This window comes from Nymphalis io, chromosome 15 (genome assembly GCF_905147045.1).
Source record: "Nymphalis io chromosome 15, ilAglIoxx1.1, whole genome shotgun sequence".
Taxonomy (NCBI): domain Eukaryota; kingdom Metazoa; phylum Arthropoda; class Insecta; order Lepidoptera; family Nymphalidae; genus Nymphalis; species Nymphalis io.
In genome coordinates, this window is record NC_065902.1 from 12,774,839 (window position 1) to 12,846,927 (window position 72,089).

Genomic DNA, 72,089 nt, shown 5'->3' on the forward strand with positions numbered 1-72,089 from the left:
AATTTTCACCAACTCATCCTCATGTCGATATTACATACTTAAAAATTATATTGCGGCACAATTTACCACATAAGTCAATACTTCTTTTCTGTTGCTATTTTCCACATTTTCCACACACATTTTTCACATTGTTACCAGGCTGAGTCACAATTGGAATTTTTCGAGTTTGTTTCTGACTTAATTATTCATCATCCATATCAAGACATTGTGATGGTGGGTGATTTTAACATACGTAAATCGGTTTGGTTATACAGTGATGATAACAGCTCTCTTAATATTTCAAATCCTTCTGTGGATGTTATAACATATCAGTTATCTGCATTTATAAATTTTACAAGCTTGCGTCAGTTTAATCACGTTCTTAATGTAAATGGTAGGTTATTGGATTTAATTCTTTCAAATTTACACTGTGATGTATCTCGTACCGCCCCTTTATCTGAACCAGAGGATGCCCACCACCCTGCTCTCTGTCTTATGATAGATATTTGTTCAATTGAAAGGAATTTAAGACCTAATAGGCGTATTGTTCGTTTATATCATAAGGCTGACTATGAGGTTATTAGTGCTGAATTAAACAAAGTTAATTGGGAGCTTCAGTTAAATAATAAAAATATAACCGAAGCAGTTGATATGTTTTATCAAATCGTGGACCAGATCATACAACATTTTATTCCATCAAAAGTAATTACTGAAAACAATAAATATCCTTGTTGGTACTCTCGGACACTAATTACCTTAATAAATAAAAAATTAAATTGGCATAGGAAGTGGAAAATTTATGGACGAATATATGATTACAATAAATTTTCGGACCTTCGGGCTCAAACAAAAAATATTGAAACTGATTGTTACAATTTATTCGTAGAGAGAGCAGAACTGAACATATGTTTTAATTCTAAGCATTTCTGGACTTTCATAAAATCTAAGAAAGGTCATAACATTCTGCCGGATACTTTATATTATAATAATGAATTCAGTTCTGATGGACAACAAATCTCGAATATGTTTAATCACTTTTTTAATTCTGTTTTTGAATTGGATTCAGGGTCCATGTCGATCATATCGCCTAACAACTCTTGCAATCAGACAATAATAAATTTAATTGAAATTACTAATAACAAAGTAGAGCATTATCTTTCAAAGCTGAAGATATCTAAGGGTAGCGGCCTAGATGACCTACATCCTATTTTTCTAAAAAATTGCAGCAAGGCACTTTGCACTCCTTTAACTATTCTCTTTACAAAGTCCTTGAACACGGGTTGTATGCCAAAGGAGTGGAAGAGATCTTTAATCACACCTATTTTTAAACAAGGCGATAAAAATAATGTTAAAAACTACCGTGGCATTTCAAAATTGTCTGTGATTCCTAAGATGTTTGAAAAAATTATTTTTGATACCTTGTTTCCGTTATTAAGGCCTTTACTTATACCAAATCAACATGGATTCATCAATAAACGCTCAACTGAGTCAAATCTTTGCGAATTTCTTGATATAGTATTGAAAGCTATGGAAGATGGTCACCAGGTAGATGCCGTGTACACCGATTATTCGAAAGCTTTTGATAAAATTTCTCATAATCTGTTGCAAAAAAAACTAGAAAACATCGGTGTACACGGCGATCTTTTGCGATGGTTGACATCCTACCTTCGTGATCGTACTCAAGCTGTCGCAGTTAAAGGGTTTAATTCTACTTTTGTACCTATAACATCCAGTGTGCCTCAGGGTTCCCACCTTGGTCCCTTATTATTTAACGTCTTTATCAATGACTTAACATGCTGCTTCTTAAACTCACAGTTTTTACTCTATGCCGATGATACAAAAATTTTCAAAGTTATAAGGAACAACCAGGATTGTATCGAACTCCAAAATGATCTAAATAGGTTAGGACAGTACTGCAAATCTAATGGTTTACAACTAAATTTGGCTAAATGTTGTATTATAACATTTTCAAGAAAAAAAATGCAACATTCTTTCAGTTATTCAATGTTTGGTGTTAAATTGCGAAGGGTAACTGAGGTACGGGATCTTGGTGTACACCTTGATAGCCAACTCGTGTTCGATAAACATATTGAAAAAATTACTTTAAAATCTTACCAAATGTTGGGCTTCATCTCAAGGCAAGGTACTGACTTTAGGAACCCTAATACACACATTATACTTTATAATGCTTACGTTCGGTCACACTTGGAATATGCATCGACTGTATGGAATCCATGTTATGCTAAGTATATTCAAGCAATCGAAACAATTCAAAATAAATTTATTAAAAAATTAAAATATAAATTTGTTCACGATTTGCCTACTCTACTGTCCTTGAACACTAGACGAGAACATAGAGACCAATTGTTTCTATTTAAAATTATTAACAGCCTTATAGATTCGCCTTATCTCCTAAATAAAATATTATTTAACTGTCCTCGCTTAAGTGCTCGGTACAAAGCCACTTTCGCAACTCCAAATCATCAAACAAATTATTACAAAAATAGTTTTATAGTAAGATCGTGTAGCAACTATAACGATAAATATAACCACATAGACTTGTTCAGCAGCGGTCTCGGTAAGTTTAACTCGATACTTAAAAATAATTAGATTAAGATTTGTTATTAACTTTTTTTTTTCCTTTTTCATATTTCACATGATATAGGTTTGGTTTATATACATTTTTACACTTGTTAGTTTTTTTTTTTAATTACCATACATTTAATTTTACTGTTTTATCTCTTTTATATATATGTTCACTTCCAGATTAATTATTTGTGGAAACTGTATTGGCATGTGTGTTATTTAAGGTTTATAAGTTTTATGTAATATAAAATATGCTGTTTGTTTCACTTACTTACAAATAAACAAATACAAATAAACAAATACATGCACAAGGGACGTAACATTTTGTTCCCCATTGTGGGTGACACTTAAGCGATGAAAGGACTTATTAATATTTCTAACAGCGCTAATGTCTATGGGCCACAGTGACCACAATCAGGAGGCACATTTGCCATGTACCTAATAAAAATTAAAATGTTTTTCATGGGAGTGAGTTATCCATTCCTGGACTCTTGACAATGTGTGTGCAAATTGCACAAATAAAAATCATGAGATGATGTTTATTGAATATAGCATTTTATTGCTTGAATAAATAACGGTAGATTTATTTTTACGTATTTTTAAGTTGTTTTTCATATTATTTCAGGGTGGCTGGCAATTTGTGGTTGGATGTAGAGTATTGCAAGGCCTAACGCAAGCATTCGTGTACCCATCAATGCACCATCTCGTAAGCCAATGGATACCCCTGGAGGAGAAAGGAAGATTGAGTACCATCATATATGCTGGTAAGTTCCTTTACGTTTTTAAGGACTTTCCTCTTATAGATATTTGGAGGTTACTGCATCACGCTTTAATCATACGCGTTAGTGTATACACATTACTACATTTCTTATTATATTTTATTTCAACAAATAAACGCAAATTAAGCACATAAATCAATGGTGCTTCATCAGACTTAAACCCTAAATCTTCGGTTAAAATTCACGTCTTCTAACCACTGAGCTATTTCGGTTCATATTATATATAAGGCTATAAATAAATATAAATGTCACCTTTAAATAGAAATTCCGAGCACGAATGAACTGGTGTATAAAATGGCACCTTGGGGGAAATATTATGTTTCGTTCTTTACATAAACAGAGATTGGATTTGTAAGTAATCCATAAATACTACAGCATCGTATCACAAATATCATGGAAAAGGTGTAAATAAAATTCTAAATATTTTTTGTTCTACAAAAATAATTTATTAAAAAAAAAACTAAGTATGCTATGACGTCACAAGCATGTGAGATAGGTATTCTCTTTATAATATACAAAATGAATATGTATATTTTTTAATAAGTGAATGAATTGTTAATAGTTATAATTAAAAAAAATATTATAACTGATATCAAATTCTGATAATATAATATCCAATATATCGAGGAGCAACAACATGATAACGAAACACGACCAAATCCCTGAAGAATACAATGTATCTAACTTCCATAAAGTTAGGGGTTTTTGTTATTATCTGAAAGAGGAGTTGCAGTTTCAATGTAGTTAGACTACAAAACCTAAGGATGCCAATGGCTCCCAGAGGCGATGGAGTGAACCTTACTTCGAAGAAATATTCGCTCTTAGATTTCTATTATCTTAAGATGTCTTATTATTAAACAGAGAAATTTATTAGTTAAATGAGTATATTTTATATTGTCCTCATTTTTGTAATCTTTATTAGAAGCATAATTTGATTGTATGACAATGAAAAAGTGATAACTTATTATAGAGTTTTTGAATAGTTATTTATATGAATAAGTTAATTTTGTTTGCCTAGTCGCGTAACTTATACATACATGCATACAGAGTATATTATATCTGCCTAAATTATTAAGGCATATGACAGTTGTGACTAAATTACTGATATTTTATTAAAATTATAAATTTATATACAAACTAGGTGACCCGTGCCCACTTCGTTGGGCGGTAAACATTTTCACTTGTAATTGATTGGCCGAACATTAATAAAATTATCTCACGTATTTGAATATTTAAGAGATAATTTAAAATAACAAAAAACAAACTTTAAAAAATAAATTTAAAAAAAAAGTTAGACATATGCTGTTACTAACTTTTTTGTATGCATTATCAAGTTCTACAACTTTTCTCTAGAATCTAATAACATATCTCTCATCGTTAAGGCAGCGTTCGTAAGAAACGTTTTCGTTCGACCGTTTTTTCTACGACTTACTTTGCAAATCCCACTACCACGAAAAATTCTTTTCAATTTTCGAGTTAATATATAGCCTATGACACTCACAAATGATGTGGCTTTCTATTGGTTAAAAAATATTTAAAATCTGTTAAGTAGGTTCAAAGATTACCCCCTACAACCTCACAAACTTTACGTCTTTATAATATTAGTATGGATATGTAAACGAAGTCAACGTTGGGGTGACGATAATCAAGTCAAATTTAATCCTACCAAGACTCAAGCGTGTTTGTTCACTGCCAAGAGGAGTCCATTCCCCCCGACTCCTACTTTCTGAAATGTATCTGTAGCCATCACCGACAGTATTGACCTTCTAGGAGTTACCTTAACATCGAAACTCAACTTTGGACAATGCATTGAATCCAAAGCTAAAACTGCTGGCAAAAAACTTGGTATCCTCAATAAGGTCAAACAGTACTTCACACCGGAACAGCTTCTGACCATATATCAAGCTCAAGTCAGATCGTGCATGGAGTACTGCAGCCATTTATGGGACGGCTCTGCCAAGTACCAGCTTGAGGCTTTGGATTCAGTGGATCGTCGTGCTAGAAGGCTCATTTCAAGACCAGTTACTGGTCGCAAAACTCCAGACCTTGGAACAGCGTCGTAAGGTTGCCTGTTTGTCGGTTTTCTACAGAATATATTTCGGAGAGTGTGCCCAGGAACTATTTAATTTGGTTCCTCCGTCACCTTTTTACCATATAACTGCGAGGCATCGTAAAGATCTGCACCCGTATCTTGTTGATGTATCTAAGACACGTACGAAACGATTTGCTTCCTCGTTTCTAATACGCACCGCTAACATCTGGAATACCCTCCCGACCTTCCTTATACCTACCTTCAAGTCTAGATTGAATAAGCATCTTCTAGGCAAGCGCGCTCCATCTTAAACTGTATCATCACTTTCCATCAGGTGTGATAACAGTCAAGCGCTAGCTTAAATACTTTAAAAAAAAAAGTCAAGACAACCCAGTAACGAGAACACGTGAATCTTAAGCGAAAATTGCAGGTTCTCATACCCACGCAAACACCAAAGAACTTGCAAGTTTTCAATTTTATTTACTATACCACTGAATTATTGTAAATAAAAACATCGGGAGTTAGTTTCTATGTGTGAAATTCTGTTAATCCATTCATATATTTAATATGTCAAATCTTACTTATCTTTTGAAATGTGTTGTCTTCAGGTGGACAGCTCGGCATCGCTCTTCAGCTCATCGCAGCAGGTTTTCTAGCTACAGCCTGGGGTTGGCAGGCAATATTCTACGCCAATGGTACCCTGGGAGCTATATGGACGGTGGCATATTTGTACTTCGGCTCAGCGTCACCAGAGAGTTCAAAATTGATATCTGAAGAAGAGTTGCGGTATATCCAGACATCGTTGGGACGAGTTGGAGGAGCGAAGGTATTTTTTTGACTAATTTCCTTATCGCGCATAATAATCCATACATTTGGTGAATGAGAGCCGAAACACAAGGTATAACACTTGAATAGTCATATCACTTTTGTTACAGCAAATTTGTTTGTGTTAACACAATAAAAGCCTTATTAACATTGAATTTATGTCTATATTTTCGTAATAACTAATAACGGGAGTTCCTTCATTTATTTATTTCAATTTTGACTTTAATTTATACATGATATAGTAATCAATAAACTTACAGTATTCTCAAAATATTATTAACTTCTTGCAGAAATACCCAACACCGTTCCGCAAGATCGCTACTTGCCTTCCGTTCTGGGCGGCTGTAATCGCTCACTGCGGTCAAAACTGGGGCTTCTTCACCCTCATGACAGAGATGCCAACATACATGGCGAAGGTTCTAGATGTTAACCTTACCAAGGTTAGTTGAAAATATATTCATTTGAAATTACCAAATAAATATGAGACATCAAAAGAAAGGTGAAAAGTTTTTTGAGAATTATAAAGAAGATTGATTATATTAATTCAATTTTAAAGGAGGTTAATTGTAAATACCATAATATTATAAGTAAAGTTATATTTTAATTTTACGTTGAGTTGATTTGTCCTATTAGTTCACTTACAGAAGTGAATTACAGATTGACTTAAAAATGATCAAGTAATCACTTAACGTGAAGCTGTACTGTTTATCTGTTAAAAATTATTTCCATATTTCAGAACGGCGTGCTATCATCGCTACCATATTTGGCTATGTACATCCTTAGTTTCCCAATGGGAACCATGACGGACCTTATCATCAGACGAGGATGGCTGAGCGTTACAAATACTAGGAAACTCTTCAACTCTATTGGTTAGTATGCTCATGATTGGTTTTGCGCAATAATATAATAGTGATAGACGTTTACGAAAAAATCTTTAGTCGGCTTTAGAAATACCAACCTGTCGAAAGGTAGTCTTTCAAAATATTTCAAAAACCACGGTACAAATTGAATGAATCGAATTTGCAACTATCTCGTTGGCAAAAACACTAGAATATTCTATATATACGAGTAGACATTCCACCCGTATGCAATAAGCCGAATTGTTTATGTTGTGAAATTTATTTTTAATCAAATTTGTAAGCACATAATAATGTCATATTTTCTAGATCATATTTTTATTCTGATTATGTAAGTGACTGTTTTCACCATAACCACCACTTATACTTGAAAAAACTTCATCAGGTCTGTGGGGACCAGCGCTTGCTCTCATTGGTCTGTCCTACACTCCTGAAGGCAACATGCTGCTAGCGGTTATAATGCTTACCATTAGCGTGGGTATTAATGCCGGGCAGTACACTGGATATATGGTGAGATTAATTGTCAATTATTATAATTATTAAGAAAATGATTAATAACAAAATATTCTTAATTCAAATTGTTAATTCTACCGAGTAGAACCGACAGGAAGCTGAGTAGTTCCAGTAACACGAACTCAATGCGTTCTATCGTGAATATATTCTTATATTATGTAATAAGACATATCTTATAGTTTATTTACAAAATGATTTAAATTTAATAATCGATAAAGATTTAATGACTTTGCGAAGTCGATACTTTTTTTTATAGTATAAGTAGGCGGACGAGCATATGGGCCACCTGATAGTAAGTGGTCACAATCGCCCATAGACATTGACATTGTAAGAAATGTTAACCATCGCTTACATCGCCAATGTGCCATCAACATTGGGAAGTAAGACGTTATGTCCATTGTGCCTGTAATTACACTGGCTCACTCACTCAAAAAATTAAATACTATTTTTACTTTACAGCTGATCTCAATAGATCTGGCACCGAACTTCAGTTCCTCTCTCATGGGCATCTCTAACTGCATTGCCAACATCATATCTATCATTGCGCCGATGGTCTGCGGCGTGATTATACAAGATGAGGTAATATTTCTCAACATAAGTATTTTATTTCATAGCGCCAGAACATTATTTGTTAACATACGAGGTATGTTTTAAATAATAACTACCTGCCCGTAAATGTTACATTTAAGAACAAAAGTTTTTGCTCTCAAGGAGAATATATATAAGTTATTGCATTAAGCTGTTCCAATGCGGTTTGATGGATACATCTGTGGTATACAGTAACAGCCTGTTAATGTCCCACTGCTGGGCTAAGGCCTCCTCTCCCTTTTGAGGAGAAGGTTTTGGAGCTTATTCCACCACGCTGCTCCAATGCGGGTTGGTAGAATACACATGTGGCATAATTTCAATGAAATTAGACACATGCAGGTTTCCTCACGATGTTTTCCTTCACCGTCAAGCACGAGATGAATTATAAACACAAATTAAGCACATGAAAATTCAGTTGTGCTTGCCCGGGTTTGAACCCACGATCATCGGTTAAGATTCACGCGTTCTAACCACTAGGCCATCTCGGCATTTTATATATATATAATATATATAAAATATATAAAATATATAATAAAATGTATAATTTCATATAATATACGGCAACTGCCATGATGGTGATAGTGACAACATCACAGATATCTTTCTGAGAAGTTTTCCTTCAACATCGATTGAATCCGCAATCTTTAGTCCAAGAATATCTTTTTTTACTACGCCATCACAGTTCAATTTTAAGAAATATTACAATTACCAATTGTCTATGATTTACACTGTGTTGTATCGAAACTCAATTCATTTAAAAAACATTAAATTTAATAGTTAAACTTTTTACTGAAATTTTGCTACATACATATATTTAATTTACGACTACATTTTAACCAGTGAAAAGAAACCTCACGAGATTGAAATTGAATTACATCAACAAATTCAGCCATCACATGAATTATTTTAAATTATAATTGGAGAAGTCCTACTTACCCGATCTTACATGTCACCGCATTTATATGTAGTTCAATTTATTAAGACTAATGTAATCGGATAAAATAAGCTCATCTATAAATCAGAGAATATTGTGATCTTAATGAAAATAAGAATTAAGATTAAAATAATATGATAAGTTCATTTTGCGAGATAATTATTTCAGGAGATGTAATATTTCAGTTAATATGCTTAATATGTTTGTTTCAACAGACTGATCCATCCGAATGGCGTAAAGTTTTCTTCTTGGCATCAGGAGTTTACTTCTTCACTAATTTGTTCTTCATTCTCTTCACTACGTCCACAAGGCAGCCATGGAACGACCCCGATGAGGAAATCGGAGACGTTGGTAAGTATCAGCTTACTCATATATGACTCATTAAACTCTATTCTAATCATAGCCTACCGAACAGGAGATATTATAGTGCACAAGTGTGTGTGCAAATAGAAGTGAAGCCACATTCCCTTAATATAAGTTCAATAAAAAGGTCCGAAGCAATTGGAATCCAACGACTTTTAAGTGTTTCTAAAGGGATACAAGTCAGAACGATAGAAACAGTTAGGCTTATTGGGTTTATCTATCTTTAAATTTTCAGTAGTAGCTTAAAATTGGCAGCTTTTGAGTAAAAACTATTCAAGGAAATACACTTTACTATTCATAATATTAGTAGGATTTTAAATAGACAAATGAAAAAAAGAACGATTAAAGTGAAATAGTTCCTATTTAAATCGTAACCATTAATAGTAAGTCAAAAAGCATAAAAGTAATAAAAGCGTTTTCAAGGTAACTGAAATGATATGTAAAATGTTATCTGGTATTAAATACACTAATATATGTAAAGATGATTACGAAAGACATATCGAGAAAATGTAGAACAGATTCGTATCAGAAGATTTATCTCGAAATATATTTTTAGATAAATAACCTAGATCTCAATTGTTTTCGCTTAAGTATTAAATATTTTGTATACAGGAGTAGAATTGTTTTTCATTTTAATAACGCAGATAAATATTAAAGTGCTATGAAATAATCGATCATTATTTATATGCAATGGAGTTTGTTTTCGTATTTTTTTGAAATCTTTTATTAATCAAGAACGAAAAATAACATAAATGTTGGCCTAGAATTTCAATGACCTGTCGAATTTCATCAAGATCCATCATGTTGATGCGTTAACAGAAAAAGTGAATATGTTCACGTGGAATATGGTGTATATTTCAACTTTTTTGCCTAGTAGTAGTTGACCTAGTAACTTGATACGCAATGTTTACCCCATAATCAAAATATGCTTCATTCATGTAAGGCAAAACAAGCACATAAGACTCGCCATTTAACAAGAGTAAATTAAACTTAATGGTAACATTAAGTTTAATTATGTAATTTATTCGGAAAATAGAATTTATTTTTATTATATTTTAGTATAGTTCTGATTACATTCGAATAGAGCAACACTATCTCATCTCGTGAGGTCGGAAGTGCTGAGCTAATCATATCTATCTATCGAGCACTTACGGCCTTAACGATCCAAATGGTTGGAACTAAGTAGTTAGCTTTGAAGGTATTACCAGGTTCCAATTAGGCGCGCTATATAAGAAAACTATTTTGATTTAATTTTTAATATTTTTTTTTGCATTTCAGAAAAGAAAACCCCAGAAAAGGCTAGCAGCGTCCATATATGAACGAGATATTTTATTTTATAATATATGAAATTTTATTTATTTTTGTACCTGAAAATAATATTATAGATGTAAATAAAAATCATCATCATCATTGTTTAATTTAAATAAGTCAGTATTTTTAAGGAATTCATATTCAGTCCTAATAAATACACCTAAGAGCATAATGCTGCCGAGATGGTCTATGGGCTAGAACACGTGAATCTTCACCGAATTCGGGATTTGATTTTTTATGATCTTCATCTATGATTATAATTAATCTCGTGCGGCGGTGAAGGAAAAGTGGAATACATCGAGTGTATTTTATTTATTTATTCCTTTATGAAATCAACAGTTACATAAAGATAATTCTACTAAGAATAATTGTTACGATCACAGATTTTCTTACATAATAACTCAATATCGTAGATTATTCATTCTGAGATGACAGAAACAAATAAAGAAAATACTTAACATTAAGCCTGATGTGTGGTGGGTGTGTATGTATGTGTGAGTAAATTTGAATTGTTAATATTATATCTGAGATGTTGCAACGTGTTGCTTAGAAGTTCTTTTAGAGTTACGAAAACTGTCGATATATGAGAAATATTACTTGTGCAATCCTAGTTATAGCAGAATTCTGACTGTTATAACAGGTTTCTCGGTCAGGAGTACACTATCATCAACATCATATTTATAATCTTATAGGACACAATCGAGTGATATCAAAGAATAAGTAATTAAATCAAAATTTATCTTTCTAAGTAGAATGAAACACAGAAATGACATAATAACAAAATTAATAACAGCAGGATAATCATTGCGCCGACAGAATATTATATCTTACTATAATAACTGGCTTATGAAAAAAAACCGAGATGGCCTTTTGGTTCGAACTGAATTTTCATGTGCTTAATTTGTGTTTATAATTCATCTCGTGCTTGACAGTGAAGGAAAACTTGGCGAGGGAACCTGCGTGTGTCTAACTTCATTGAAATTCTGCCACATGTGTATTCTACAAACCCGCATTGGAGCAGCGTGGTGGAATAAACTCCAAACCTTCTCCTAAAAAGGGAGAGGAGGCCTTAGCCCAGCAGTGGGGTATTAACAGGCGTTACTGTTACTATAATCATTATAAATGAAAGTAACATTGTACATCATACTGTCCTGTCCCACCTATATGAAATCCCAAACTAAATCCAACTATATTATTTGAAGATGAAATATTCGTTGGAGATTATGCAAATATATTTAGATGAGGTCGGCTCTCGTTTAGCCGTAAAAGGTAAACCTTTTATACCCTAAGCCTTTTATCTAATAGGTTTCAACAAAGGTCTAGGAAACTTTCGATTGATTTTCGATAATTTATGTATTGCTAGATTTGCATATTGATAGCGAACAAGATGAACTTCGTTGTTATTACTGATTGTAATTATATGATGTCGTTGAAGATGACGTATTTTGAATATAGGTCATAAATCTGAAACGCCAATATCAGAAAATACTTTTTTAAAAAATGATTGATACATTGAATGGGTAAATACTTTGTACGTCTTATCTTTTTTAACCAAGGTTGCCAGTTAGAAACATTATTTAGTGATAAGGACTCCTTTTCATGCAGTTTCAATTTTCATTTTCCGTAAAACGTTAACGTTTTTATAATACGTATAATAGAGCGTTATCAAATAAGTTATATTACATTCTTTAATATAAAACCGTTTGTTCTGACTGACTTTGAAGTTTTTGACTGACTGTTCTGACTATCAACGTACAGAAAAATCCATGGAGTCTAAAAAGGTGAAATTTGATAAATAGTTTATTTTCTAACGTAAGCATCCGCTAAGAAAGGATTTTTTGAAATTTAAGCTTTGAGGGGAGAAAATAGGTGATAATATGAATATTACCCGTACGAAGTCGTTACTGGCAGCTAGTCTATCAATAATATGAACGGAAGTGTGTGAATAGCTTAGGGTTTTTTACTTTTTTATTGTTAAATGATCCAATTTAACTTGTGTTATTTATCGAGACATATTCTACATGTTTTCGGAAAACTACTGTTCTCATTACATCTAATTTTTGGTTGAGGAAAAGCCTCAACTTTGTAAGTAGGCACTCGTGTATTTACGCCATTGTGTATGAGTGTTTTCTATGAAAGAAATTTTCTTTTCTATATATATCTTCAAAATACGTCATTAATTTGATGTTTTTCATGGTGTAAAAGTTTCGTATAATGTAATGAAATATTATTCTGGGATTTCACATGGCTATTTATTTATTTAAGAGGATACAAATATTACATTTTAAAAATCACCATGGTAAATGTTTCACTAACTACAGGCAGTCTCAGTATGCACTATCACATTATTCAAGAAACATTAACTTAACTGTAAATATTAATTAATCACATAATATATGTCAATATATTATTTATATATCGACATATTGAAGTTCAAAACGATAAAAATTGTTATTTTTATACATATTACTTAATAAAATCAATATCATATAATCAACAATTACAGGTTAGCAATTAATACAAATAAATTTTTTTTTTTTCGAATAAGCTGAGAGCGGCTATCATAACAAATGTCCAAATCGATAATTGCGTTCTATATAGTTTAGTATAAAAGAAGTTACTCATATTACGGGATTTTTTACGCGGAACGTTTCAGTAGAATCTTGATAAAAATTTCGGACATTCAACATTATTGTTAAATAAAGCAAACAAGGTTCTATGCAGGTTCTACGTGTCTTAAACTTCCTAAAACGTACGCCAGCAAATACTACATATCAGTAAGTTTGTCACCGTCGGTCATAAACGCTGGCACCGTAAAATAATGCTACACATTAATTCGTTAAAAAACAAAAATAAAAAACGATACGTAATCAATTATTTTTTTCCAAAAAGTAATCGATTAGATTAGGATCTGAAACGAAAGAACGAAGAGCGTTACAATTTTCATGAGTGTACGAAATTAACTAAAAAGTGACTTTCATATGTATGAAGCATAAATAACGGTTTCGTAACAGGCTTTTAGAAAGGTTATCTGCCAAAGTAATTGAAGTCAGAATCGATCAATAATGTATCAAAGATTTTCCTCGAGGAAAATGTGTCGACGAGATTCGGTTTCGTAATTTTTAAAGCGTCTAATAATTTGGTCAAAGCAGGTTTCTTAATATATATTAAATTTTTCCTACCTTTAATTTTTCAAGGTTATAACAAAGATGAATGATAGGAACTATTATAAGAATTACTATTAATTTATTAAATATCTCAAAGCATTAAAAGGTTTTTCCTCTTATTTTAAGTGAGAACCAAAATGTCCGAAAAAACTGGTGGCAGATAAGCGTTTGTTTCCATCGCTACGTTTTTCCTGTACCAAATGGATTGGTAAATAAATTGGGAGTAGGTCGTGAATATTGGTTGAAAATACATGTGACATGTGACATGTTTGAAGATTAAATAAGACTTGTCTTATACTGATGAAGACAATGGTGAAAGACAAAAGAGAAACAAAAAGATAACCAACGCAATCGTATATTGGGTTGGGCTTAGCTAATAAACTTTGTTTAGCGAGTATTTAGTTAAACATTGATTTATCTCGTTCTGACATTCGATAGAAAAAGACACATCATTATTTAACTAATCAGTCGCTAAGCAAAGTTTATAAGTAATGATAATAAATTGTTAACATACATTTAATTATTTGTGTAGGTTGTATGTTCCTTTGAAGTTAATAAGTTAAAAAATATAATTGTGAAACTTCAAAACACGGCTAATATAAAAAATATTTCTATAAAAGGAATATTAAGTAAAAGTTTTTAACCGACGAAAATATCATATTCAGTATCGTTAATTGTATACAATAGAATTTATTTATTTATTGCGTTGAATATTATACAAAGATATATTTCCAGCCATTGCTGGTAAGCAAAATAACACTATACTTTAAAAAAGTTATATTCAAAAATTAAAAGTAAATAATGATATAAAAATAAAATAAATTTAAAGTAAGTAAATAGGAATTAAAAGTTTCTCTTAGTAATTGGTTTCTTATCACTTTTTTTGACCAAAAAAAGCCCTTTGTATATCTACTTTTTTATAGAATAGCTAGCGGACGAGCAAATGGGCCACCTAAAGCTAAGTGGTCACCACTGCCTATATACATTGACATTAAAAGAAATGTTAACCATCGCTTACATCGCCAATGCGCCACCTATCTTGAGAACTAAGAGGTTATGTCCCTTGTGCACGTAGGTAATTACACAATTAATTAATTACATAATTACAGAACAATCTTCCCGACTGTACTGGCCGTCGTCGCATTTGGACCCTACTATTACTTACCATCAGGTGGAGTAGAGACATTTGCCATCCCGGGGCATAAAAAAAAAAACACTGGCTCACTCACCCTTCAAGCCGGAACAGAACAATACCAAGTACTACTGTTTTGCGGTAGAATATCTGATGAGTGGATGGTACCTACCCAGACGAGCTTGCACAAAGCACTACCACTAGTAAATCCTCAAGCCAGTAAACAATATTTCAGAACTGTAGACATGTAACATAGTTGTATAATAAAATATAGTTGTTAATGTAATAAATTAGCTTCTTGAAATATTAATTTTTATTAATTTATCAGGAAGTCAACGTTATTCACAAAGAAATCCATAAGTGTCATATTCTTAATGCCTATATAAAAGATTTGTTACAAAGTATATAACGATTATAGGATAATTTAATATATAAATATTAGTTGTTGCTTACTAGTAGCTACTTGAACCTTAAAAACATCAGCTACTATTTTCGAGTGTGGTGTCCTGAAAATGAAAGTTATTTTATTTAACTACACGTTATACAATTCAATACATTTTGAAATTCGAAAACTTTGAAAAGAATGTTAGGAAAGCAGGTCACTTGGCAATTAGTGTTCAAGACGTCTTTTGTTTCTTTAATAGTTGACATTTGTTTAAATAAACAATTTTGTGACATTAGCGCAGACTACATAATATTTGTATTAAAACTTGCCTACAGTTGCTTCAGGCTGTCGTTTTTTTAAAGATAATTGTTTAATTTTTAGTTCGTATACGTCGTAACTAATTTATTAAATTTACCACTTCTTTCAAGATACAAGACCAAACTAAAAGGAAATCTTGGTTAAAATCGAAATTTGCAGCTTACTGTTCTTTTTTCTTGTATTTGTCTCCACAAACATGACGTCCGTGCCGTGTTCGTTTCAGAATTGACGTCGTAGAATCTAAATGAACTACTTAGGTACACGGAATATGTACCAGATGACTTACTTGAAGGGGTGTTGTTTTAGGGGATTCTGGATTCCTCTGCTCTGGGTGATATTCGGCCAGTCTTACCATAATCCGGACCATCTCTATTATGGACCGCCATTTTACGACCTGTAATCCAGTACTGACTATTTTTACCTTCTCCCCCAGTGTTCCCAACGTTTCCGCCTGCGTGGGCCACGCTATCAACAACATAAGCTAATAGAAATGCTTAAGTTGAAACAAGCCTTCACGGCTCATATAGTATTTTGAAATTTATATAAACCAATATTTTAAAAACTAAATAAAAATCACATACATGACATAACAAGTTTTAACATTTATCATAATAAAAAAGACCTAAAGAAGTCACTAAGAAAAATTGAAGTCATTAAACGGGTAGCAATTTAGGCAAATTATAACCTACCTTAGGGCGAAGGGTCTGATATTATCAGGTTAAAATGTGTTTTACGCTCCCTTCCTCAAATTCTTTTATACTTTTTCCTTGAATATATTTTCTTAAAATGCTAAAGTCCTTATATTTTTTTAAAACCACACTTATTTTAAGTTTTCACTTCGTACGCTATCTTCTACTAATACTCTTGCAATTATATTCGTATTACTACCGCTTCATTTATAACAACCTCTACTATAAAAATTAAAATGAATTGTTTTGATGTCACATCATGTGATCATGCGTAAATCCTTAAGTAATTTCTCTCGCTTTACTGCCATTTCTATTACATATTGAAATTTTAATGTAAATTCAAAAATTATAAATCGTCGATATCTCGGTGGGTATCCAATTTTAAGAGACATACGATTTCCATTATTTGAAAAGGACGAATTCCTAAGTCAACATAATTTGGAATAAAAATTGCATAATGTTAACTGTCTTATATTATCATACGCCATGAAGGGGCGTCATGGTCCGTCCATATTAAGATATTCATGACTGCATAGAGTCAGTAACTATTTTGTGGGGTAGTTTGTGCAAACGGTATAAAATAATTAATAATTTTTGACTTATGCATGTATATTGGACGTAAAGAGCCAAAAATGAGCGGTGGTAGTACCACTTTCTGTTACTCGGTCCATTTATTCGTCATTCTAATTATAAATAAAAATAAAACGGTGATAATACTTGAAGCTTTTTTAAACCAATTCAAAACTTTTTACAAAATTATATTTAATGGAATTGAACCTATTGTGGCAAATTACGCACAAAACCTGTGCAACAAATATGTCGAACATAAAAGAAATTTAATTCAATAAAATATTCAATTCAAATTTTTAATAATATTATGAATTAAAAGGCAGAAAAAAGAACAGTTTGATGTCTCACGTCTAAACTAGGACACATTACTAGTAAGAATCATTTGCGGAATATTCCAATGATGAAAATAAAAAATAAATGATTATCAAATTCATGGCCTGTCTATCTGTACAGGTACAGCGATAGTAATTAGATCGTAAAAGGATAATTTGGACGTGACCGCTCCAGGGCGACTTCCGTCCGTTGTGGCGACATGTCATATTTATTAATGATGAGCATTTATTTGAAGGCCGAAGTGGAATAAGTTCTAAGCTGTAATGATGTCATTAACAGCTGACAATTATTGTTTACTTTTTTAATACTTAGCTCGATGTTTCGACAGTGTTATCGTAGTCTGACTGAAGTTAACCAGCTATTTAATATAATATATGTAGCAATTCAATTTAATGGGTTAAGTAATTTACATTTCATAATTTAACTCGTCTCTTCAAGCTCCTTATCTATCGAGGCATTAACAAGTTGCTACTAGTCGCTTGTATATAGAATCGATTATCGATTTTTCGTAATTTCGAAGTGAAGCCTCGAGATTCAAAAAAAATTCCATGTCGTAAATTAATCAATAAAGTTTATTTTACATGAATACATACTGGTATGTACTAAATATATGGGTATGTAGGACTGTTTAGATTATATTCGAGTGGATACAAAGGATTTTCGTATAAGATTGAAATGAAAAACGATTATTTCCGATATTCATTTCATTTCATCATTAATAGTAATAATAAAGCATATTTTTATCTCAAGAAATTGACATAATATATTTAATTTAGATACTTGTTTTGTCCTTGCCATCATTCCAGAACTAAATCAATTATTGGTCTTTTTTACGGGTAAGACCGACTCGCCGCTCGTCTGCCGCGACGGCGACCGGAATGACGCTCTCTTATGATGCTTGGTTGAAGCGCATATACTATTAGAATAATAAGAAAAATATATTTGTTTTATTTTCGAAACCCTATGGTAGTATTTATTTTCAGGTTTTTTTTTTTTTTAAATTTTAAATTCATTTAAAAACCATCAATTTCAATGTTTCACATTTGCCGCGTTTCGTGACTAACGTTTTTTTTATTCGTATACTTTGTTGAGTCGTCAATTGTATCGAGTTATTAATATAAGTAGATCAATGAAAGTTCGTATTTCAAACAACATAGAAAACATGCAATGATAACAAACACTTCAATTCTCAAAAACCACTGCACTTGTGAATAATCACGAGTAAACCAGATACCTGATACAAGTAGCTCTCTTATCAAGGCCTATCATATATATAAAAAAGTAAATAAACACTGTTTGGCCGATCACTATAATAGTTGGCACTCTCGCTGCCAGACATAAAAACAACTTCAAAGAACTTCATTACTCTGCCACTTTGATATCGAAGATGTTATAATATGCCTTGAGTCTCTATTAAAATTAATATTAGGCAGATAAATAAATAATTAATAAGGGGTGGTACCAACCTAGACTGGCCTGTAGAAACCCTTACCTTTTGAGACCTTACTGGACTCTGTAAAGGCCTAACTACTACTAATAAATGAGTGAATTAGGTGTCACGATTATATCTTCAAGCATTGGAAATACCGATAGACAGCACTGTACGAGTGTATTGCTTACCTGCTTGTGATCTATTTAGTTTTATTTATTATACAATAGCAATTGGCTTGATTGAAATAGAAGAAAGACAAAGGTTAAGAAGCACGAACGTACGAAGTAATAATGTTTTGACTGGAATTACATAAGGCTAAATTTAATTTTATAAGGACCCCTCACGAAAATATCTACGTAAAAATTTCCCAATGCGTTTGGTAATTAATATTTTGACAATTTAGTGCGGTAACGTAAATTTTTATTATCGATTCGATTATTGAATCATTTGTAGAATCAATAGATTATCGATTTTTTATAAATTCGAGGTCGGTCTGTGTCATAAATGAATATATTAAGTTTCTTTTACACAAATACATATTGATTTTAACAAAATATATGGGGAACATAACAATGGATTGAATAGTTTTTACGTTTTATCAATATTTGAGTCGCTACAAAAAATTTTCCTATAAGATTAATTTATGAATAAAACGATTATTTTCAATTTATTAATTTGCACGGAATACATTCGGCTCCGTCATTAGGTGCCATATATATATAAAACTATATAAAACTAACACATTTATGGTATTATAATATTTGTAAGAAATCATAAATAAGATTAGGCAGTTTACATTTTTTTATTACGCATTTTAAAGTAAAGCCATCCGAAATGTTCTAAAGCAACTGTCAAAAAGTGAATAATCAATTGGAAAGGATATTACGGCCTATTAATGTCCCGCTGATATTCTAAGGCCCCTTATCCTCGTAAGAAGGTATGATGCTTCCTCGATCACGACGATATTACATACGAGCACAATAACATTTCAATGGTAGGAAGGGAAAAAAATAAATAAACAAATCTGACCTTGAATTCATATAAGATCAATTTGGTCAAGTCTAAAATATTTTTTGATATTTATTCATGAAAACATAAGCACTGACTTTAAATTACACTGAGTCAGTAATTTCCAGCAAATTTTTATGTCACCTATTTGAATCACCACCAGGAAATTCCTCCATATGAGTGTCTATTGTGTATGTATTGAATTTCCTCACAATGAGGAGAGCGCTTCCTTTCCCATAGTTATAACCTCAGATGAATTGTAATCGCGTCAGAAAGAGGTTCTCATTATTTCCGCTAGACGTCAAAACGTATGAAGATTCTTTAACAACAAAATAACTTGTTATCCCAAACATTTTAGCAGTGGAGAGAACGATATATTTCCCGAAGAGGGCAGGTTGAAAGTCATACATACCACTGAGTTATCGTGCGCTTACATTGTGAGTATTATTTATCTCGTGCTCGAAAAAACATATAAATCGATCAGCTGGGCGCCATTGACCGGATATGGGAGAATAGACCGGAACACATTAATACAGAATGTTCTCACTTGGCATTATGATTGCTACTTTTTTAAATTTAAATTAGGTTGAAATCAAACAGTTGGCAAATAGGTCTGGTGGTTATAATGGTTGCAGGGCTTCGTGCATATTCTACTACCAAACAGCAATACTTCTTTTTGTTGTTTGTGTCCTGATATGAAGGGTGAGTAAACTACAGTAACTGCATATTGGACATAACATCTTAGTTACAAAGATTGGTGGCTATTGGCGATATAAGGAGTGATTAATATTTCTTACATCACGGCAGTGGTGACCATTTACCATCTGATTATATTTGGCAACCTGCCTACCTATTATAATTTAAAAAATGGCTTGATTTCGACGCCAGGACCTCAGAATGTGCAGTATAATGAGCTAGCAACTACACTGCCGAAGCAGTTTTAAGGGCTAAGTTTATTCACCATTCTTCTCTAAAATAAAGACAGACAGACATGACGCATATGGCGACCGGGAAGCGATGTCAATGTCACACGAGCCTTGCTCAGCGTCCGAATATAAGTAGATTTAGAAAATGTTTACCTTAACTCTAGATAGATTTTCCTCATTTTTAGCCTTCGAACCATTTGTAAATGTTTGTCACGTAACTATATTGTTTGATAAGCGTAACGTTTTGAACTTTGACCATAACGTTGGCAGAATATGAGAGACTAGTTTCCCCGCGTGGCTTTACCCGCGGTATGAGGGGTGGTGAGTGAAACCGATATTAGAGTTGTCAGTCTTTGTCGTTTTCTGTACAACGCGTAGACAAGATTTAATCAAGATTAGTTGAGCAGTTAATTAACGACTATAATTTGTCCCCTGTGCTTGTGTTTACACCGGTTCAATCGTCTTCCAGCCGGAACATAACTACTAATGCTGTTAGGCGATAGAATATATGATGAGTAAGCGGTACATACCCAGACGGGCTTGCATACCTACCACCAAGTCAAACCGAAACCTACCACCTACCGCCAAATTTCTAATATTGCCAATGTATATGGGCGGTGCTGACCACTTACCATCGTGCCCTATTTAGCGGTGGTCTTCCTATGTTATAAAACTTATCTCTTTATGATGTTAGAATGTTTCTGTAATCCGTAATAGCCTGTGAATGTCCCACTGCTGGGCTAAATGCCTCCTCTTCCTTTTTTGAGAAGAAAGTTTGGAGCTTATTTCACCACGCTGCTCCAGTTCGGGTTGGTGGAATACACATGTGGCAGGATTTCAGTAAAATTAGACACATGCAGGTTTCGTCACGATGTTTTCCTTCAGCGTCAAGCACGATATGAATTATAATTACAAATTAAGCACATGAAAATTCAGTGGTGCTTGCTCGGGTTTGAATCCACGATCATCGGTTAAGATTCAGATGTTCTTACCACTGGTCCATCTCAGCTCGGTTAAAATGTTTGTAATGATCAAATATTTGTTTTTAAAATCTAAGTTCTATGCTATATCAAATTAATCGTCATTCATTACAATAATTAAATATTACAAACGAATTCTGTTGACACGCGACATTGGAAACAATCATTATTATAACTCAAGGATACAAGTATCAATGTACCATGTCCACAAACGTCCACTCTCCAAAATCATCATGTCCAAAATCATTTATTTTACGAAAATTAAAATACACTTTATTTTGGAGAGCGGACGTTTGTGGACATGGTACATTGATGCTTGTATCCTTGAGTTATCAGGTAGATTCTTAGAAATACTTTAGAACTTTCATTTATGAAATTAAATCAAACTTGAGCAACCGATTCGACATTCATGTATTTATTTAGACAAAACATATATAACATTTTTTAACTATATATTATTGGTCAATTACACTATATGTGACCCAAAAATTCATAGACTGTGATAAAGTAAAAAAATTAAAAAAAAGAGTTTAACTTTGCACTGTGATTAAGATAAATGCGCGATAACTTTTTTTTCAAACCATGTCATGTGTCATTGAAAATGTCAAGTTCAAATGAATTATTTATAAATTCTCAATTTAAAATTAGGAATATTTTGAAGAAGTAGTTGTTATTGCTTATTTATTTATTTATTATAAATACCGTTTATTCCCAAAAAAAAAAACAAAATACAATCAGAACATACTTAAAAATTACGGAATCAGTCTAAGCTTAAACACATTCCTAAACATATTGTACAGCTTACTCATTACAATAGTATTAATACAGTCTGGTACTTTTTATGTAATAAATGTAAGTAAATAGATAAACTATAATCATGAAACAATTATAATTAATAACAACAATAGAAATAATAATTAGGAAGGATGACAATAATGTTCTGTAACATTATAAATTAACTAAATAATATTTAATATTTATTACTATAAAATAGATTACAATCATGAATTTAAATTAACTAAGAAAATAAAGAACATAAAAAAATTAATACAATAAAATTATCAAACTAAAAATTGTTGTAGATATTTGGCGGCTTTTACTTGGGGGGTTAGAGATGGTCGTTAGGGGATAACGTGGATGGGGTGCATGTCAGTCACCTCCACGTGGTGCACCCTGGGCAACGGGGTCGACCAGCAATCCGATGTTTTTCCGGAATGCTTGTCGATTGCGGCTGAGACTGACGCGGCGGAAGTGTCGCGGGCCGCTCCTGGGACTTCTCTGTTGCGCAGAGTTGACCAGCGAGCGGCTCCGTGGCAAATAGGAGGACTCCGGGGTCCTTTTGGGCCGCCGGAGAGAGAGAGGAGGAGTTGGTCTCCGGAGTCCTTTCGGGCTGCCGGAGACAGGAGTAGAGGAGTAGAGGAGGAGGGAGAGGCGGGTTCGTCCAGTTTCGGTGTCGATGCTGGGCGGACAGACTTCGGTCACCGCCTTCTCGAACTCGTTTCCCCATCCAGGCGCCAGCCTGTGGTGGGACCGAGGGCCTTGCCTTCACCGGCCGGGTCGAGAGGAGAAAACCTCAATAAAAAACAACAGGTGGGTCGCTCACCCAAAGCGACGGCCGCAGGCGGGGTCGCGGTGGTGTGCTAACGCGTTCCCGTAACCCCGCCACCATGCGGTGAGAAGGAAACGAGGAGGTTTTAGTGGGTAGGACGATGGCCTTCTGCCACGTGAGTCCCACATACCCGTCCCGGTCGTGTCCGGGCGGAAGGCGTAAATGCCTCTCCTCCTCGAAAAAAAAAAAAAAAAAAAAAAAAAGGGGATAACGTGGATAGCATTGAGTTTAATACTTTGCAAGAGATGACTACACTCTACACTTCCCGTTAACAGCTTTTTAAGAAACGTTATATCTAATAGTATGCGCTGATTATTTAGCGACATAATAATAATATTCTCCAGACCAATTTCGGACACGGCAGTCATACTCAAGAGAGATTAGCCAACTGCGCAGGAGAAATTATAGTGCACAAGTATGTGAGCAAACACAGATGCACTCTCTATTCCCTTACTCTCATAATCCGATGGGATGGCAATCCGACACGACTGGAAAGAGTTCAGGCGCAGGACCAACGGCTTTACGTGCTTTCCGAGGCACAGGAGTTTCCTTTCGCACTTCCAACATCCCGACTCCGGACTGTTCCGCAACGTTTACTTTTTTATCACATTCGATCAGTTCATCACAAATGATAATTAATAAAATTAAAAAAGTAATTGTTATTACAAATGCAATATCGTTATTTACTTGTACTAAACGTTGAGGAAAAGTTTACCGGATATACCGTTAGAGATTTCCTATGTCAATAAATATAATATAATGCTTATTATAATGGAGATTTGTTTTGAAATAGTTTCGCGGTTTCTTGCAAATGCGCATCGGACTTCCTCCTAAAAAATATTGTTAATTGTTCGTTTGTATTTACACATCTTTGTGTTTATATATATTTTTTATTTATCATTATTAGTTAATATATAGATAAAACATATATTTGTACTCACACTATACTCACACAGAAAAAATTATAAAAGCGTAATTCATTTTTGGCCTATATATCATATCTTAATTTACTGTATATAAAATATAAATATTAATTGTAACGCTGTTAAACTACTTCATACAAAATTTTATCAAAAGTGGTTTTATGGTTATGCCGTGAAAGCGTTACAGACAGAAAGACAGACAGAGTTACTTTCCTTATTATTATATCAGTGTAGTTTATTCAAAAACTACTTAAATTCGACGTCGGGATCGGTAGCTAGTGTCACATGGCTTGCGTTATACGTAAACGATTTTTAGTGAATAAGACTTCCCACACAACTTAGTTCCCCCAGCAGCAGCCTTGGAATGAAGGCTTACTTTGCATGAAAGCAAATAAAATTATTACTTTGTAATATATTATATTTCTTGAAAAACTCATAAGGAAAATTGTCGTTGAAGAAGCGGTTAAATTATATTAGAATCCGAACGGAAGGCTGAGTGTGTGGAGAAGTCATGTCGTTCTATACACAAACACATAATGTTTTGGTATTCTTATCTTTCGGGATAAAATCTTGATCGCACTCCTGAAATATCAGATCTGGTTGTGAGTCTGAGTGCAAAAATATTCAAGTAAATGTTTTGTATTTTATGGAAAATATAAAAAAAACTAACCTACATATGTGTGATATAAAAAAAAACCAAGAACAATTTAACGTTTGTGGCGTTTTTTGTTTGTTAAATTAGTTAAATGATCCCGCCTACATACATTATACTTTCACACGTTACTTAAACTGACCCAATTTTTGCATAATTTAAAACTCTGTTTTCCTTAGCCGCTTAGATATTTAGTTATTAAATTAAGATGTTATTCTATGTTTTTAGCTTAGAATATAATGTTATTATAGCTTTTGTATATTATATATCTTACTCAGCAGAGACAGAAATTGTCGAAAACGTATGTCGAATGAAAATCTACACACGTTAAATGGACCTCTCCTCTTCTCCTTTGAGTAATAGTTAGTTATAAGCTAGTTTGCTAGTTGTAATAGTACAATATAATGTGCACAACTTAAAACAACAGCTTGCGTGATTCAAGATCATATTTATAGTGAGTATTTGTTTTATTTGTCAATGGTGTAATGGTATTGATAGTTTTCGATCATTTAATTTTTTTATGTAAGAGGGGGCAAACTTATAAGAGGCTCACCTGATGGAATGTGACCACCACCGCCCATGGACGCCTGCAACACCCGAGGGCTTGCAGGTGCATATAATAATGTAAATTCGGAATTTGAAAATCGTGGGTTGCAATGATGTGATGGTTTTAGGAGCATGTGCGGAATAGCTAGAATCTCGCTACTAACGCGTATTACATTGCCTTTATTGACAAATAAAGTAAAGTAAATATTGAGTTTTAATCAAATCAAACCTAATCAATACATTGATAAGTCACATTCGAGATCTTTCAATCAAATGACCGTTGAATGAATGATGTTTGACCGATTTTCTTATCTATATGAGTAATGAATCTGTAACAAGGTCGTTTGTTAGAAACGATACACTATTTTGAAAAATATTCGCTGCTGGTTACCCTGAAGACTTATTTAAAGTTACCGTGTATATCAAAGTAATATATTTTATTTATTCCATTCTCCATTAGCGTGCGTGCGTTCTTCGCGTTCGCATTCTGTTTTCTTCTCAAAAGAAGTCCTTGAGAAAGTCCTTCAATATTTTCTTGATAATCACTCCACAATTCAGCTTATTACATATTTCAGGTACTAAAGAACTAATATGTCATTATATATACTAATAAATAGCTTTTGAATTATATTACCTTCTCTTATGAGCCGAGATGGTCTAGTGGTTAGAAAACCCGAATTTGAGGTGAAAATTGTGAGTTCGAGTCCGAGCTGCACCACTGAATTTTTACACGCTTAATTTGTGTTATTATATATCTCGTGCTCGGCGGTAAAAGAAACAATTGACGTCTACCCACTCATCACACATTCTACCGTCAAACAGCAACATACTTCGTATTGGGTTCATCCGTTTTGAAGTTCGTATATTCGTTCCCTAGGTTGGTGGCGCCTTAACGACGAAGTAATTTGCCAGTCTGCCTACCCATTTCTTAAAAAAAAAATTAGTGTCAATATCAACAAGTAATCAAAAACTATTTTCAGTTTCAAAATATATGTCCTAAATAATATTACAACGTCTGTTTTGAGCTGTTTTATGTAACAGCATCCAGATTTTACGTTAGTCGATGAAAGGCCAAGGCTGATATTCTACGACATCCTTCGTGACAGCACCGCAATCCTGTTATTTCCAGAGACAAAGATACGGGATTTGTCCAGTATATAATGTAATACTATACAAGGATTTATTCAAATAACTCGTGGTTCAGTTATTTACCATTTTATATCCTTTGATAAACGAGACAGCTCAAAGCGTACTCGAATCTTAAGCCAATATTCAAATGCAGCCTCGTATCACTGTGTCATCAATTTTCAATTATAAGGAAAACATTGTGAGGAAACCTGCACTTGTCAAAAGATTATTTGACAATTTTTTATGATGTTATCTTTTAGTCACCAGAGACGTTTTGAACGTCCTATCGGTTTATAGTTTGGTAGTTTTATGAGCCCGAATATTTTCTGAATCATAATTTTTGGATTGTATTTTTTTTTTTGTATTATTTTAGTCTACATCTCATTTTGTGTTGGTTATTGACAATTTAACAAATTTATATAGTAGAATAGAGTAACGTGATGTTATAAATCCAATTTTATTAAAATAAGAGAACCCTTAGTCCAGCGCACCAGCATGGGACCTTTTAAATTATTTCTTAAAATGTATAAAAAAAAGTAATAATTTATTTATAAAATAGGTATGATAATAATAATCACAGACAAATGCGGCAACTGATGAGTCAAGTGGAACGCGTATAAACACTCACTCTTCTTCACTTTTGAAAACTGGAACGCAACAATATTTAGTATTGTTGTTTGACGGTAGAATGTTATAAATGATTGGTACCTACCCAGGCGTGCTTGTACTGATCTCTACTACAGGTCAGGTGATTATTCGTGGCAATACAAAAAACAATTGTTATTGTTGAAAAGTCTCCTTTTATGCGCATAATGTAATGGTTACTGGCTACATTTTAAGCCAAGATGGCGCGGGCATAGCTCATATCAATATGGAAAGTTTATCTAAGAGGGTCATTTCCCAAGATAAACATCCATTCCCATGAGATGATCAGGAAATTGTATTTCAATGAGCGCCGTCCACGTAAGTTCAGAGACGCGTTCAAAGTGGTCCGTAAGATGCAAAACAATCGCGCGTCATTGAACACAGTCGTCAATGAAATATAAACATTGTACAAGTAAATGAAAGGTAAACGACCTCATGAAATTATAATTTAATTAATAAATAATAGAAATGAAATCAGCTATTTTGTATTTACTTAGAAAAATCTACCAACAATTCATCTATATATCTATATATTATTTATTTACTGGTGGTAGGGCTTTGTGCAAGCTCGTCTGGGTAGGTACCACCCACTCATCAGATATGCTACCGCAAAACAGCAATACTTGATAATGTTGTGTTCCGGTTTGAAGGGTGAGTGAGCCAGTGTAATTACAGGCACAAGGGACATAAAATCTTAGTTCCCAAGGTTGGTGGCGCATTGGATATGTAAGCGATGGTTGACATTTCTTACAATGCCAATGTCTAAGAGCGTTGGTGACCACTTACCATCAGGTGGCCCATATGCTCGTCCGCCTTCCTATTCTATAAAAAAAAAAAAAATATAAAAAAATAATCATTGTCGGTCCGTTTATGTTTCTATACCATTCAACCGATTAAGTTTATCTTTTTTGACACTCAAGTAAGAGTTTTTTATATTATCAACGTAAATTAGATGGCGAGTTGTATCGTATCAGATAAGTGTTAATAAAAAAAAAGAAATATTGCAACGCATGCCGGCAATTAGCCACTGTTTATTATGATATTACTAATGGCCTTACTTATAAATGTCGTTTAGAAGTTGATTAGTTAAACAATGCTTTGTATTTTGTCTTCTTCTTTTGAATGTCAAATCAATAATGACAAAAAAGGTAGTGTTTAACTGTATATTTTTAATAAGCGGAGTTAAATGTTAAATTTATTAAAAGAAATATACATTCGAGGTCATATCTTCAAAAAAATATAATATTGTGAACGAATATGAAAAGGAACGGGCCTGCCACCCTAATTTTGGTAATGGAATAATATACATCGTAACATGTTGCCAGTTATCAATTGAGCAAACGCCAGTGCACTGGCTTACAAACGCAAGAAATCAAAATATATTTTGTACGGTGAATATAAATAATTTGAATTGTTTCAATGTAACTTGATTAGTTAATAAATGTGTATCTAAAATTGCAAGGAAACCCGCGGTCAGAACGGATATACACGCGACAATATATAAATATGCCGTGACCGGCGCAAGCGCACTCAGACGGCTTCCTGTACTACCAAGGCGCTGCCCTTGCGCGTACTACTATCATACCAAACGAACGAACGATTTCAAAGCGTGTGGACTGTGATATTTAATATATTATAATTTAATTATAACGAAAAATATAATAATTAAATACAGTTATTAAAATGGGTGTCATTGAAGGGGAGGTATCGGCGCCTAAGCCTGGTGAGTTTGTGTTAATTATTTCCAAAATTACTTTAATAATAGAAATATGTAATTGTATGGTGTGTAATTTCGAATTGTAGGTCATACTACATACTTATTTGTCAAGTTTACTTCCGGACTTGAAAGTGTACGTGCAATTAAATATTTAATATAAATTATACCAAAATAAACTATAATTCTCTAGTTATAGAACTAATAAAAATATAAGTAATAAACGGTAAAGCTATAAATTGTTTTAAGACAAATTCTAATTATTGTAAAAGTAATTATTTCATAGCTAGTTTATTGGTTTTATCTAGGACGATAACAATCATTTATGATAAAGGAAATAAGGTTCCGTTATCATATATAAATAAAAAATAATGTTTGTATGTTTGTACTCTATGCATTAATATTAATACATATTAAATCATTCAAACGATTTTGATGAAACTTTGTTTAGTTGATCTGCGTAAACTCACAACGGTTCCTGGCCTATTACTATACCCGTGCGAAGCCGGGAAGGGTAGCTAGTTATAAATAAAATGCAATGCTTACTCCATGCAATCAAACCTATCACAATATTTAATCTCAGAATAAAAATAAAAGCACTTTGGTTGGGTGGCCTTTAATCTTTTACAATGGTTAATTGACGAATATTTAATATAAATTAAATCTAACTATAGCCTCAAATGAGTATACCTTCTAGAGAATAGATTTATTTGAGCTTATGTATTAATAAGATTTCAAAATTCGAACACATTTTATATCAATATTTTATATCAACTCGGAGCATTCTTAAAACGAACATTCGAAAAATATGATTCCATTTTTAATATTACACAGATAACGTATTTTTACATATTATTGTCTTGTACATTTATTAAAAATAAAATTATATAAAAAAATATTTGTATTAAAATGATATTAAATACGGCTTTTTTACGTGTAAAGTATTTAGTGCCTCAATATTTTTTTTAAAACGTGAAAGAAATTAGGTTTTAATTATTTCTTTCCTGATAACAACATTAATGACTTGTTCCCGTCAAAGATTTACTAGTCATGAATTGTGTAGTAATTTATTTTTAAAAACTTATATTATACATTAAATTACTTTATAAAAATCAACGTAAAACTGTAAACTCAACTCGAAATTGATTACTATTCTATGGCTACATTAAAATGGAACTCTTGTTAATATTTCGAACAACAGTGCTATTCTGTAAGGACTCACTTCATTACTCACCCGTGAAATGTTGACAGCCGACTTATGACGATATACTATTTTGATGCGTGTATTCTTAAAATGCTATAATTATTATGGTGAATGTTGACACTTTTTGAAATTTCGCGACCGTTCTCTGCTGTAAGTTTCGAATTTGTTCATACGGAATAGCCCTGCAGCATGCTGTAAGAATAATGTAAACGCGTTGGAAGACGTTTTCAAAACGCTGGATTGGACTAGGTATGGAGTCAATGTAAACGGCGAGTACATCTCACACCTTCGATTTGCCGACGATATCGTCATCATAGCAGAGTCGCTGGAACAACTCACCGAAATGCTGCGTAGCCTAGGCGAGTCTTCCCGGCGTGTCGGTCTCGGTATGAACTTGGAAAAGACCAAGGTCATGTTCAATAGGCATGTCGTGCCGGGACCGATATACGTCGAGGGGAAACCTCTCGAAGTTGTTAGTGAATATACCTACCTAGGACAGATAATACAAGTCGGTAGGAACAACTTCGAGAAGGAAGCCGATCGAAGAATTCGCTTGGGATGGGCAGCATTTGGCAATCTTCGTCAAGTCCTCAAGTCGTCTATACCGCAATGTTTGAAGACGAAAGTCTTCAACCAATGCGTCTTACCTGCCATGACATACGGTGCCGAAACGTGGACACTAACTGCGGGACTAGTCCACAAATTCAAAGTCGCTCAGCGTGCTATGGAGCGAGCTATGCTCGGAGTATCTTTGAAGGATAAGATCAGAAATGAGATTATCCGGAAAAGAACCGGAGTCACCGACATAGCTTGCAAAATTAGCAGGCTGAAGTGGCAGTGGGCTGGTCACGTATGTCGTAGGACCGATGGCCGTTGGAGCAGACGAGTCCTAGAGTGGAGACCGCGAATCGGCAAGCGCAGCGTAGGGCGCCCTCCAGCCAGGTGGACCGACGACCTCAAGAAGGTGGCGGGCACCAACTGGATGCGGAAGGCGGAGGACAGGGAGCTTTGGCGCACCTTGGGAGAGGCCTATGTTCAGCAGTGGACAACGATTGGCTGTTGATTGATGCTGTAAGATCTCACTTTGTATCTCCCTCGTGAAATGTCGCAAACCGTCTGACGGTGATATGCTATTTTGATACGTATATCCTTTAAATGTAATAATAATTAAAGTCAATATCGCATATCATATTCTGAAACTTTTCGATTGTATTCTGCGGTGATTTTCGTATATGGTTTTACAGAATTGCTCTAAATTGTGTGAAGTCCATCATCATCACATCCATCTCCGTGTATCAGGCAAGTCAACGGTCAAGCGCTGGCCTATTATATATAATAGTAAAAAAAACCATGATATCCATGTGTTGGGGACATCAGTAAGTTCCGATGTAGAACAAAATATCAAGTATTATTTAAACATAGCAGAATATATAATTATAACTTTAACTTGGTGGTATGTCTTTGTGCAAGCCCGTCTGCTTAGGTACCGTCCACTCATCACTTATTCTATTTTGAATTGTTGAGTCCCAGTTTGAAGGGTGAGTGAGCCAGTGTAACTAAATGCAAAAGAGAAATAATATATTGGTTCTCAAGGTGCATTGGTAATTAAAGGAATTTTTAATATTAATAGTCGTAGTAGCCACTTACCATCAGGTTGCCCATTTGTTAGACTGCCTACTTTAAAACAAAACCTGATAATTAGGATAATATAAAAATACTTAATTATGCAATTAAAAAGGATAAAATAAAATTATAAAGATATATACATACAAATTAGTATTGTACACAGAACACTGTAACTCAGACTAAGCTAGGTATTCAGTAGAAGCTAAGTAGCCAATGGAATCTTAGAAGTGTTTTTTTTTTTTTTTGGTATCTGATTATAAATGTCGATAAAATTGAAAAAACCTAAATCGATCACCAGTCACTAATTACGTCGATGATTAACATAAAACCACGAAACCCAGCGAATTAAAAACACAAATTAAGCGCATGGATAAGCGTCCAGCTTCAAAGACATTAGCGATATTTACCGATTGTTTCTTGGAATATTTGTAATTTATTTAAAAAAAATTACGGCAATTTTTATTGTCTTACTGACACCACTATTTTTAATAATAGATAATTATTAATTTGTACGTTTCATTTCTGCCTTATACATACATATGTGTCCACCAACCACGGAACAGCGTGGTGGAGTATGCTCAAAAACTTCTCCTTCAAGGTACGACATTTTGAACTAATACAATTTCTATATAAAATATAAAACTTATACGTTTATGAGTAATTGTAGCATATGTATGTAAAAAACTTGAATTATTTATTTATAAGTGATGTTTGTACAAGATTACAATAAATAAATATTTTAAGATAATATAATCTGAACCAATTTAATATGAATATATTTATAAATCAATACATAATAACTAAAGACTGCATATAATCAATGTTACTGACTATAAATGGATTCATTAAAAAAATACAATAAAAACTGTCATATAGAGACCGCACGTTTAAAACATTAAGTATTCTTAAACAGAGTCAAAACGATCAAACACAACACAGACATCAATAACGCAAAAAGTTAACAAACAATGGAAATTAAGTTTGCTTACAAAAACAGAACGAACTGCGTCTATTGATAGCGATCACAGATAAAAAAGAAAAAAAACACGCTTATAGGTATTCCCTATTCTATTATTTTTTGTCTTTGTCATTTATTTATGGAAGGAAGAAGTGCAAATGAGCCACCTTATTGTAAATAGACAACTCGATATACCGCTTCAAGAACTAAGTATTAAGCTATTCATGTACCGCAAATACGCAGCAGTGATTTAAGATGTTTTATCCCTACAATATTGTGCAGGTAATAAATATGTTAAATCACCTTCCTAAATAGTAATCAAAATGAAAAAAAAAAACAAAAATTATTTTACTCTATAATAATTGAAGTAAGCACTTTTATAGATTTTTTAGATATTCTATGAACAAGAAAATCAAAGTAAAAACGGGGTTTATTTTTAAAATTGACAAATTTTTGACGAGGCGGTTGGTGTAGTTGGTGGATGCTTGCCTTTCACGCCGAAGGTTGTGGGTTCGATTCCCATCCAGGACAGATATTTGTATGCATGAACATATCTGTTTGTCCTGAATCTATATAAGTATGTATTTACAAAAGAAAAATAGTATATGTAGTATATCAGTTGTCTGGTTTCCATAGTACAAGCTCTGTACAAGCTTAATTTGGGATCAGACGGTCACAGGAAAAAAAAAGAAATGACACACAACAGTACAGAGGAGCGGATACAAAAGTCAGTAATGGTGTGGTTTTTTAATGGCAATATGTTCCGGTACCAGCCTTATCGGATCTGTATATACGTGTTCCAAGCTATCATATTACTATGGCTCAAAGGGTCAGTGAGCCAGTGTAACTACAGGCATAAGGTACATGACATCTTAGTTCTCAAGGTTGGTGGCGTATTGGCGATGTAAGTAATGATTAATATTTCTTACATCACCGATGTCCCCATCGCCATGTAGTCCATTCAACCATCCGCCTACCTATAACATAAAAAAAAAACTTAAAACAAAAAAATTTAAACAGGTGATAATCTAGTTACAACAATTGTCCTTGTACACCCCGTGACCACAGTCCTTCTCAAAATCCTTTTAAATTATGTCTTCGTGACACAGTTCTACCGATCGATTGGTTATCAAGCGCGAGGTTCCATTACGTATCACTATTATTTTCCCACGGCTTCGATTGCTTTAGTGAGCGGTATAAAAAAGTAGCCTAATAATTTCATCAAATTCGGTTCAGTGTTTTACCCGTGAAAGCGCAACAGACAGACAGAGTTGCGTTCGTATTTATAATATTATATATAATATAATATTCTTATTTCAATGAGTTGTACAAACTCCCTTGAGTTAAAAGTGTAACGGCAATTTTTTTTTTCGGATCAATGCAGATTTAATGCATTCGCTGATATATATTTAAATTGTATTATTGTACTTTTAATTGTATAAAATTCGTTACACTTTTGGGCTGATATGGCCCAGTGGTTAGAACACGTGAATTTGAATCGCGGAATGAGGCTTAAGCCCAAGGCAACAAAACATAATTTTCCTGTGCTTAATTTGTGTTTAATTCGTAATGTGCTCAACGATTAAGGAATACACTGTGAAGAAACGTGTATGTGTCTTAAATTCACAATCTATTCACTATAACGCAATGTGCTCGCTCACTCGTTTTCTTTATAAACGACCGCCGTGGTCAGAATAAGAATCACACAATAATATTAATATTTGATATTCCACAGATGACAAAAAACATAATATTATGTTTTATTTTTATGACATGTTTGTTTGTTTATGTATGTCCTCAAACATTATACATAGCAGTTTATATAACGAATGATCTACTTATATATGTGCGTATCATTTCCGCGTGTATTCATAACAAATACAATAACGAAAGCCGCTGAAACTCGCTCGAAGCAAACAATCAACTTCACAGGTGGTTTGATCTCATTGTGATAAAACCACATTATATTTGATACGCATGGTTTAAGCCCATTCGAGAACTTACTCGTGAATATGTTTAGGAATTGATTTATGTTATTAATTTAACTAGTTAAGTTATATAAATTGTATTTAAAAAATATTTGTGTAGTTAAATATTTAGATTTATCGAAAAGGATTCTAATGGTTTTTGATTACCTATAAGTATGTTAATAATGGAGTCAAAAAATGTTTCTTTTTTTTAATGTATGATCAGCGTTATTTTTTTCGATAAGGTCCAATTTCAATGGTTAACTATTTTTGGTTTGTTAGAAAGGTAATATAATTTGTTTCAAATCTGATAATGTGATCCATGACAAAATCATCAAATTAAAACCAACAACGGTAAAATGAAAAGTAACGTCAACAGAAACATATATTTTTTATCGTGATGATTTGACGTTTGTGACAATATATAATAAAATATTATGAATATTTATTTTTAAGTGACAAATGATTGAGGGTTGAAGTTTTTGTTACCATTATTTTTTTAAAATATATAACCGTCGTTAGAATAATTCCTTCTACTTGTAATAGATTCCTTGGCTTGGCACTGAAGTAACACTGAAGTGGACTGTATAAAGAAAATTATATTTTAAAAATGGAACACATAGCTTATAAGTAGGTTATAAAATTGTAGTCTATTCTTTATATTAGAACCTTTTCGCTTTATATTGCAAAACTAAATCTGGACTTTTAGTTTGCAACTGATATAATTTCATTACGACATGGACGATGTTTTTATTATAAAGTATTTGTAATTAAGTAACAATGATCGTGTGTCCTTGAACACTTTGAGTGATGTCGCAAAAGTTTCTCTAAAGACGGATCTATCGATCAGTATACTTAATAAAAGTTATCAAAGTGATATCTGACGTTGTAATAAATTACGAAATCAATTTTTAGTTTTTTTTTATTTTATTTATTTATAAATACATAAAAAAGCCGAGATGGCCCAGAGGTTAGAACGCGTGAATCTTAACCGATGATCGTGGGTTCAAACCCAGGCAAGCACCACTGAATTTTCATGTGTTTAGTTTGTGTTTATAATTCATCTCGTGCTTGACGGTGAAGGAAAGCATCGTGAGGAAACCTGTATGTGTCTAATTTTACTGTAATTCTGACACTTGTGTATTCCATCATCCCGCATTGGAGCAGCGTGGTGGAATAAGCTCTAAGCCTTCTCCTCAAAAAAAAAGGAGAAGAGGCCTTAACCGAGCAGTGGGACGTTCATAAGTTGTTACTGGACTTCCTCTGTGGTCTAGTGGCTTGATATAAGGCCGCAGACCCGGAGGTCCTGGTTTCAATTCCCAGGTCGGGCCAATAAAAAAGTTATTGGATTTTTCTGTCAGAAAATCTCCGTAGCAGCCCGGAGTCTGGAAGTTGGAAGTGTGTACACTCCCGTGCCTCGGAAAGCACGTAAAGCTTGTTGCTTGGTCTGCGCCTGTACTCTTTCTGGTCGTGTCGGATTGCCGTCCCATCGGATTATGAAAGAGAGAGAAGAGCACCTGTGTTTGCAGACACACTTGTGCACAATAATATCTCCTGTTTAGTTGGCTAATATCTCTTGAGATTGGCTGCCGTGACCGAAATCGGTCGGAAGGTCATTATTATTTATTTACTATACTGTACTGCACTGTACATAAAATCACAAAAAATATTCATAGTTTTATGAGGGGAATTTAATCAAATAAAACTTAAAAAGTATTTAAATAATTAATTAACACAGCGCTTAGCGTTGTAAGCGGTCTGGGCTGATTGTCACGAGACCTTATAGATGACATAAGGGTTAGCGACAATGATGATTTAATTAAGTTTCACGAAGATATTATCGTTACTTATAAATGCAAAAATGTGTTTGTTCGTCTTTATTGCTTTCACGTCATAACTACCCAATCGAAATAGTTATATATATATATATATATATATATATATATATATATAACTATGTTTATTTGCACTACACCTCTCTGTAAGTTAATCTTCTTGTGTAAGAAATTGTCCATAACAGATCGCTATCACGGTGACGCCAACTTTGCGTGCAATTTTTATTATATTTCCTTAAAACTAATTGATCTTATAATTAAATGCAATATTTTTTTCTATAATGATCAATCACTTCTAATTAATTTAGATATTATCGTTGTCGAGTCCATGTTCAGTTCTAAATAGTCTTGCCCTTGTTTCGATTGACACTGGCTCCATATTTTTTTTATTTATTTTTTAGTATAGGTAAGTGAACGAGCATATGGAGCACGTGATGGTAAGTGGTCACGAACACCCATAGACATTGCCATTGTAAGAAATGTTAACCATCGCTTACATCGCTATTGCGCTACCAACTTTGGGAACTAAGATGTTATGTCCCTTGTGCCTGTAGTTACACTGGCTTACTCACCCTTCAAACTGGAACACAACAATACCAAGTAAGTTTTGCTGTAGAATATCTGATGAGTGCGTGGTACCTACCCAGACGAGCGTGCAAAGCCCTACCACCAGTACTTAGTATAACGATATAGTAAAAGTATAGTATAAAATAACTGATGCGTATTGTTAATAATTAACAGGACCGTATTGGTAAAATTTATTGAAGTTGTTTTTTTTTTTTCAATCATGTTCTCTGTCGTGATTATAGCGTGGTTGTAACAATTTTCTGTATTTCTGTTCGGATGAACGCGGTATTGTGCGAATAAACCTTGAAAATGTCACGGTCGCTGTGTCAACGTAACTGCTTAGCGATTACATTGAAAACATCTATTACTATAAACGTAGCAGGGGCTGTCTGTTTATTATTATTATTATTAAAACATTTCAATCTCAAGTTTGAGTTAAAAAATATAACTATATAAAAATTGATGTTGATATGTCTGTTTGGGTTTACATTTTGACATAATTTAACTGATTACTATGAAATTTTGTACTTTTGGCTTATATAGCTTGACGTACAATCACAACTGCTACACCGTTCAATCAAATACCATACGGTATGGTACACAGGCAAAACAAATCTGAGTTTGGCTATTATGTATATATTGCAAAATTCTATTAATTAATAATGGATACGATATGTCCCCGATTATTCCGATCAAACTTCGACCGAAACACAACTGGATCGTTGTGTTAGTGAAATAATAAACGGATACACAGCAGCGATGACATTTCTATTCGGTTTCTATAACGAAATTGTAAAATGTTATTAGTAGTATTGTCCTGTTGAGCTTCGTTCGAGGATACTTCTCAGATCTGAGCTGTCTTTTCGGATGAAATCCGAATAGTTCTTATAATAATATTTATTTCTTTTTCTAAAATATAATTGTAATTATTTGGCGCTAAGATAAATGCTATGTATTTGAAATGACAAATACATTCAATTGATAGCACTTAAGTGGTAAAATATAGATTAGATAAGCACAGAAGCTATATCTCAAGTGTTTTTATCCAGGTTAGATCACTCGATTGCTCTGATTGCATACATTACTCTCTTGTATCAAAATAGGTTATGGTCAGCTTGTACGTAAGGGGCGGAGTTAACATACGCGATTAGGTGAAGCAGCGATTATCAACATGTTGAAGAGTTGGGAGCCAATTCTACTGACATAACGATGTCAATACGTTCCCGATAATTTGTAACGGTTACGATACATTCCCGATTCTATTCTGATTGAACTTGAACCGAACTGCAAATAAATCGTTCTGTTAGTAGAATAGGGAATCGGTTAAACAGCGACGATAAAGTTTTGATTCGAATGCGATAAAATAGCAATTTGTTAGTAGAATTTAACTCCTGTACGGTTTCAGACGTTATTATGAAAATTATTATTATTATTTTTTTTATTTATAGAATAGAAAGGTGGACGAGCATATAATAAGATACTATGTATACATATCAGGCGTTCTATATTATATTCAATTTAAAGTGACTACATTCACAAATATCATAAATATATTAAAGTTGATTGTTAAGAAAATGTTTAAAATGCGAAACATTTCAACACGTGACAGAGTACACAAATTAACGTTTTGTTCAAAATATGCGTCCATAATAAGTGTCCCTTTGTATAAGAACCGTCTGTAACACTACAATCAATCAATCAATCAACAGCCAATCGTTGTCCACTGCTGAACATAGGCCTCTCCCAAGGTGCGCCAAAGCTCCCTGTCATCCGCCTTCCGCATCCAGTTGGTACCCGCCACCTTCTTAAGGTCGTCGGTCCACCTGGCTGGAGGGTGCCCTACGCTGCGCTTGCCGATTCGCGGTCTCCACTCTAGGACTCGTCTGCTCCAACGGCCATCGATCCTACGACATACGTGACCAGTCCACTGCCACTTCAGCCTGCTAATTTTGCAAGCTATGTCGGTGACTCCGGTTCTTTTCCGGATAATCTCATTTCTGATCTTATCCTTCGAAGATACTCCGAGCATAGCTCGCTCCATAGCACGCTGAGCGACTTTGAATTTGTGGACTAGTCCCGCAGTTAGTGTCCACGTTTCGGCACCGTATGTCATGGCAGGTAAGACGCATTGGTTGAAGACTTTCGTCTTCAAACATTGCGGTATAGACGACTTGAGGACTTGACGAAGGTTGCCAAATGCTGCCCATCCCAAGCGAATTCTTCGATCGGCTTCCTTCTCGAAGTTGTTCCTACCGACTTGTATTATCTGTCCTAGGTAGGTATATTTACTAACAACTTCGAGAGGTTTCCCCTCGACGTATATCGGTCTCGGCACGACATGCCTATTGAACATGACCTTGGTCTTGTCCAAGTTTATACCGAGACCGACACACCGGGAAGACTCGCCTAGGCTACGCAGCATTTCGGTGAGTTGTTCCAGCGACTCTGCTATGATGACGATATCGTCGGCAAATCGAAGGTGTGAGATGTACTCGCCGTTTACATTGACTCCATACCTAGTCCAATCCAGCGTCTTGAAACCGTCTTCCAACGCGTTGGTGAACAGTTTCGGGGATATTACATCCCCCCTGTCTCACCCCTCTGCGCAGTTGGATCGCCTTCGTCTTACAGTCCTGGATGTGGACAGTCATTGTAGCGGCGTTGTACAGACATCTCAGTACCTCGATATATCTCCAATCGATATGACATCTCTGCAATGAGTCGAGCACTGCCCAGGTTTCGATGGAGTCGAAGGCTTTCTCGTAGTCCACAAATGCCATACACAGCGGCTGATTGTACTCTTCGGTCTTCTGCACAATCTGCCGAACAGTATGGATGTGGTCCACGGTGCTGTAGCCTGATCGAAAGCCGGCTTGCTCTGGGGGCTGGAACTCGTCAAGTCGTCTGGCGAGACGGTTCGTGACGACTCTTGAGAACAGCTTATACACGTGACTCAGGAGGGAGATTGGTCTGTAGTTTCTCAAGAGGGTTTTATCACCTTTCTTGAAAAACAGTACCACCTCACTCTCGCTCCACGTTTCCGGGGTCTTGCCATGTTGGATGACGGAATTAAAGGGGCTTGCTAGCTCTTTCAGGAGTCCCGCCTGCCTTAAGCAACTCTGTTATGATTCCGTCATCTCCCGGAGCTTTGTTGTTTTTAAGCTGTTCTAGAGCCGCCCTAATCTCGCCTTGGTCAACGACCGGGAGCTCCTCGGAGTAATGGCGCATAAGAGGGGCGCGCTGGTCATCAATACTGATTCCCACGGGTTTATCCGATCTTGAAGAGAACAAGTGCTCATAAAACCTCTCTACTTCTCCGACAATCTCAGGCCTAGAGGTAACGACCCCACCATTCTCAGTTTTAAGTTTTGTCAGACGCGGCCTCCCAAACTTGCGAGCGAACACTTTCGATCCCCGATTTTGCTCAATCGCAGCCTTGATGGCACGGGTATTGGAGCGTCGGAGATCGCGTCGCGTCAGCGTTTTTATTGTTCGGTTTAAGGCCTTATCTGACAAAAACGATGGTAGTTCTCGTCGTTTTCTCATGAGCTCGAGTGTCTCAGCAGAGAGTTCTGGTGCGTTGTCTCTTCTCTGTGGCGGAAAACACTTGCGGGATGTGTTTTGCAGTATTTTGACCAGCGTGTCGGTTTTCTCATCAATGCTGTTTAACGTTGTAACACTACAAAGATACCAGAATGATCTCGAGCTGATCCTGATAGTTGTCGTCGTCACGTCTACAAAAGCCCTGTAGGTCAAGGTCAGCACGAAGTTCACGCTTATTTGGAGAGGTAAAAAGAAATATAATAAATTTCTTAAAAAAATATATTGCTATTAGTCTCTTAGATGATCTTTTTAGGTGTTGGTTTTTATTTGTGTGTATGTATGAGTTTAAAATATTACGTTAAGCATTTATTATGTATCACATAAAAAATTAAACTAAAAACGATCTGGTTCAAGAGACTTTATGCAAGAACGCTTCTGTGACGTCGAAATTCCTTGAATTTTACATCTCGTCGATATTCAGTCATCTAACATAGCAGCGCGTTGAAATCTTCCCCATATTTGATATGCAAAACATAACATTTATATACAATTGGAAAAAAGGCACCTGCATGAAACTTAAAGCAAAGTATCTTAAAAGATATATTTTATTACACAAATAAAAGGCGTGGATACAGTCGAAAGAATTAATTATATTCAGATAGTCACAAAAATATTAGGGATTAGCTATTATTTCCAAAAAAATTACAGTTAAATAATGTTATTGTCTCTAGGCCAGCTTCTCTAGCGTGCTGTCTGGATTATTTTGTGGGTAACTGATCCGCGACCCGTGTCGATCGGGTGAGTCGTACCGTAATTTCTCAATAAATGGACAATCTAACGCAAAAAGTCTTATCAAATCTGACTGGTAGATCTTTAAAGTCTCAATAATTCCAACATATCAACTCTTCGGCTTTATTTAATACTGTATTTTATAAAATGTATAAAATTGGTTGCTTACAGATGCTAAATAGCCCTCTAATATGAATAAATTAACGAGTAGACTAAGCTCTGCGGCATTTGCCAATAAATATTTTTGATTATTTGATGTCGATACGGTTCGCCTGACTTATTTCAGAATTATTTCTTAGAAATTTGTTTTGATGGGTAATGTCATTTTAGGGTAATTTAGCCGATGTCATTACGATAGCCCTCTTAGGGTAAACTTATTATATTTCATGAGCCGTTAATTTTATTTAAGAAATAATTTAAATTTAATGCTTATATATCACGTAAAAAATTCAAGTTTTTTTTTAGAAATTGTTTCGAATAAGTTTAAAGTTGTTCCGTTATTCGAATGTGTTATTCGACCTAAAAGTATTAACAATTATTTGGTTTAGTTATATGATTGGTTTGCTTCTTTCTTTGATCCCTTAAACAATTATCTCACAGAATCGTAGAAAACGTTCAGAAATACTCAATATCAAAATTAAACATGAAACCTTCATCTATTTCGCAGTCGGCTAATTATTCATCTACATAATAAATCTATGAAACGGTTTAAAAATTTAGCCCAAGATTTGTAGTCAGATATGGTATTGCTTTTTAAGTTTATTTATATAAACGTATTTCTTTATAACCAATCATTAGAACAGAGCAAAACTTGCTTGCCCAGGTAATAAATTATAATAATCATATTAGCATGTACTTTAGTGCAAACAATTTTAATAATTAAGAAGTTAAGAATGGTCGTCAATTTTCAATTTATACAAAATTAAAATATGCAACTATTATAAAAAGCAATATCCTGACTGACTGCCAAGCTGCGAAGTGTCAGTTCCGATATGAAGCGTCAGGGTCGTAGTCAGTAATAAGAATATTTTAAAATATTTTAATTGAATATAAATTGAAAGTGTACGGTTTTGTCAATTGAACGCCAGAACCAATTGACCTTCCGTCACGAAACGTTAATAATATTTATTTGCTGAAAGACTAAAACAGGAAATTAAAATAATGAATAGTTTAAATTAGCAAGTAGGTGCATTGTTAATATAAGTTTGTGGGTGAACACTGAGAATTACATGTAAAAATTTTAAAATTGACTAAAATTTCCCTTAATTTTTTTTGGAAAAATGAAACCTCTTAAGAAGTAAATTAAAAAATCACATCTTCTATGTAAATAAATTATTTTACTTTATTCTATTTTAAATTCTTCTTGAACATTCTGTTATAGAAGACACTCTTGAATCGTATAAGATGTGATTCTCAGATACTTCAAATTTCAATGCGAAGTTTATAGTACTACTTTATGACGTCGCTAGTTGGAAATAGTATATAATATTGTTTACTTTATCATAATTTTATGATATAATAAATGTTTTTTTACGTCGGAAGCACTTTCTTTTTATCACTAATTCTTTTGATGTGACAAACGGCATGTCATGCTTTTCGCTGCCACTCTCTACTCTCTTTTGTTTGCATTACTTAACGAAAATCGAGATACTTATTTTACTCCATATGAATTATTGGTTTCTTTTATTTAGAAATCCTTTCCATAACCATCAATTTCGATGTTTCACATCAACCCGGTATTGAAATCGCCACTTTTAATAAATATTTTAAGCTTCGGAAATCACGCTTCATTGGTAACACTTAAGAAAATATATGACGTTTGACCTCCTCAAGTTAACTGTGACACTTTCGGTTTAGAATTTATATTAAGAACGAAATCTTGTGAAACGTTATAAGCTATTTGTTTTGTTAATTGCGTTTAAATCGATCTCAATAATTTCAAGTGTTATTGAATCGGTTATAACGTTCGGAGTATTAAGTGCAGATATTATCAACGATAACAATGTAATAAATAAACAGTAATTTAATAAATATGATATCATATGTTTTCACAACAAATCTTTTTTGGACTGGTGAAGACAACACTTAATTTTTTTTTGCTTAGTGATCGTATCTAATTCTTACAAAATTATCTATCAATAATGTGAATAAATAAAATATTGTCGTAATAAAAGGCTTCAATTGAGTTAAAATTTAACGTAAAATTGTCTACGTATATTATTGAATGTCTAAAAATGATTATCACAATAAAAAGGATATAATAGCTTCGACTCCATATTAGTAAACACATTAGCGATATGAGGAATGCCTTACGTGTGACAAAAACAATATCTATTGAAACAAGCGAATATAAAGACATAGGTCTTTATGCTTGTAAAGCTTTTCTATGCTCTCAATAATCAAAGTAATATGTACATAGCTCCACGTTATTTAAGAATTTATAAAATGTTTTTAATTCACAATATTTTGCGCATTTGCTTTCTGAGTATTGTTTTATTGTCGTTGCTACATTATAATTATTTATTCAATTTATTATGTACATGTTTATATTATAAAAAAACGTGGCTGTAACGGGACGGTCGGCAGATGTGAAATATTGAAATTGATGGTTAATGAAATTATTTTCAATTAAATACTATATAAATAATCAATAAATAATAAAGCCGAGATGACCCAGTGGAAGAAAGTGTGAATAAGGCGACGATCGTGGGTTCAAAACTAGGCAAGCACCATTGAATTTTCATGTGCGTAATTTGTATTTATAATTCATCTCGTGCTTGACGTTGAAGGAAAACATCATGAGGAAACCTGCATAAGTCTAATTTCACTGAAATTCTGCCACATGTGTACTCCACCAAGGTGGAGCCTCTTCCCGTCAGGTTAGTCTCATGCCCGTTTACCCCTCTTACATAAAATATACTCTAAGTTTAACTTGACGCTTACCTACGGGTTAAGCTGAGTGGAAAATTTCCTAAAGAGTTCTTATTTTTTATACAAGCAATCGAATTAATAATTAATCATTTAGTTTGACGTTTCTAAGGCGATTCAACGAAATACGTCCCTACTCGAGTTTAACATTCTATTTGTAGTTCATTCTATATTAATGAAGTTGTTGTATTTTAACGTCTTATTTTAAAAGTCACATAACCTAAAGCCACTGAAACTTAATAGGGAATTTTCCGAGAAAATCCAAACGTATTTTATGGTAGAAATATTTCATTATAATGAACCTCTATTTGATATTTATTGTTTTATCTAATTTTAGTGCTTTCATTTATAATATAATAGGTATATATCGTAACTCAACTAATTTTATAATTGACGGCGAATAGTTTTATCGTGAGGAAACCTTGACCGAATTAACCTGCATTGGAATAGTACAGTGTTAGCGAAATATACTGTCTGTCTGTGAGCAGTATAAGTCCTTAACAAAAGAAGCCTTCGCAGCAGTGTGATAGTAACAAAGAGTTAATATCACATAATTTTTCATAAAACAGATAATATGGTTTCGTTACAAAATGCTTTGCAAATCATATATTATTTAGATACTTATCTATATTATATTGCAATGTTTCTGTAACGTTATCTTTTGATAAATATTTTTTTATTATACCGCTTTTGATATCAATATTATTAACACGATATTTCAATTTAATTAAGTAATATTTTTTATTAAATACTTTCTAAATGAAAATATAATTTAATTGTAAATTAATGTCATAAATATTTGGTTAAAACGAATGATATCAATTACATTTAAACGCTAACTAAATACAGAAAGGTCATTGGTCACTTATTACGTCATCAACTACCTTCAATCAATTACTATTAAGATAAAAGTCAGATTAGATTTCTAGTGATAAACGAATGCATCATAAATAATTCATTAATAAGTAACAATTCAGAGCTGCACACTGAAAAACGTTTCATATCAAACCTAAAGTTTTAATTCTTATTATTTTATACGTAAATTATGTATATACGAACGCTGTTTCTTTATTTGATAATATATATTGATATGGATTTACATATATTATAGTTATCAATGTTAATTTTATTATCAATTTCCAGTCAGTAATTCCTTTAAAACTCGTTTGCGTGACACGTTGTTCGTTTTTAAGAATTTAAAAATGGTTTACACAACGAAACATAGAAACAAACATGGAAATAGTTTAATTAAAGTTGAAGGAGATGTCACGCTTCAACAAAAACATCAATCAAAGAGTAATTTTGAAGGTAAAGTTTATTCTTTAACTATTAATCATCCCACAGCTGGGAAAAAGACTTTGACAAAGGTTTAAAGTTTATCCCACCACGGTTCTATTTTCTGAGATTGTTAATACTACCAAGTGTTTATTCAAGGGGTTTCGATCCCAGTTTGAATTTGCAATTTTAATCATGATTCCACGTATTTCATTTTCTAATTTTTCCGTTTTATCAGAAATTTAATTGAGGCTTAACGAGGATTTTTTACAACAATCGCAATTTTTTTAAAACTAGTATTGTTTATTAGATTCGCTTAAGTAAATATGAATATGGTACGATATCTGGGGTTTTGTTTAACATCGTTTGTATATTTTTTATGTTCTATAATTAAGTGCCTTCGTTAAGTTTTACGTTGGATATAAGATAGAAACGAGTTGATGTATTTTTTTTTGTAGAAATATGTAACATATTGAGGCAAGCAAAGCTCGGAAAACATATAAAATAAGTAGTCCTTCGCTGGAACTCTTTATCTCATCGGACTATAATAATAAGGGATTAGAAAGAACATCTGCGTTCGCGCACATACGTCATACTTTTGCTCAGTTATATATCCTCTATTATAAATGACTGTCGGAATCGATCATAAAAGTATACAAAGGAAAGGGTGCAATGCAACGGAGCAAGCTATTCTGTAAAAAGTAACTTCATATACTTCTTAATTGATTAAAAATAGACTTTTGGTAATATGCTAATTTGATACTTATAACCTTCTAAGCTATAATTATTATGATCAATATCGTATATCTGATATTTCATTATCGTGTCTGCAGTGAGTTTCTTAAAGAATAGCCCTACAGTACGTCATGATTAAATGAAACAGGACGTTTAATTTGATTTTTTTTATAGAATAGAAAGGCGGACGAGCATATGGGCCACCTGATGGTAAGTGGTCACCAACGCCCATAGACATTGGCATTGTAAGAAATGTTAACCATCGCTTATATCACCAATGCACCACCACTAGTGTAATTACACTGGCTCACTCACCCTTAAAGCCGGAACACTACAATACCAAGTACTGCTGTTTTGCGGTAGAATATCTAATGAGTGGGTGGTACCTACCCAGACGAGCTTGCACAAAGCTCTACCACCATTAAATTATTTTAATGTTAAAACAACTTAGCGCTCGCTACACGATAACTAATTGAGACTTCGAGCGTCAGACGAATAAGTGTAAGATTTCGAGCGATTTCGAGCGAGCATGATGTCCCTGTAACATTTGTTACTGACACGATTCTCAATCAATTCTCGTGAGTACCATTTTTTTATGCTTACTTATGTTATATAAAGTTTATTCGCATTGTTTATTTCGTGAGAAGAATTGTTTATATGGAAACTCGTACATCTGTAATTATGTAACAATTTTTTTATCTCTAATTACAGAAAAAACTATTTGCATGTTATAAAATAACTTTGAATGATTGCTTTTACGTTGGAAGTGTACAAAAAAACTATTTAAAGTGACGTCGTGTCATTGTTCTTTATTTTTCCTAATATTAATCTACATTTATCTCGATAATACATATACTTTCTGTTTTTTTGGTAAAACTTTATATAAACAATTGGCTTAGAAACAGCCGATTAACCTACTGCTGCGCCAAGGCTTCGTCTTGGATTATAGCTTCTTACACGAGGCTGTTTCAAGACGGATAGGTAGATACATATGTGGAAGATATTCATCCAAAGCTTGTATGTATAAAAAAGTAGGATCCTCACCTCAGGCGAGCACGTTTATATAAATATATCGTAGCGGTTAGTTACAAAAATGTGTCGTATGCTAACATTATTATATGCGGCAGACAATTTCGCCTCACTCAGTTCATGTAATCATTAACGTTTAACATAATATAATCTCGCTTTATACCTGAGGACAGAACATTACATAACATGTACTCGTATATAACCAAAATATAAATGCTATTCTTGTCACTGTTCCAAGAATTTTTTATCAAAGAATAAATTTAAAGCTCATGTTAAAGAAACATGAGCACATAAGGCGTATTATACGATATTATATAGATGATCATATTTAATAGTTTTCGTTGATTATTAAATAATTTGATCGTGTGTGATTATTATATACATTACATGATTTAAGAAAAACGTAACAATTGAGCTTCCGTTTCTTATCGGTATAATCTACATAGTGACGAAACTTTAAATTCAATTTATTAGTAAGTTTTTAAGAACCCATGTAAAATATACATATGGTTTTGGTTTTGATTTGATTTTTAAGTTAAATTTACTTGTACAGATATATATTATATTAATTATATAGCGGCCAGCTCATATTTATTTTAGAAACTATCGAGTAAAAAACCACCGGATGTTAAGTGTTAAGTGTTAAGTTTTTATAATAAAAATATACTTAATTTGTTAAAAGACATCATGTTCTTTGATTTAAATTCGTATTTATTTAAAGAAGTAAAAGTAAGTAACAGCCTGTAAATGTCCCACTGCTGGGCTAAGGCTTCCTCTCCCTTTTTGAGGAGAAGGTTTGGAGCTTATTCCACCACGCTGCTCCATTGTGGGTGATGGTGGAATACACATGTGGCAGAATTTCGATGAAATTAGACACATGCAGGTTTCCTCACGATGTTTTCCTTCACCGAAAAGCACGAGATGAATTATAAACAGAAATTAAGCACATGAAAATTCAGAGGTGCTTGCCCGGGCTTGAACCTACGTTCATCGGTTAAGATTCACGCGTTCTTACCACTGGGCCATTTCGACCTTATTATATTATATTTATTAGGTTTCTTTAATTATTTAAATAATAAAAAAATTAACGATCGTTGACCTGGACTTTAAAACACCGAATTGTTAAAATAAAGCAGATTCTATTATGTGTTTCATTTGGAGCTCATAATATATTACTAAAACAAATAATGTGAACGAATCCTAACATAATACCGTTGTTTAATGGTCGTAACACATACAAGATGAATGGACGCTGTAGTGCATGTGATCGATACGTTAGTAATGGGTCGCGGGTACGTGACTGGCTTTGTTACGACTTTCAATGTTTATATGACGCACGTAGTTTACAATGAAAATGTTTTATGAATTTTTATTGGCCTTAATGGTATTCATTTTGGAGTCAAAATAATCATATTCATTACTGTTTTTGATAAGAGTTGAGCTAATGATAAGCAGACACCACTACCCATAATTGCCGCCGTAAGAAATATTAACCATTCCATACATCACAAACACGCCACCAACCAAGAGAAGTAAAATGTTATGCTCTTATACCTGTAGTTACACTGGCTCGCTCTGGTTACTATCGCGTACTGTTGCTAAAACTACATAACCTTAAATGGCAATATTTAAGTTCATAAGTGTTTAAAATTAATATATTTGTTTTGTTAATGATTAATCACTTGTGGCAATAAAACTAAATTATAGTTCTCGTTATATTTTCCCCTTTTTTGAACATTTCATGTTACTGTGAGTTCTCTCATAAATATGTGCTATCGCTGACTATAATAAGCCATATCTTAAAAATATGCAACATATGGATATGCATCTATAATAGTTTATGTTTGAAACTACTAGTTACATACGTTTATCACATCTATGTATCTCAATATATGTAATTCTCAGACTCAGTCCGAGTCTCGATACAATCATTACAGAAAGCGTTAATTAATTATACACCTAAAACTACCGTATGAATTATTCCGTCCATTGGTGAAAACCGTATGAAAATTTGGTTCGTTCGATAGTTTTTGAATCTGTATAAGGCAGATGCAGCGCGGGACTTTATAATATGTAGTGATTTTATATGAAACGTTCATATTAAGCGACTTAGTTTTTGCTTGAATAAAAACGCTTTGTCTACCCGTGGATTATATGTGGATTGATTGTAAATTAAGCAGACATTCACAATAAAGACAAATGTTTAAATATGTTATATTTAGTAATGATTACACAATTATAGAAAATAAATGTATTTTTTTTTTCATTTCGTTTCAGATAAACTTATAGGGATGCGTCACATTGTAGTGTTTCTTCTCTTCTTGGCAACGACAATCTCCTACGCTACAAGGGTCAGCATGAGTGTGACCATCCTCGGAATGACTAAAGCCAATCAATACGGCTTTCCTGTGAGTATTCATTTCATATTATAAGTGTCTAATTATATTTAATATACGTTTTAGTAATTTAAAACTAGAAGGCGGTAGCTAAAAAAATATTTTCCATATACAAAGTTAGATTTTAATAAATGGTTATGTGTTCTGGGATAAAATTTCTAGATTTATAGATCAATACATAAACGATATACTTACCCTTAAAACTCAAAAGACTAGCTGACTAAACACATAGTATGTTGATGTTTAGGGGTAGTATAATTGATGAGAGCCGAGCTCTTTGGAATACTTGATTCTTAGCGGTTGCGATTTCCAACCCGGAAAGGGGTTTTCGTGTGCTTAATTCGTGTTTGTAATTCACCTTGTGCTCGGCGTGAAAATAAACCTCTTGAGGAATCCTTCATGTTTACGTGAGCATTTACAAGCTGTTACATCACTTTTACTAACATACATATTTATACATATATTAATGCGAATATAAAACAATTGAATAGAAATAAGTAAAATTGAAGTATGTATCTGTAATTTATTTATTAATTATACGCTACTGCTTCTACCGAATATTTTTTTTTTATTTTTATAATTTAAATAAGTGTATGTGTTAAAATGGCAAATTTGGAAGGATTTCTGATTTAGATTTGCTTGTATATTAATATTTAAAGCAACACAAAATAAACAGATCTTTATAAGAACATTAAAACGCATAGAATCAACCACTCAAGTTATTAACAATAAATAAAAATGGAGTTGAAAATACAAACATTTCGAACGTTTGTGTTAAAAAAAAGTATACGAAATAATCTGAATCAACTTCCGGATAATAAAGGCGTCTGAATTGCATGTATTGCAGCGAAACTGATACGATATTTGATTTTTTTCATTCTCAGAACGAAATAGGCGATCGCCAATAAAATGACACGAATGAAATGAAATTTTGCATAAAAGCACTTCCAGGCTAAAATGAAACAATTTGTGTTTGTTTTTTAGAAAGAATAACTAGTTCAAATACATTTGCTTGCAATTTAAGGGCCCAATGTCAAAATTAACAATTTATTTACAATTGTAGGTAAATTTCCCACTGCTCGACAAATGCTTCTCCTTTTTAGGTGAAGAATCATTTGCACGGTAGTCGAGGCGGTAAAGAGGCATGATTTCATCCGACACGTATACTTTTCCTTACGATTTTTTTATGTTATAAGTAGCGACGAGCGAATGGGCCACTTGATGTTAAGTGGTCACAACAGCCTATAGATATTGGCAAAATAAGATAAGTTTGTTTTAGTTTTGTTAAATACCAAATAAGAAATATTTGGGATTTTACAAAACTGAAACAAACATATTTTATGCTATCGCTTCTATCGAATAATTTTTATAGTACAGTAGAAGAAGTAAGGAATATTAAACATTCCTTACATCACCATACCAATCTTGGGAACAAAGATACCATGTCCCTTGTTCCTGTAGTTCCACTAGTTCACTCTTCCTTCAAACCGGAACCCAATAGGTATTGCTGTTTAGCGGTAGAATATCTGATGAGTGGGTGTAGGTATACACAAACAGGCTTGCACAAAGCTCTACCACCAGGAATAATTATACACACAAATTAATTTATTAAGTATTTTGATCTTTTTGAAATATTTAATATAAAGTTCTAGAAAATGTAAAATTTCGTAAACAACAAAAATCCTCGTTGAAGAATCCAATTAAACAGAAAGAAATATTTTCGAACGTTTTATATTACTTAAAATGCTTTTAAATATTTATTATAAAAATAATAGCTTGTTTCGAAATGTTCTTAAAATTATAATATAAAGAATAAAATAAAAGAATATTAAAGAAATGAGAGGCTGATGTTCAATTTCCATCAATGGGATACATAATATTGCTTTCTCTCGTATTTTGGAAACAATCAATTTCTTTACCATCGAATGAATTTTAATCCATCGTAATCGAAAAGGGCAGTATCGCAAGTATTATTAATATTGATAAAATCAATAAATTCATATGAACTTTTCATATAAATGTTCACATACAATATAATGTGTACCTATGTGTTAAGAACAATCTCCTTCATAATTATTTGATTTTGAGCGCCACAAAAAGCTTAGTTTGTTGTGTATATTTCACTAAATTAATTTGAAATTATCCGCCATACTGGCCTACATATTATACATAAGAGTAACTTATTATTATAAAATATATATATATATATATATATGAATCATAAAAGGGTACAAATCTGTATTTTTCCAGGTCTTCGATTGGAGTCAAAGTATCAAGGATATGATACTCTCGTCTTTCTTCTGGGGATACATCATACTGCAGATCCCAGCTGGTATGCTGACGGGACGATTCGGTGGCAGGCTGCTTATTTTCGTTTCCATGGCTGCCACTGGTCTTCTAAACCTTATCGTTCCATTTACTGCGAATGTGGTAAGTTTTATTCTTAGTCAGTGTCTTAGTGAGTTTCTTGTCGGATTTGCTTGATATAATCTACATTGTGGTGTGATAGTAGATTTAAATTCAAACATAAACTCAAATTAATTTATTTAATGATACAGAATTACTTTTGCATTTATAATATTAGTATAGGTGATGCGATACAATTTAGGTATTTATCAACTAAGTTTTTGTGCATTGCATTCGTTTAGACTTTACTAATCCCATAAACAAGTAAAATTTCAAACTGTATTTGATATTATCAACTGATTTATATTTAAATACAAAATGAAGTTCACGTTTTTCACGTCAATAGTCTAAATTTAAAGCGGTTGGAACTGCGAATTGCAGCTTCTTTTATAATATAATATTACATACTAAAACCTTCTTTGAAATGAGCTGCACCTTCTGGTACAAGGTAATATATATGTATATTGGTTTAGTAGTTTTTCAGATACGCATTGTAAGAAAATCTCTCCTCAGTTGTTAGTATATTGATAAGTATTTGTATCAGAGTCAGATACGAGATGCAGCTGATCCAAATACTCCATCATGGTTTTTAGCGTTCACAAATATTCAGTTCGTGAGCGTAGAATATTAACACGTTAATCTTGTGTATAAAAATCACTGTAATACTTTGACTAAGGTATTTTACCTAAAATATATTTGTGATGAAATTTTTGAACTTGAAAATAAGAATAAATTAAAAAGCTGTATGTTCCTGTTGGAATTCCTTAAAGGCCGGCAGTGTTACAGGTGTGTGGCGATGGTAGTCCTGTTTCATCAGGTGGGTCTCAAAAAAAAGTGCAGCACGTTTTCGCTTATTTATTTGTTTCGACTTTTATTGCTCCTAAACATCAGCATATTTTATCATATAACATTCGTTTATAAACGAGCTATATGAAGCACAAAAGTTTTTTTTAAATTGCAATGATGTTGCCAGAGATTAACGCGGTGAAACAGATACTCTCCAGCTTCCAATATTTGTACATATTTTTTGCTCAAAATGTAATTGGATATTCATAGTATAGTTACCGGGCATGAAGTAAATGATAAATAAACAGAATCGAAGAACATAAATGCTCAATGCTGCTTAAGATCTATGCGTTCTACTCAATGAGCTAACTGAACTTCCGTTAAAAATGTATTTGCAAAATTGTTAACCTTATCATACCAAATATTGATTCAAGTGAGAATTTGTTTAAAACTGCGCATTACATGCTATGATTTAATCTTTTAAATATTTGTTTATGTATTTTTACTACATACCTTTGTGGAATGTTATCTTTAAGACATATTTTCAATCTCAAAGTCAGAATCAAAATCTTTAATCAATATAGAAGCAATTCACCTGTTTTGTGTTAAAAATCTACCACAGATTAGGAAAAAATACGGATCTGAGGAAATCTTTTACTTTTTTTTAACTTTGCGGTATTATATATTTAATAAAATACTAAAAAAATATTATTTTTAAAGTTCATGTTCATATTATTTTAAAAATATCTACACTATCTAGCCGTATTTATCTTTAGCAAAGAAACATATATTTACATTTTTTTTATTTAGCAATAGGCGTGCGTAGTTTTAACGTTCTCTTTTTGTTGGATATCGTTGTAAAAATATTGTTAGGTTCTCAAACCTAATGTAAAAACTGAATGGTATACCCAATGGATAGATCAAGATGATAGACACGTCAGAGCGTTACGGTAGCATGCGCAAGCGATCCCGTGGCGCACCTTGTTAAGGAAAAGGGTACCGCTGGTTTTTAGTGGGTATTTCCGATGTTCGGCGTGCACTCGGCATCTAGGATTCCGGCGAGCCCACAGCTCTACTGTTCCCGTAGGGGAAACGCGTAATGCGTTTTTCCAGCGTTAAAAAAATGGACATGGCAGACACTGTGACATTTTTTTTATTATTATATATAAACATTATTAAGAAATATTTTATACTTTAACATTAACAGAAACTTCATTGAGTAGCAGTTATTTAAATGTATTTTAATAATATCTTATTGAGCGGGGAGACGCAGGGTTGTAGTGTGTTTTAGACACAGTGAGCGGAACAGGAGTATGATTAAAGTCGGCTTCTGGATTTATTCTGTATAAGAAGGCTATTTCGTAGAAAAGATTTAAACTACGCATTTAATATTTTTGTTATTTTTATCACTTTTTTATACGTATTATATTTTTTTTATGTTAATTTTAACAACATGTTTTTTTAACTGTAACTTTGCATTTGCAATATTTATTACGCAATTAATTTAGCTTATCGTATAAAAAATATCAGCCTTCAAGCCTAAAAGACAATAAGTCCTAGACATTAATTTAAAACTCCAATCAATTTTAATCGTAAGAAAAAACATTTAATACTATTAAACGGAGCTGCGACTGATCGAGACAAATTCGTATAATTTGTTAAATAGGCTTTCAATCAACCCTTTTAAATTACTACCCCTATTGTTACACGCAATCGATTTTCAAGTTATAAAAGTAAAAAAAGTCTGCGCAATAATATATCTTAAAATGCCTCTTAAATATCTCGTTGATTCATCATTGCTAATTAAAGTATAGGTACTTGTCACCAGTTTTTAACAGAACATGTAAAGTTTTTCTTTGAAAATTTTGTACACACATAAATACACTATAACATAAATATCATTAGGTTGTCAAATAACAAAAATATATATAAAAATGATAAACTAATACGAGGCGCCTTGTTTATTTTACTTACCGTGTTATCGCATGTTAATAAAATTCAACTATTGTTTTACTTTTAACAAATTTGATCCATTTTCTATATACACCTTAATTTTTCAATTTTATTATTTCTAGGGAGATTGGAAGGCAGTAATCGGGTGCAGAATAGCAATGGGTCTATTTCAAGGTTTACTTTACCCGAGTCTTCATGGTCTGTTAGGTCAATGGGCACCGATCACAGAAAGGAGTCGAATGGGCACTATCGTATACTCAGGTAATATCTTACTTCATATATTTAAATGATCGCATTATTTTTTCAATTTATTTTATATTTACATTTGCATTTATTATCATCAGGTGCTATATTAGGTACAATTATCGAAATGACGATTGCTGGAGTGTTATCTGATAGTCAGTGGGGCTGGCCTTCGGTGTTCTATGTGGCTGGTGTGACCTGCCTGGGCTGGTCCGTTCTCTGGTTCATATTTGGCGCTTCAAATCCTGGTGAAAGCAAATGGATCACAAAGGAAGAAATGAAATACGTACAATGTAATACTGGTCCTACAGATGCAAATGAACAAAAGGTAAGATTTAACAATACTGAACTATAACCTATAAACATTTTAAGGATATTTAGAGCCGAACTGGTCCAGTTGTTAGAACTCGTGAATCTTAACCGATGATCGCAGGTTCAAACCCAGGTGCACCTCTGAATAATCCATCTCGTGCTCGACGGTGAAGGACAACATTGTGAGGAGACTTGGGTGTATCTAATTTCACTGAAATTTTGCCACATATTTATTCATTAATCAGCAATGAAGCAGCGTGGCGAAAAAAGCTCCGAACCCTTTCCTCATAAGGAGAGGAAGCTTTAGCCCAGCAATGGGACATTAGCACTTTACTTTCATTTTTGTATTCATCGTTTGTTCATGTGCGATGACGTTTTTGTGATATATAGAATATACTCGAACTATCTTATCATAAAAACAAAAGTAGGGTTTGATTACAGTAATTGACAGTGTTATTATATAATATACATCAGTTTCTTGTAAAAAAAGTGTATTAAATATTACAAAATTAAAATCTTAAACAAAAAAAAGGGAATTTGAATAATTATCGGAGTTTATAAAAGGTGTGGAGAAATAAAATTAACTACGATAACTTACTACTTCATAACAAACCTTCCAAGTTCCAATCAATTGGTTTACTAGAATTTTTGTCTAATTTTTCTAATGTCTTAATTTCAGAAAATGCCAGTACCTTGGAAAGGTATTTGGACATCTTTACCGTTCTGGTCGATTTTGCTCGCTCACAGTGGACAAAGTCTTGGTTTTTGGACTTTGCTAACTGAAATGCCCTCATACATGGACCAAGTTCTAGGTGTCGATATAAAGAGTGTAAGTATTATCATTAACGAAATAATGTAACCTTTAAGGTTTGAACCAGTAAATATAAAAAGAGTATTATTAAAAGCAATGCATTGGCAATTTTATTCCAAATGTTCATTAACTGTGTTATCAACGTAGATAGAATTTTTGCCAGCTTTTAAATCCATCATGGCTCTTCGAGCCATCTATCAACTGAGTATGTAAACGCTTCAATCAGACGTTTGATGGGAAACGAACCTACCAGCAGGGATATTAGTTACCTTCTTTCGTGCAGCGTACACACTGAAATGACTTGATGATGTTGGTGAATACTATTAGAGTATAACTTTTTTTTTTTCATTTCACAGAGCGGTTATCTATCAGCACTGCCATACGTCGCCATGTATATACTCAGTTTTATATTCAGCTGGACCGCTGATTTCCTCGTAAATAGAAATCTCGCTTCTCTTGCCACGACGCGGAAAATCTTTAACACCATTGGTAAAATTCTTGAATATTTTTACCTTTCACATATGAACATCATATCAAGTTTTTGCAATCATATTTTATTATAAACATTCTTTTATAGAAATTTACTCATTCCATTCCATCTCTTTTTTAGTAATGAACGTTTTTTGTTTCTTTGTTTGTAGCTTTTTGGGGTCCGGCTATAGCTCTCTTGGGTCTGTCGTACATTCCAACTGGTAATATACCTTTAGCTGTAGCATTGCTTTGTGTCACAGTGGGACTAAACGGTGCTCATTACGTTGGTTTCTTGGTAAGTCAAAATTGTATATATTTATGAAAAGGAATGGAATATGCTCCAATTATAATCTCCCTAATCGATATATCTTGATATATCTTGTCGGTAATAGTTAGCTATTTTGAAAATGATGTTATTTTTTTATAGCTTTCTTACGTTATCCTAAAACGACATACTATTAAGTCTACGAAACATAATTTTGCTATAGATATAGATATACATATACATATATTATGTATTGCTATTTTAGTATTTGTTGCTACTAGTCTGTTGCGAATTAGTAACTAGGGCACATGATATAACGTGGACACTGTAAGAAATATAACATGTTGTCCATTATAACGTTACTATCATTTGAAAAAGAAACTACACAGATAATAAAATATATTTTAGAATATTTATTTTTTACCGTCATATTTACAATACATTAGTGTTTTAATAAAATATTTGTCGTAGATCTCCCATATCGACTTGTCACCAAACTTTGCCAGCACTTTGATGGGAATCACTAATGGCTGTGGTAACATCTTCTCTATCATGGCACCATTAAGTGTATCTGTTGTAGTTCAAGACGAGGTAAGCGGTCATTATTATATAAGCTTCATAGCCTTAGATTATGTGTCATTTGTTGTTGGATTTCGATTTTATACTATAATTAAAAATCGATTAAATTCTTTGATTATGAAGAAAAGAGATCAAATATTAGTCCAAGACTTTTAGGTATTCCCTCTGCATAAAATACCGATTTTTTTTAGAATCAATTCTTAATTGACATTTTCCCTGGTCACATAGGGTTATTAATGATTATAACTTATAACATATTATTTACAGAAAAACGCAGCGGACTGGAGAAAAGTGTTCTTCATATCGGTTGCATTTTATTTCCTGAGTAACCTGTTCTTTATTCTCTTCATGTCCGGAAAAGTTCAGGACTGGAACGAGCCTAAACCAACAACTACAATAGGTAACTACCCAGTAAATAAATCAATATTAAAAGTAACAGTTGCACTGCATCTTAGACAAAATATAAATAAACACTTAGTACTGATATAGAACATTTACTTGATTCTAAAAAAAATAATAATAAATGATAATAGTAGAACTGAAACAAGCGTAGGCAACGTTGATAGTGTACCGCGTCGCGTGTTTTTTTGCACACAATGGGCTTGTGTCGATTTGCGCTCGCAGTAACATACTCACGTTATGTAAATGAAATACGAAACTTTCGCCTTGCTTTTGGTATTTTATAAAACTACCATATAATATACTTTTACTATATTTTAAGTCCGCCTAGTTAAAAAAGCAGCCCTGATGATTTCGATGGGTCGGCGGTAAAAGTAAATGTTCAAAATGGTGATTTGTCATAAAGACAACCGTTATATGTATATATAACGCATATATGCATATAAAATACACATGTCTGCCTAGTTGGTCTAACTAGGCAAGCATGTATCCTACATGCTTGGCTTGCTCAAGATCACGAGACTCCAACCAATAAAAGTTATCTAGTTTTTTCTCAAAAAAATCTCCATAGCGGCACGGAGCTTCGAAGTTGGAATTGTTTTTATAATCAGCTAGGCGCTCCATTGAGGCAACCCAGCACCTAGGATTCTATAAGCCTTATTAACTCCGGCTCTATCTCAGACATAACATACATAAAATATTTTTTTCAGTTAATATAATATTAAGTTTAATTCATCAAATTTCTTGTTACAGAGGATGGGGTTAAGTCTAAAAAGAAAAGCATTAAGAAGAAGGAAACGACAGGAGAACACAAATTCTGAGTGTTGAGGATACCGTGCTGCGAACGTTAATAAAACTAGTCATGATTGTTCAACTTGCGTGCTTAGAGTATTGTGATAATTCAGTGTTAGTGATAACTTGACTAATTTAGTGTAAAACCCATTCCAATGGCAGGAGGAGTAAAGATACGTAAACATCCTTGACCTTAACTTGACGTGACGTCATTGGTCGACATCTAAATGGTAGTTTTGAAGGTCAGCGAAGTTGCTATCGGTTCTTTGCAAGTAATAGTAAAGCAGACATAAGTAGTTAAATGGAAAAGTGTTGTGTTGTAAATAAATATATATATTAATTCTTAATTAATATGCTATTTGTAGTGGATAAAATATCGAAGTTATTAGCAAATCGCATGCAATATGTAAATCTAAGGTTTGTTTATCTTTATTTCATCTGTCATTGGAATATAGTGTAGTTTATATATTTATATTATAATATATTTATATTATAAAGTTGGAGAGATTGTATGATTGAATGCGCTTACCATCTCAGGAACTATTAGTTTGATTGAAAAAAATATTTTCGCTTTAGATTCCTTTATATGTTATATAATAATTATAGTGAAGTCAATATAAGCATTAAGCAAACATAAGCATTCTGTTGCTGGGCTAGAGCGCTGATCCGCCCAACATCCGCCAACCCTGGACGGTCACCGTGGTCTCTCGCCTCGGCCCGGAAGCGGTACACCTCTGCGAGCACCTCCGCCTGGAGTTCCCAGGAAGATGGTCCTACCTAGCCTCCGTTTTTAGGTCTTACTAATAGGACTACTCTCGAAGAAAGCGCCAAGATTGTGATAAGAAGTATGCGAATAGCTCAAACTACATTATTTGAGACTTTTTTGAATTCAAAAATTGCATTTAATGATCGTTCACAGTTTACCACGTATTTAAAAAACATTCCATGTTTGGTTATATTCGCACGTATTTCTGCGTATGTAGTTGTAAGAACAAGTGCGCAACAGGTATTCCATACAACTATATCCATTATAATATTATAGCGATCGGACAAATTAAACTGTCCGTTTTATAGGTCTTGTGTACGGTGTGAACATAACCTAAAGTAGCGTTACAAACGATCCTTTTGACCTTCCGCATGGATGTGCAATTAATTGTAAAATAACTTTTTAATTTATATTATTATTTAAAAGCAATTAATTTTAATGTAAGCTCATATATATATATATTTTAATTCCACGTCACCAAAGACATGTGATGTTTTAAATGTAAATAAAAATTGTATATTTAAATTATGTAATTTATTTTTTTAAATAATTTATGGAATATTTATTATAGATTTAATTTTAATTTACACTAAGACAATGATATTTTTAGTGAAATAAATATTATTTGTTTCTTTACTTGAAAATATTTTTTTATCTAAATATTGTTTTTGCAACTACTATTAATAATTCAGTTATAAAATAAGTAAATAAAATTAATGTTAAATATATAATATGTTTGTTTTATTTTTATTACTTAGTTATTACTATAGTTATTATAGTGCACGGGATGCGTTATATTGACACAATTCCGCAGACTTACAGAACCGTGATGAAGACAGTTATCGCAGTGGTTAGTAGATAAGAGTCCCACATAAACCAGTTCCCCAAAGGGCTGGGTGGTATTGAAGATTTCCGCAACATGAAAAAAAGAGTACCCGGTAGTCGTTAACATTATACCCAGGCGTTAATTGGTTAGTTATTGGTTAGTTAATTATATATTATTAGCAACGCTAATAATATACATGATCACGGATCTTATAATACTATACTATTAAACATTATATAATTCAACGAAACATATATAAACTGAATAAGTTTTCACTTTAATACGAAGGTAAATCAACTAATCCTATAAATAAAACAAAAGATAATACAGGCGGATTTAAATTAAGCAATGCTTCGGTTATTATGAAGCGCATAATGACTAGCTAAGGCTTGACTTAGAATGTTATTGTAGCGTTGTTTTGGCTGACGTCCAAATACGGTACCGTGTGAACTCGTGTTCATATAATAAATTGTCACATACTGATATTAAAACTTGGTAATATTGGCTTACTTTCTTTCAAGTGTTTAATAATACAATCAGAGTTTTTCATTAAATATAACAAAATTAAAACGAGTATTCATGTAATAGTATTATAAAGTAATGTAAACGTAGAGACTGCCTCGTTGCTCTATTGCGATACTCAAAATTTTATTTATAGGGGCCACAAACACGTGTTAGTCTTGATGATGAAACATAAAATATCTGTGTAATGATTTGAGGAATTATTACAAATAAAATGAAACTACTATGATCGATGAACATTTTTTCATCTTTTCATGACGTTTCAAATAGCTTGCAGTGTCTGTGGCAAGCAGTTGTTTAATTAATTTTATTTAGGTGTTAATAAAAACCTTTGAAATCGAAAATAGTTAAAAATAAACCAAGTGGGACAACCACAAAAGCCCGGCGGGCCGCACTTTGAGTACCGCTGCCCTAGAGGCTATATATGAGGCCGCAGATCACGAGGTCTGGTTGAAACCCAGGACGGGGCAATAAAAAGTTATTGAGGTTTTCTGTCGAAGTTTCGCAGTTAAAGCCCGAAGTTTGGTTAGAATGTTGGAAGCGTGGATTTGGTCTCCCGTGTATCCCGTGCCTCGGAAAGCAAATAAAGACGTTAGTCCTGCTCCTGATCTCTTCCCAGTCGTGTCGGATTGCCATTCCATCGGATTATGAGAGCTAGGGATTAGAGAGTGCACCTGTGTTTGCGCACACACTTGTGCACTATAATATATCCTGTGCAGTTAGCTTATCTGTCTTGAGATTTTCCGCCGTTACATTTTTTGCAGTTCGAAATCTTGTAATTAAGCTTCAGTTTTTGGTTTTGAAAACTCAGTCATTTACATGGTTATGAGTCTATTATTATTATTATTTTTAAAAGGATTTTGATACACACTAAATTTTATATTAGAGTGAAGTAAAACAACCGTATTTTGCAAATGAAAGACTGATTAACTAGTGTGAGTGGATGGTTGAGTTATCGCTGTAAGGAAATGCTGGGAATTCAGAAAAAGGAACGCGTAAGTAGGGCTTCATACTTTATGTATGACAGATTAGTACATCAATGAGTAACTAATGATAAATAATAAGCACATACATATATACAGAAACACATAGAATACACAAAGCATTTACGTTGTGACAACATTCGAAAAGTAAAAAAAAAATGTTATAAACGTTTGTGTGCGTACGTTACTAAATGACGATATTATACGAGTAGCCCTGAAATTTATACAAGTTTAAGTTATCATTACCTGCACATATATTTCAATAAATGTATAACACACTGTGAATGATAAGTTACACAACGAAACATTGGTACATACTCAATTTACACCTTGATAAATTATATTACGCGCCGATGTGTCGCAAGATTTCCCACCGGGGAGTTGAACCACATAACAAAGGGAAAAATTCTGAAGCAATTCCTTGTGATATATCGACATGAAATAGAATTTGTTGGAATATGTAAAGTGAAAATACTTTTATTTTGTGGAACTAGCTTCCGCGACCTTTCCGAAGCGATATGATATAGGACCTTCAAGACAGTCTATTCACCTGCAAACCCTCCAGTGATGGAGGTGTAAATGTGGTAGTCACTTAAAAAAAATATGATCAATCTAAAAGCGGAGGTAAAACCAATATTAAGTTCTTAATAATTACCAGTATAGTTCTACAGGTCTTAAAAACAAAAACTCAATTCACCGAAGACCACAATCCTGAATTTCGGGTCTATAAAAAATAATTGTGTTTTTCTATCGATAATTCTCAGTAGCAGCCCGAAGTCTGCTCGTTGGTCCTGCTTCTGAATTATTTCTGGCCTTTTCGGAAAGTGAAGGAATAGAGAATGTATCCGTGTGTGCGCAAACACAAATACATTCTCTATATACATTATATGCATTTATATGTCCTGCGCAGTTGCCTTGTCTGGATATTGGCCACCGTGGTCGGCATCGATCAGGAGAACATCATCGATTTTTAAAAGATTCATACATCATATGTAATCATGTAAGATTTCGATTACTTTTATATTCAATTATTATCAATTAACAATATTATAACGATAGCACTCATTAAAATTTTATTTAAGCTGCAAAAAGTAACGGCCTTTAAATATCAGCCTGCTGGACTAGGGCCACTGTTCTTTTTTGTGAAGAAAGTTTAGAGTTTATTCCAGCAGGCTGCCACAATGAGAGTGGGTGGATTTTCTACGATATGCCTTCACGATGTTTTCCTGCTCCATATAATTATAAGCCCAATTAAGTACATAAAAACTTTCCCACCAATAGCAAATGCCATGAACAACCTTAAGAATATCAACAAAGATAAATTACCAAGACTAAGTAATCCGTAAGACAACTTAATGCAAGCTTACCCTTCACGATTGTTTGATAAAGATCTGAGGCGATTATAAAGTTGAAACTGAAACCAGAATTAACGCCAAGTTCAAATATTAAAGTTATCGCAATACAAATAGATTATTCAAAACAAAAGGGCTTAGAATGTAAGTATTAAATTATTTATAGTATGAGGGTACTGTAATATTAATAGGTATGAGTAAATTATACATAAAAATAACGTGTAAATTAGTCCTGTTAATAAAATTGATTACATTGCATGTCTATCTTGTTAGTCAAATAGCCATTATTCAGCTTGTAAGGAAACAGATCCCGAGGTCTTGAGTCAAACTCTGAGTTCGATCAATAAAAAAACTAATTGGATTTTTCAAAAAATACATAAATTCATCGTTCGTAACCGTGAATTAATTTGAACGAGTCGGATTTGAGGATTATCCCATTGGATTATAAGAGTAGGGGAATATTCCCCTACTCTTATAATCCAATGGGATAATCAGTGCGCAAATACAATTGCACATATATATGTGCAATTGTATTTGCGCACATACTTTGGTCAGGTTAGAAGGACGTCATCACCATCTGTTTTAGGATTAAATTGAATAGATGGCGTCAAAAAGCCACCAAGTGGTAAATGTACATTAGCTATGTACCCATGCATAGGTGCAGTACTAGTATCAAAAACACGATTTTTGATATTAGTACAGCAACAGGTTTTTTTTTTTATAAATTAGTAGAAAAGTACTTAGTTTCTTGCCGGTATTTCTCGGCAGAACCTGCATTTATAACCAGTTGTAACTCCGAACCAAACTTAGGATGTGGTAGTTCCGAACCGACAAGCGTCGGCAAAAAACTCATGGTTTTCTTTTCATATAAAATACATAATTATAGTTATACAAGTCCTATTCATATTATAAACGCAATTGTTTGTGAGGATCGATGTAATCTCTGTTACCCTTTACGCAACTTTTTAAAATAGTTAGCTTATATAACGAGTTAACACATAGGCTACATAGCACCTGCTACCTTTTTTTTCACGCAGTGGAAACCTTCAGAAAGGTACCTAGTTCCCATGGGAGGAGGGAACTGGGTTATGTGGGATTCTTACCCACTAATACCACTGCGATGGCCATCCTCGGCACGGATCGAGAGGCTGCGGGATCGTGTTGATATAACGCATCCACAGCCTCTCCCGTGCTTTGCTCCGCTCCTGGCTCGGCAGAGCTCTCCTCAGGGGGCAAAGGTAATCTCACCCCTCCCCGCACTCCTCGCTAGTGCGTACGACAGCGCGAGGCCATCCCAGCTGCCGTCCTCCTCAGGGCCGTCTTAAATAAGACAAGCGAGGCCCCCACCTCACGCCTCCAGCGTATGCTGAGCGGTGTCCCGGTCCGCACCGCAGTGGTGGCACATCGCCGACGATTCGCGTCCGATCTTACACAGGTATTCGTATTCTCCAAAACAACCGTGACCGGTCATTACCTGTGTAAGTTGAAAAGTGACTCGTCGCTTTCGACTCAATAACCTGCTACCTGTCTGAACCCAAAGCTGGTACATTCACATATATATGTCCTGTATGGAAATCAACGAATGAGAACTTCTAGCTTTTATATATTCTGGTATTCTATAAAATACCCATCTAATATTTTGAACATAAATTTAAATTTATTGGTAGATAAATCTTTATACTAATAAATTTAACATAATTAAAACCCACAAACGCTGTTCGTGTATTGATAAATGTCTTTACGAATAATTAATTCGACTCAAGAGACTAAAAGAGAATATTTGACAATGTATGGATTTTCTAAATTGAACTCGGAACTCATGACTTTAATTGAAGAAGAAAATTTAATATAAATGATAAAACGATAACGGGGCCAGCTATTTGTTGATGAATGAACTAGAACCTCTTGTTCTCCAGTATCTCTAGTAAGTTCTGGCAATTACAGGAAGAAAACATAGATGGCGGTGTTACATAATAAGTTTAAATTTAAAAAAAATCTATTGAATTATGATGAAACTCGTTAATTTAAGTGCTTAAAATATTATCAAGGGACACATCAATGGGTTGTCTGATATTAAATTATTTTCTATTTCTTTATTTATTTGTTTGGGATAACCAAATCATACCCTAATAAAAGTAATGCTTTAATTTAAATTGTGTTTTGACTTAAAAGATGGCCCAGTAGTTAGAACATGAGAAATTTAATCTTGTGTACAGTGGTGAAGGAAAATATCGTAAATAAGCTTGCATGTGCCTAATTTCACTGAAAGTCTACCACATGTGCATTCCACCAACCCGCATTGGAACAGTCTAGTGGAATAAGTTCCAAAACCTTCTCATAAAAAAAGAGGACGTGATTGATGATTGACATTGCACAACATATCGTTATAATGATTTTGGCAACGGTAGTAGGGTTTTGGTCTGACCTTATGTGGGCCAATCTAAAGCCTATTCAAATCTAAGATTTATATATTCCATGCGGCTTGCTAATAGTTTTGCTGTATAATTATGCAGGAGAAACAGTACTTGAATAATATATTTATTTATAATACAAAAGTTAACTACTTATATCCACTTTAACTTTACTTCCGAAGATCTTATAATAACTTCGGTCACATTCAAAACGTTATTTTAACACAAATCCAAATAAGGGATATCTGAGCGACCATATGCTCATCTGGTGGTAGGATGCTAACATCCGCCTGGCTTGTTACCACCGTACGCATGGTGAAAAACTCGTGAAGTGGCTTGCAGCTGCGTTTCGAGGTCAGCCAGCGTACAGCCAGTGCCCGAGCGAGTATTGCCGCGATGGGTGTTGGTCCAGTGGAGACGGCTGTTGAACCAATGCCGGGGGAAACTGTATTGACCTGCCGGACAGGTAGACCTGAAGAAACGGCTGTTCCGCTGGCCGCCCGTGGCATAGTACAGGGGCCCGAGCGTGCCTAACCAGCTCGCGAGGCTGCCCCATTGGCCACGCATAATCTCGGGGTGGACCGTCGTGCCGGTTGGTGACCGGAATGTGGGGTCCCGGCGGCCACTTCCGGGGGGGTTCGAGGGCCCTTCCGTCCGGCGGATCAGTATATTTTCCCTTTTGGCAACCATTTGGGAAAACACGCCTCCATACTTTGCCCATCCCTATCGTGGCAATACGTCGCTCGCTTCACGTCTCTTTTCCTTATTTTTCTAAATGGTAGCGCAAATAAGAAATAACGGTCGTTCAGCGGAGCACACCCCCACCATACCCACGCTGTTTGAGGTCGAGTTCTCTAACATCCGAGGAGTCCACGCTAACCTCAACGCTGTCCACCACCATCTCGAGACAGCACAGCCAGCAATGTTGTTTCTCACGGAGACGCAAATACTCCGCCCTGCCGACACCAGCTACCTTAACTATCCCGGCTACATCCTTGAAGAATCTTTTAAAGCGAAAGCCGGAGTATGCTTGTTTGTCAGGGCGGATGTTTGTTGTCACCGATTGCGCTGCTTGGAGGACCCCTCCTTCTCCATGTTGGTGGTACGTGTGGACCTGGTTCGTCAGAGTCGAGTCTACGTGTGCCTCTACAGATCCCACAATGGTGACTTGGAGACAAGCCGATTATTTGACCATCTTAGTCGGGTGGCAGATGCTGCGCAAGAGCAGTTTCCTATCCAATAATATCCAATAATAATAATCCAACAATATTTTCGATAAATACAAACGATGAAATTAGGTGAAACGGTAAATACAACGATAATTTAAATTAAGCACATTCGATAGTTATAACTTTAACTTTTTGATAAAATTAGAAATATTACTTATGAACAAAAGTACAAAATGCATTGTTTCTTTGTATATAAAGTAATGGTAAAAATTAAAGTATTACCTACGTAAAAAGTATACAATGCGTCAATCCTTATGTACAAAAAGTATATAAGGTATATAAGGCATCGATAAATACAACGTTAAAAGATGTTCTTAAGGCGTTTTTCTATGAGATAACAATACAAATATGAAAACTAAATTCATTCCGAATTAAAACAAAAGCTGTCCGATCTATTTATAATAACGTAGCTTGAGACTTCCTCCTTGTTGTTTATGAAACAGTACGATATACTTAAGCTTGCGATATTATGCATACATCAAGTTCACAAGAATTTAGATATGTCTTAGATATGTCTTAAAGAATCAGTGACAATCTTTATGTTAACAGGATAAATGATAATAAATTTAATTGTATTTAATTTACATGCTTATGTAAATTGTTAGAAGAGAAAAATTAATATGTTTCTTTTCGGTTGTTCTCGGTAGAATTGAAACGAAAAAGTTTTTTTACAAAGTTAATTTATTCGCCCTCCGGCTAGGTGGAGTGACGATATTCGCAAAATGGCTGGAAATTGAGAACTGAGGATCGAGCTCAGTGGAGTGCCACGGAGAGGCATGTCCAGCAGTGGAGGACGAAAGGCTGATGATGATGATGATGATTTTATGAGCATGATTAAACTCGAATAAAGACATTTTAATTTTGTAATTAAATTAATATAAAATACGACTTTACAATCGTTTGCTTAGTAATTCAAAAACAGTATGTCACTCAAATCCTTTAATTTCAATATAAGTACCAAATTAATCACGATTGTTAAAAAAAAATTACTGCTAATAATTAGTATTTTACGAGAACATCTAAGTAATTAAAGAAATGTTTTTTCGTCAGCGAGTGCAATTGCAGGATCTTTCATTTCAGGGCCGTATGTCAATATTATGACAAGATACGTCACAAGACTGCCAAAAATCTGTAAATAGTAGAACGCGGTTACTTAATTAGTATCAAATCTAAAATAAAAATATCATTTAGACGTTTCCCACGTTGCCTTATATCTCAATTATCTTGAGTCTGCCTCAGGCTTTTCCTTTTTTTATTTTATATTAATTTGAAAAAAAAGTTGATAATAGTAATAAATGTTAATTCTCATGCTTCAACGATCATTGAGTTTTCTTTTATCAGTGATAGGGTTTATAATATTATATTTAAGACCTTGCTCCGACTTGTATGACAATCATTAATGTAGCTGTGTCCTTGAATCAGTGGCTAGCTTAAATGTAACTATGGTGAGAACTCTGGAATGCGGGAAACCGTAGCCTGCTTCTATGATACCGTCATAGTCGAGAAGGCTCTGCTACCTCCTTGCTATTTATAAGGAGGAGATAGCAAGCGAGATCGGGCTTATACGATTTTTTTCAGCTGAAGTGACGAATGCCCAGACTTCGATATATTGGTCGAAAACTCAGGTGTCCCGTTTCAAACATTCAGTACTAATGAGTACACTTGTGTGCATTGTGGCTAGTCCTTGAAACAAAATATCGTTGCCAAAATTAAGCCACAAAGAGATTAACATGTTTTGTGTTACAAAAAGTACTCAAAAAATGGACGACGAAGTAACAATTAGTCAGTTATTATATTTTCGAAAGATTTATTAAGAAAGAATTTTCCTGTAACCTTGACAACCAGTGCTCTGCCCAAAGTGCACACGCTAAGCGGTGAATACGTGGTTTTGTTCAGCAATATTACTCGTAGGAACATCTCCAACTCGTTGCTGACTTCATCGACGTCACCTCTTCGACATTTCAGATAGTTGATAGCCAAATGTGTCCGATCCATCTGTGAGGTATAATTTGAATCTTAATTTAAAGAGCAAGCAAATAAGAAATACGGTTATTACAAGTTTTCCTAGAAATCCTTCTAGAAATTCCTTGTAGATATAACTTCAACTTTTTTTTCCTTTTTGAGTACTACTTGTACTACTTAAAGTAAAAAAAATAGAGTAAAGATACTGTTGTATTCAGTGTAATTGAGCACAAAGAATAATTAATTGAACAACGATGACATAAAGATTATTACACTTTTGACAAGTCTATGAGCAAAGGCCACCATATACTACGTCAGTTGTCTACTATTTGTATTTACCATTATACTATTTGTATTTATATCATGCTATAATAATAAATAAATCACAACTATAAAAAATTACTGTTTTGCAGTAGATTAGAAAATGTGCTAATGTGTTCTACACATTATTAAGATTATGTAAACTTACGCATTTACTATATGATTATTATGAAGATAATTTTAGAAATTAAATTATTATACGTAATTGGAATACCTGCATATGTGTCTGATGAAATGGTTCCGTACAAAGTATCAATGCAGTAACGTCAATAATACTAGGCATAATAAAAAATAGAACATCGTAAAATTCAACTGCAACAACAATACATATACGTTCAATAAATATATAGTCAAACAAAACACAAACGTAAAAAACGTTCTTAAATTAGACGATACTTATCTTCAAATTTCATGATTACAGAATTATTTTAGAAAAAAATTGCTAACACATGACCATAGAGTCGTCTCCCATTCTGTCATAGTTATAAGCTTGTTAAAATCATTGTGAAAAAATCCCATCAGATATGTTTACAGTCACTAACAATAACATTTTTTTGACCTAACAAAATCTTATAAAACCCCGTCATAATATTATCGATATAGAGTTGACAACTATCCTCAACTTCGGAATCACAGTCATGCCAATCACTCAAAACTTCTAACTTTATTTAAAGCTGAAGTCTGGTCAGATATATTTATTTATTTATTCTGGGAAACAGCATAATATAATACGTAAACATTTGATAACAAAACAAGTCTCACATGAGTCAACAAAGTTTCCACTTTTACACTGAAACATGGAGTGAACCTAACAAGAACAAGTTATTTAACAAGTAATTAAAGTATATAAAGTAAAGTATTAATACTAATAAAGTTAAGTATATGGAAAGGTTTCTTAAATATCAGTATAACCTCGATTCAACTCAGAGCTGAGATATTAATAGGCAAAAAATGACTTGAAGCTTAGCACAGTTGCTGCTTTGTATGTGTTTTGCATGATGCACATCAGAAAGTGTTAACAAAAGGTATGGATCTTATTTCGACTACAACGCCTTTACAACTTAAATATTTAATAGATTCTCGCTCCATTGTCGATACGTCTGCGATTGGTCTAGATTGTGGTCTAAAGCAAATACATTATATTATACAAAAAATATTCATATCATTATTACCTAACAATTTTTTATTTAACTTAATTTTGAACGAACTTGTATCGCCTGACATCAAGCCTGTAATCATAATAGGATACAGTACGAAATAATTAAATAAGTAATTTACATTTAAAATTTGAAACGCCGATTATAACTTTATACGAGCTGGCTTCCAAGTGCAGCATGTGATATATGAGAAGCATTATCATCAGGAATCCATCTCCTTTAGTGATCGTTCTCACAACGCCACATATATTGTAATAATGTATTGCCAAGTGTCGAATCGTTAATGCAACATTTGCATCAATTGAATCTGTAAAACAAAACTGATTTTGATTACATTGATTCATAAAAGCCGATAATAAGATAGGATAGAACTTATCTTTTCATAATTTTTTTTAATATTTGATATATTATATAATAATTTAAAAAGAAAATCGTGCCACTGAAAGCCACAAGCGGCTATAAAAATATAAAATTGTTGCTCTTTGTACATAAGTTAATAGTATTAAAAAAAGGTTTAGATGACAACCGAGCGTGTCACTTTGATATGCTAATTCAGAGTTCAAAAGAATTTTCAGAAATAGTCACAAACAGCTAATTTCGCTATAAATCCTATTTCTAAATGTCAAGTGCTTATAAATTCTATAATAAATATTATATGAGATAATTATGTCAAATAAATTTGAACGTGTATCTTACCAACACTAGAATTATTTTCGACACCCTGGCACTTTATCTTTGAATTCATATTAAATTTCATAGTATTCATTTTAAAGTTATTTATATTTTCCCACGCAACTCTTGGGACATTTGGCTTGTTATCCGGTATGACTGGAAGAAATCAATTGATGAAATTAATACCAATAGTCTCGACATAATATATATTAGGTCTTTACATATGAAATTGGCGTTTTGTACGGGAGGAATATAAAGTCATTTTTTTTTTGTAAAATATATTTAATTAATCAAAGTATGCGCCGTTGTTATCTATGCACTTATACCATCTCATAGGTAGTTCATTGATCCCTTTACTAAATAAACCATGGGGGTGAGAATCAATAAACTCTTTGAAGGCGGTTTGGATTGCCGAATCGGAGTTGAATTTTTTTCCTTGTAAGAAGTTGTTCAAATTCCGGAAAAAATCGTAATCTGTTGGAGCAAGGTCCGGGGAGTACGTTGAATGTCGCAGACATTCCAATTGTAACTTATCTAACTTAGTGGTTTTTTTGTTGTGCAGTGTGTGCAGCAGTGGCCTAGAGCGATTGACCAATCTCGGTTGTTTAGCAGCTAGTTCTTCCTTCACTAGCGCTAGTCCACCAATTACTTACAAGTATTTTTTTCTGAGTCAATTTTCATTTAGGGCAGGATTTGGCTGGGTCTCCAAGGTTCAGCCATTGCGACGAGCGCTTCCAAATATCGTACAGTATCTACTTTTCATCACAAGTAATGATTCGATTTAAAATCCCTTCATTATTGTGTCGGTTGAGCAAGATAACACAGCAGTCGACGCGTGTTTGCAAGTTCGATTAACTCAATTCATGAGGTACCCATCGTTCAAGTTTTTATACTTTCTCGATTTGCTTCAAGTGGATTAATACAAATTTGTCACTTACCCCGAAACCTGCAGCTACCTTTGAAGTGGATTGTGATAGATCCACTTCCACAATAGCCTTTAATTCTTCATTTTCAACTTTGGTCTCCGGCCGTCCACGGGGTTGGTTCTGAAGGTCGAAATTTTCAGAACGAAATCTTTGTAACCAAAAACGTACC

At 33.6% G+C, this 72,089-nt stretch overlaps 2 protein-coding genes across 2 annotated transcripts in view; both read left to right on the forward strand.

Moving 5' to 3' along the window:
• The window catches only part of LOC126773817 (putative inorganic phosphate cotransporter), a 21,167-nt gene extending 10,301 nt beyond the window's left edge, over positions 1-10,866 (forward strand). The window contains exons 4-11 of the mRNA XM_050495013.1: positions 3,191-3,329; positions 5,985-6,202; positions 6,492-6,641; positions 6,938-7,070; positions 7,444-7,568; positions 8,031-8,150; positions 9,309-9,444; positions 10,735-10,866. Of these exons, the coding sequence (XP_050350970.1) occupies positions 3,191-3,329; positions 5,985-6,202; positions 6,492-6,641; positions 6,938-7,070; positions 7,444-7,568; positions 8,031-8,150; positions 9,309-9,444; positions 10,735-10,775 (1,062 nt within the window). The 3' untranslated portion in view covers positions 10,776-10,866. The remainder of the gene's footprint in view (positions 1-3,190; positions 3,330-5,984; positions 6,203-6,491; positions 6,642-6,937; positions 7,071-7,443; positions 7,569-8,030; positions 8,151-9,308; positions 9,445-10,734) is intronic.
• A 17,891-nt stretch (positions 10,867-28,757) lies between these two features.
• LOC126773815 (putative inorganic phosphate cotransporter) lies at positions 28,758-60,239 on the forward strand. Its single transcript, XM_050495011.1, has 11 exons — positions 28,758-28,933; positions 49,658-49,788; positions 52,027-52,206; positions 55,044-55,182; positions 55,266-55,492; positions 56,156-56,305; positions 56,644-56,776; positions 56,929-57,053; positions 57,495-57,614; positions 57,870-58,002; positions 58,755-60,239. Exons 1-11 carry the CDS (start codon positions 28,894-28,896, stop codon positions 58,820-58,822), a joined length of 1,446 nt encoding a protein of 481 aa, XP_050350968.1. The 5' UTR covers positions 28,758-28,893; the 3' UTR covers positions 58,823-60,239.
• The last annotated feature ends 11,850 nt before the right edge of the window (positions 60,240-72,089 follow it).

Excerpts from the sequence above, each read along its gene's own strand:
- LOC126773815 (XM_050495011.1), top strand. The coding sequence starts at position 28,894 with ATGGGTGTCATTGAAGGGGAGGTATCGGCGCCTAAGCCTG. Across the intron at positions 49,789-52,026 it reads CCAATCAATACGGCTTTCCT|GTCTTCGATTGGAGTCAAAG; the intron begins GTGAGTATTCAT and ends GTATTTTTCCAG. Across the intron at positions 57,615-57,869 it reads CTGTTGTAGTTCAAGACGAG|AAAAACGCAGCGGACTGGAG; the intron begins GTAAGCGGTCAT and ends TATTATTTACAG.